Genomic DNA, 72089 nt, shown 5'->3' on the forward strand with positions numbered 1-72089 from the left:
GGAATTGAAGACCTCCAGAGGTTCCTTCCAAGCACTAACATCCTGTGATCCTGTAAATAATGATGTTATTTTTAAAAGCCACATATGTGGAGAAGATGCCTACCTGTTACAGACTCAAAACAAGATTTTGTATGAGAATGTTGTGGAGCAAGTGTGAAGAATGAGATTTTTGTCTCCAGATGTTTTTTTTGAGCAGAGCCTCTAAAGTCTCTCATACACCAGAAACGTGTATGAAAAATAGAAAAGTCTTCTCTGGACTTCCTCTGGTGCTTGCCTTCTATCTGGGTCTCAGTTTCCATCTTTTTTGCAGACCTGAACACAAAGGCAATCTAATCTGTTCTAGTCTTTGGCTGGGGCATCCAGCAAAACTCTCTGCAAGTATGATGGCTCCTTTGTCAGTTTTAAGAAATTCCTTTCCAAGTGGCTCATTATTTTTTTGTTTCGTTTTGTTTTGTTTCATTTCTTCCCTGAACTTCAAGGCTGGGTGTATTCTTAATTTAACCTGGCAGTGAGAAGCACTGGAATGTACTTTTAACTGAAGTGACTCACCCTCACCCAAGTTGTGTGTTTGCATGGAAACCCTGTCAGTAAAAATAATTTTCCGATGTCCTTCCATTTGTTCTGTTATTACACTGTGTCTCCATATCTCCACCTTTTCAGTGTGAATAGGCCAATGTGACCTTCTTACCAAAAGATTATTGAAGACTACAGCTAACAAAGTGTTCTAAGGGGCTATCAAATGTCTCCAAGGTAAGGCATGCATAAAACATTAGCACATAGTCGTAAATAAGCAGGCTCCTCTTCATTTATTTTAAAATAATGACTGTTGTTTAGCTGGCTTGCAAGGGTTACTCTTTCACCCCTGGCTTGTTCTGAGCACCGTGGGAAAATGACACCAGCACTGTTTAGTTTAAGGGATGTAGTCATGCAAAACCTTTGCTGTACTTTGTGGAGGAAGCTGGAGTGTTTCAAGAAATAATGAAGGTGTGAATCATCACATTTCTGAACTGTCTGATAAGGAGATCTTTTAATCTCCTGTAGTAATATAAGGATTCCAATTGCTGCAATTCTCTTTATAAATTGTGCAATAAAATATGGAATAAATCACTGCAAAAGAATCCAGGATTATCAACCGTATCTTCCTTTGATATCAGTATTTCTGAACACTCTTCTTTAGAGGCTTTTGCTTGTTGGTTTAATTTTAGGAGACAAGTAAGCCAATTAGTTGGGTTTTTTTTTGTTTGGTTGTTTTTTTTTGTTTTTCCACTTTATGGTCTGTTCTTGGCATGCTTAGAAAACACTTGAGCTCAAACAGTTCATTTTAAATTGTGCCCAAAAGCAGGAAGGATTTCCATATTTCAGAAAAGACTTAAGAAAACAACTGGTACAAGGTACTGTTCTCATTAAAATTATATGGAAAGGAAAACGAGTTTTGTTGCTTACTATTATTATTATTAGTAGTAGTAGTAGTATTTTCAATGGGCTTTATATGGCATTCAAAGTATACTAAAAAGTCTTTAGTTTTATGTGTGTTCAATCAAAAAATTCTCAAAAATACCTTTAAAAAATATTGCAATTTCTGGTTGTTTCTGGAATTTGGCTCTATGTGCTTTATGCTATTTTGCAGGGCAACTCCTGTGATGTTGGTTTTTTTGTTTTTTTTTTTAAACCAAGTCTTAATGTTTTTATTTATACAAAAATCACAGAATATTGTAGGATGTCAGGAAAGTGAACAGCTTGGTAAGATTGAGGCGTTTGAGGTTCCTTTTATGGCTAAGAAAGTCATAAAATCATGTAAATCACAAAAATGGGAAACCTCAGAACCTAGCTTTGATGTATGACTCTTCTTATAATATACAATAAAGCTTCAATTGCAGCTTTATCATTTCATTTATCACTTCCTAGTCAGCAGCTGCCCATTGGCTAGAGAGGAAATCAAACTTCCCTCTGCTGCTACCCTTGCCTGTGGATGGTATAAAGGTATTTGGAATGTAAGATACCTACCATAGAAGTCCTACCATAAAAGATTAAAATAGTGGACCTGGACAGGAGGAATGAACTACAACCATAAAGAACACAGTTTAAAATGTTTAGGTTAGATTCTGTGGTGATTTATCTGCCAGCTACTTGCTCAGGCTGTGGAATGTCACAGCAGACCACCCTGGGTAAGAGCTACAGAGCAAAGTGCAGATCTTTGCTGGGTGCTCGAGTACACCCTCTGTGCAGGGTTTGCAAAAAGCTGCAAGAAAGTGGCAAAGCAGTTTCTGGAAACAGCATGCGGACTTGCATTTTAGATGTGGATTTTTATCACTGGAATATGTTTTGTAAATATTTGATGAATGTGTAAAAAAAATGTGAAAAATCACATTAATGTAAGATTGCTTATGGTGCCTTCATGTTTGGACTGTTTACTTTCCATGGCAAATGAGTAGGTAAAATACCTTTGTGTGCAGATTAAAGATATGTGACGTGCTCTGCCTGATTCTTTAGATGTCTAGCTCAGACAAGAGGGACAAGCTGCCTGCCCCTTTCACTGTCACCTCTCTTGCTTTCTACAGCTGTTTACAACCAGTAATTGGCTTGGGAAACAACATATAGTACAGCCAGTGTTCATGTTTCAATCATCAGTGATTCTTTTCCACAAATAATTCCCAAAATGGCTTTTGGAAATAACTAATAAAGCTACTTAGCTGCTTGCTTAGCCACAGTTGCTTTTACCTGCTGGCCTTTGGATGCTGGAGGGAAGAAGTCAAGTGACTGTCAGCTGCTGCTGAGGGGGTGAGTGGAGAGCAAGTGGGGAGGCAGTGATGCTGAGGCCACCTCTGTCTGAGGTCCTGGGACTCAGAAATAGGATCTGTGGCGGGCTGCTAGAACAGTGTCTGGGAAAATGAGAGAGATCCTGAAGGTGAACTGTGAGATCCTTTTATATAGGAATAGAAGATCTCGGTAGGTACTAAAGACAATCCTTCAGGATATGGTAAGAGAGGACTGAGGGTATGACAAAGAGTAGGTGAAAGAGTGTCTAGCTGCTTCATGTGCAGTTCACAGACTGAACTGGAGGGCTTGGTGGGCTTGGATTCTGCTCACGGCCTCCTGAATTGTTGAGATGAGGAAAATGGTGATGGACCTGGGAGGGTAAGGGGGCTGTGCAGGGTTAGCCTCCATGAAGATCTGCTTTGTAGTGAGGCCAGCTGCCTCTGTCTGGAGCTCTGTGATGCAGTGGTGAGGTCATCTTGCTGTTCTCCTGCTCTGGATGCATTCATGGGCCCATGGTCCCCATTACGTGGAGCAGTGAAGGAGCTGTGTTGCTGCAAAAATGATACAGGTGCCTGTGCATGTGTGTGATAATGGGCTTTAAATATTGCCTGATTCAGATATAATCTAATACAGTGTTTTGGACTGTATGTGATCTGATTGACTTCCATTTAGGTTTCTTTAAATGTGAGGGAATCTGGAGATAACCTAGTGTAGAAAAATAGTAGAGATGCTTTTGTTGTTCCCTTGACATTTTTACTTCCTCTCATTTTCTTCGAAACTGCCAGTTATTTCCCTGTAGAGCTATGAAGTAACAGGAAACAAACCTCCTCCTCCCCTGCCCCAGCCAAGCAAAGCCTCTTCTGTAGAACTGCAGACTATGTCCTATAGAAAGGTTAATGAAGAACTGCGATTCTTATGTGTCAGGTTAAAGAGAACTACTCACTTCCTAGTGAGCTAGAAGCATTTGTGAAACCTTTTAGGAAATGATATAATATATATTTACTGTGAAATGAGGCCAGAAATAACATAAAAAGATGTACCATCAGTCCTGGAATTGACTGCAGGTTTCTTATTTCCTTATTTCATTGAAAAGGGATGCAGAGGCCTTTGGAAAGTATCTTTCTTTTCTCCTTTCCTCATCAAGATCTCCCTAGAAAATGCACATCAGCTGATGTGTGTGAGCCCAGCCGGTGCTGGACACTAATCCTGTTGGACACCAGGCAAAGAGCACAGCACAACCTTATCTTACCCAACTCAAAGACAACTTTCCTGGCTCAATGCCTATTGCCATTTCTTTGCTTCCTTCTCCTGGCCTGCAGCAGCTGCTTCAAGGGCTTCCACTGTGCACACTGAGATTATTTTTTTATTTCAAACTCTGCATTTTAATTATGTGTCCTACATTTTGAGATAATGAGATGTTTCCACAGATCATGCTACTTTCTCTTCCTCTGTATTTCTCTATTAACAGAAAGCTACTAGTTTCCAGAAGGAAATTGTCTTGATTTCTTTATAGCCTCAGTCTGTTCTCACTGAAGCCACTGGCAAACCTTTTGTTTATTTTTCAGGGACACAAAACTAAGCCAAATGCCATCAGGCAGAGATCAGCACATATATTGAACTGTTAGCAAGGCCTGGGGAGCCTAGTTAAGTCATTCGTTAGAGCTACTTGGAAAATCCTCACTAAATAGGTCTGGGTTTGCCAGAAATAATAGCTGGCTGAAATGGAAACATTTTGTAGCAATGTATCAATTTCTTTTATTCAGAAGGTTATTTTGGGGTCTCTGGTGAAATTTTACAGGTAGAAAAGGAAGAAAAGAAGGACTTATATCTGTGATACTATACTAAGCAAATGTAGCTACCATGGCTTCTGGGCTAGAATTGCTTGCAGCTGTCTGAATACATCTAGGTAGATGGACATAGCCCTTGATTTCAGGTATCTAAGCTGAAAGACACCTGAAAGAGGATTGAAAGTGGATGATCTTTAAAGATCCCTTGCAACTCAAACCATTCTATGACTCTACAAAGCATGTATATTTGTGATATGTAATTACTACATGTTTCTATTAGCATCTGTTTATGAAACATAATGTTGGTCTGGAGAGGACCATCAACCTGGGGAAAGTAGAAGTATCACTTAAGTGTGATTTTTTTCTGTAAGGAGTTGGATTCCACATTACAATGAAGTGTGACAGTCCCTGTCACAAGGCACAATGTTAATTCAGTACTCAGAAAGCAGTTAGAGGCATCACAGAAGAAAATCTTTTCAAGAACTAAAAGCAGAAACTGCTTTTAATTCAAGAAATTGCTGGAAACTGGGAGACTATGTTGAATTAATATCATACTATCTTTATCTTATCCTTACATCTTTCTTTAGGCACATGGTCACTGTCGAAGCCAGGATGCTGGTCTGAGTGCATACTTAGTTCAGTCTGATACAGTTGGGTTTTTTATGCCATTTTAAAGAAAGTTTACAGGAAGGCACCAGACAGAATCATTCTTGTCCCACACTTCAGCTGTGCCTGCTCTCTGCAATGAGTACTGTAGCTGCTTTGGCTTTTGTACCTGATCTTCCCTGAGGCTCTGCAGGCATCAGTGAAGGAAAAATGATAAACAGGGAAGTAAGAAGTGCTGAGGCTGGAACAGGACCAAATAACCATTGACATTCCACCATTTTTGATCCACCACTGATGGTAAATTGAACTCAGTGGTCCATGTTATTAGACATCCAAATATGTAAAGCTCACCAAAATCTCCAAGTATTTTTATCCTCTTGGTCATAATAAAGTCAATGAATAGTGTTAGTGCAAAATCAGAAGGGTGATTTAGTTGACATTCAGGCCTGGTGGGAATACAGAAAAGTAATAGTTACCCTCAAAATGTTTAAAAGATGACATGATCATCTTGCATTCAAAATATAACTACCAGCTTACCTCACTGTTGTGTTGCATTGGGTTGATGTCAGAAGCAGTACATAAACATAAAAATCAAGTAGCTGATGATGAATTCTTCCATGATTCTTGTGTTACAACAAGAACAAAAACAGAGTAAGGTTTGCCTTGTATTTTGATTACAATTTTCTTTATGAATAGGACATATGCTAAACATTATTAATATTAAATGAGTGGGTCTGTCCAACAGAATAAATATGAAGTTCCATTTCTTTGCTTAAATCCTGAGTCCAAATCCATTGTATCCATGGTAATAATACAACTCTTGTTTTGATTCCTTTTTCAAGTCACTGTTGTGACTCAGTGATTTTGAAGCTGTGTTTCGGTAATTCTAAAAATTAATGGTTAGGCAAATAGTCTCAGCTTTAGCTCAGTCTTCAGTGTGCATGCACCCATTATTAAATAGCAATCTACAGCAGCAAACTCTTTCATTGTCATTTGGGTTCCCGTGTTGGGTCTGTAAGGGTAGGATAATCTATTTGAACGAGATCTGGTGGTATTGCACCAAAGCTTGCTACATGCTTTATTGGGAAATAAAAAGGTTGAGCTCTTTTTTTGTGGAGATTGCTGGCTTGGTATAGCTTTAGTAGTAGAGTGAGCAACAGGAATGAAGGAGTGGGGTCATAAATCAGAGGAACACTTGCTCCAATAGATATCTCTCTTACAGCAATTTGTGCTTGGTACAATATTTAGGGTTTGTTTATCATTCTGTCTTTTCTGTGGGTGTGCAGCCTCAAAGATTTTTTTTGGGAAAAAACATAAAGCAAAAATTAAGACTACATAGATAGAGATTCCCATGTATATGCTGCAGAGGGAGGAAGCGAGGAAGGAGGTGATGGTAGTGCAGAGGGTGCAGCAAGGTTTGCAGAAGCAATACTGTGGAGAGCAAGTGAGAATTATTCTCATTTTTGACAGCTATGGAGTAGGGAAACTTCAGCCACCCCATGCAAGGGAGGATATGCAGCATTATGCTGACGGGACCAGCAAGAGCCTGGGTTAGCCAAGAGCATTGTACTTGCCAGTGGAAAAATCAGTGTGTGACAGCTAGAGCTCTTCTTGGTGTCTATAAAATTTATCACAAAACTTGGACTGAATCAAATTAATGTACATCTGATAGGAAACTTGAAAATCTTCCTGGTATTCATCACAAACTGTAGGTTTCCAGAAACTTTGTATTGCTAAGCTCAGCTTAAACAAAATCAGAAAATGCTGCAGAATTTTGCTATACTGTGCCCTTGGACAAAAGTGAAGTCTAAAAAAAGTTTAACAAACATTCCTGCTTTTCAAGTGCTTCTTTGGAGCTGTCACCTCCCTCTTAGCTGCATAGACTGAAGATGATGACTGCAGTATAGTTATTCCCCCTGCCAAGGGCACCTGAATAAAATGGTTCTTGACTGGAAGAGACCAGTGAAAGAGACCAGTGAAAGGTCTGCACTGATGCTATATGCATGGTTTGTCATTAATATACGTTAACAGTGACTTATAGTTAGCCTGAAGTCTTGTTTCTGTGATTGTGTGGGGGTTTAAGGTTTCAAGTATGCAGCTAAATGTTTTCTGTTTCCTCTTCAAGTTAATGTGCAAAACATTTGGCTCTGGCTGTTCCTCACACTTACTGAGAGCGAGCTCTCCCTCAATTTGGTGATGACAGAGTGTGGCCCATTTTTTAAACCAGGGATTTGCAAACTAAAAAACATTCACAAATCAAGTTCAGTTAGGAGGTTCCTCACATTCCTGTCCTGAACGGTCTCCAGGCTCTGAAAAATGCAACTGAGCTGCACTCCATATGACCATGTGTTTCTAGTTCACTCACAGGAATGCCAAAAAAGAATCACTGTCAGCCAGTTTCAGAAATGACTAGAAAGTATTCTCACAGAAAAGAGTCAGTGCTGTCAAGCTAGAAGGCATCCAGCATATCTTATGCTCCTCCTGATATACAATGAGATGCAAACATATTTCTCTTTTACAAACAATTTGACTGATGGAAGACATGCTTTTAAAATTTGAAACTTCAGTTGGTGGTATTGCAAGAACTTCTGGAGGATGTGATCAGATTTCAAGATGAACTTGGTCAGATAGATGCATAGGTGAGTAAATGGAAGGATGTTCACTGTACCAGCTGTGATGGAAGAATACAAATGTCAGGTGGGTCGTGCTAAGCAGCATTATGGCAGAGGAAGATATAGGAATGAGAGTGAAACAACAGTAGGTATTAGTCAGAAATGTGGTATTGCAAAAAATGGAAATGTCATCCCAGACTGAAGCTGAATTTTAAATAATTTGGGAGTCTTTGAAGTCCCTTAGCAGTAATTCTTCAATAAATGCCTTACATAGGTCTGATAAACATTTATTCTTTACATCGCTTTTCCATTTATTTTTACAAAGCTAATTCATTCATTAATAGCTAGCTCTTGGTAAAGAGATGTATTCAACTGTGTTGATTGGCTTATGACAGTCAATTTAAAGACATCTTCAAGCTTGCTTTGAATCAGGAGCTACAGGCCCAGTGTAACAGTTCATAAAACCTGTGTGTACTGTGGAGTTCCTTGTCTCCTAGAACTTGCTCTGTTAAAGTGAATTGTTCGGTGGAGAGAGATGATGTGCTGCAAAGGACATCCCAGGTAGTGTTCCTGGGACTCATAGTCTGTGGAGGAGCTCAAGAAAACCCAGACAAGATAGGCAATTTTTTGGTGGCTGCTTTTACTGAGACTACTTGAATGGCATAGATTGATGATGAATGATTTGTATGTTGAATTCTGCACTTTATTAACAGTGGTGTGGACCAGCTAGGAACGATCTCGCACATAGATTTCGGTTTTGTTTTCTCTTAGAGCCCTAGAAAAGCAGATATCTTCCTTATTTTCCCAGGGCATTCATTGTCTTAAAAAGACACTTAAAAAGAAAAATCTTCTTTCCAGTGTCTTACACAAATTTACCAATAGTCTAATAGTTTAGCTTTTCATTTTAGCTTCTGAAAACTTGGTTTAAGCTCCGTATTAGCACCACAATCAACCAAACCAAACTGCCTGGATGTGGCTCTGGGCAACCAGATGTAGTGCAGGGTGTCCCAGCCCTTGGCAGGGGGATTGGAACTGGATGATCCTTAGGGTCCCTTCTAACCCTGAAAATTCTGTCATTCCGTGAAAACAAAAACCAAAACCTCATAAGAGTTACAGATGCACAGGTGATTTGACACCCATGCCACAAGTGATGATGCATCATTTGCTTGAATTGATGCTTCTGTTATAGCTGTGTGCCTAATTTGAGTTATACTACTTTAACTCCCCAAAAAAGTGGAATGGAGAACAAGAACACTGCTACCTGGGTTACCTACATTGAACTGTGAAGAAGACTGAAGGAACTAGAGTTGTTCAGTCTAGAGAAGAAAAAGCAAAGGGCGAGCAAGAGAAGTTTTAAAATATGAAGAATTTTTTATAAAGGAGATGGTGTTCAGTGGTTTTCCACAACTGCTTGAGAGAGGATAAGACAATAGCAATTTGATTTACAGTAAAAGGAAATTACAGATGGATTTCAATGGAGGCAGAACAGACTGTATGATGAGAGTAGAACGAGTTTGTCTGGGCAGTCTGGGGTCCCTTCTCAATGCTAAATTCTTCCTTTTAGAATTTCACAAACTTCTTTTAGGTATAACATCTGAATATTTAGTCCTGACTTATCAAAGGAGGGCTGGCTTAAATGGCATCCTCGAACTCTCTCACAGCCTTTTAATTCCTACTGCCTTCAAATTCCTAGTGGATTTGGGTTGGGCATGCTGAAAAAGGTTTCCCTTGCCAAACAGAATGCATCTTCAAAATTAAGCAAATATGGAGCAGCAAAGCCCAGACTGACACTTTCAAAATGTAGTAGCTGCTATGTCTTTCTACCCCTCGGCACACCCCTATCATTCCTGGTGGTTTTACCTTAGTAACCAGGAAGATGTCTCCCAGAGAGACTATTGCACTTGTTTTTCCTACCAGTAGTGCACAAATTACAGAACCCTAGAGAACTTCTGTTCTAAACTGTTGCCTGAAGTCAGAAGTAGAACTTAAAGAACAGTCCTCAAGGAAAGTCAGAGTCAGCAGTGGGGAGCTCTTGAGATGTGTTGGGTGCATGGGCAGTCCCAGCATAGCCTGGGCTATGGTAGGTGACTATCAGCAATGTTGGGTTGCATGGGGGCTGTGTGGTGAAACACATACCCAGCTGTGGGGGGTAACTGAGCCAAGTGGAGCAGCTGAAGCCAATGTCCCTGATCTGTCCATGAGCCTGACCTCACAATGGAACAGCAAGCACCCACCCAGAGCTGCTGTCATTTCCTGCCTCCAAGCTGTTCCCTGGGTTTCCCAGTCTTGCCAAGGTGTAAGGAGTGTGTCTTGTGGCTTTTCTGCCTTACAAGAGAAACACAAGATTCCTCTAAACTTTGGAGAAAATTATGGCTTCCATACAAGAGTGTAACTGCTTGGAATATTCTGTTGAATAGTCTGTTGGATTGATCTTCTCAAGATCAATCAAATCTCTTCCCTGGAATTTAATCCTTCCAGCCTATAAGATTCACAGCCAGTTAATTCTTGGGCTCTTTCCTATTACTCTCATCCAAACTCAATAGCTAGTGAAAAATTCTCTTGATATTTTGGATAAAATCTAAATGTTTTTTCCTTATGCTGTGAAATAATCATGCATTATCCCTAAACCCAAGATTTCTTATATTTTCCCCAAATGCAAGGTTAATATTTATTGCAATCTTATGTTGATTAAATGCTCTGAATAGTGTAACCAGAAAACTAATCGATATTTTAAATGCACTCAGGCATATTAGCTGCTTACTGGTTATACAGAGAAATAATGAACTTGCTGTATGAGGAGGTAAAATTAATGAATAATTCATAGTCACTAATTTATTCTCTTTTGCCTTTTGAATTGGTTTGGCAATTATTCTTGTACTGCACGTCATTTATAAATGCTCAGATATAAATATTTACAGTTGTAAATGTGTGGTCAAATGACTTCTATTCTCTGATCGAACGGCTTCTGTAGCACACCAAGGAGTGCAAATTGTGAATTTTACTGTTAAATATACAGCTCAATAAAATGTGGGTGCTTGAGTTATCAAATAAAGTAGATACATACGGACTGTAAATATGGCCCAACTAATGTCTTTCAAATATGAATAAATATTTGCAGGCAGATTTTTCTTCATCACTTACTGCAGTAAGAATAAAGGAAACATCTTCTGTGTCACACTGCCACAGACAACAAAGATTAATGTCCTTTGGCACTGATATTTTTATTGTTTATTCAGCTCTCCTCTCTTTTCCCTTTGTTCGCAAGTATTTTTATCCTGCTGATTGTGTTCTACGTTTTCAAGGATGATTGCAACATACAGGAAAATGAGAACTCAATCTAGATGTGGATAAGCAGCAAAAAGCCCTCTGTTTCCCTTAACCCCATGGTCAAACAGTGTACCTAGAGGAGGATCCACAAGCAGAATATTACAGATCTGTGAGGGAACCGATGGTCTGGGTAAATGGGCTGATTCAGAAGGGCTTGCTTCAGCCAAAAGAGACTTGCCTCTTAAACTCCTCTTGTACTTAGTGGAGAAAGACAGTCTTCTGTAGAGGATGATTCAGAATAGAATCCTAATTTTAAGTGTTCTGAATCACTCTGCTAGTCTGCTTATTTTGAACAGTGCCGTTTATCTTCCCTCCATTTCCTACTTGTTGCCCTGATTGACGAGTCAGGATTTATGCAGAATGAACGAACTTCAACTTTTGTGAATAAAGCATAGCACTGTAATCATTTAGGGGAGCTGATCTGAGACTAAGGAACTAGTGAAAGCATTTAGGTGAATTATGTTATGTATTTCCCTCTCTGAACAATTAGAGGAACCTTGAAAAATTCCAGCTTCAAGAATTGAAGTTGTTTAATACATAGTAACAATCCAAAGTCACTTCATGTGATTTTTCAGTTTTCTTGAGGCACTCCAGAAAGTTATTTTTCAAAATTTACTTCACTTTGAAAAGCTTCCACAGAAGCACTTGCAGCAGAAAGTAAATTCAATCTATTTACAGATAGCACATTCAGAAAAGAATGAAACCTATCAAACTTCTGTGAAGAGTTTGTTCCAAAGGAATAAAGCTGAACACACCAGCATCTGGAGCAGTCCTAAAGTAAAACTAAGTATTTGGTTGTAAATACATACAATAAATGAGAGCGGTCTTGAGGATGGGTTAGTGATAGCCTTAGGACTCCTGTGTAGGAATGTAAAGGATACTCATGGGAAATTTGCTCATTGTGTGCAACTCATGCATGGGTGTGAAACCATGGTCAGCTTTTTTGTGGCTATTCCAATTCTGGGATGAAGTGCTGTTGCTTAGAGCAGACCGTCACAAACACAGCAGAACTGCTGAGGCTGCTGGTCTCAGCTTTCCAGTGATGCTCTCAGGGGAGCAGCATCATGATGCTGTGTGAGCAGCTCACACCTACTGAGCTGCAGCTGACATCCAGAGGGGAAAATCCTAATCAGCTACCTCCATGCAGACCCAGGGCCTGCTATCAGTGCTGTCCACAGACTTGCTCTTCTTGGTGTCATTTTCTGTGTGGCACTGGGGATATATGCTGCTGTGTATGTCATATTTTTAACACATCAGTGTCTTGGGACAACCACTGCTAATGCCTCCAAATTGAAATTAGATGACTAACCAATGTGTCTACAGGCATTGATAAATGCATAGTACATCTATGTATGGTGGCCACCAGCATGATACTTAGAACTGATGTTCCATTCAGGACATCCAGCTGCTGAGGTCTGCTCTGTGGAGACCTACTGCTCAAACACCTGCAGGTAGTCCCACTTCCTATAGTAGTTGGTTGCTGCTGTCTACCAAATTTTTTTTCAGTGCTGTTGTCTTCTGTTTACTCTCTGCAACCTTGGTAGGACCCCAAACAGTCTCCTGAATGGCTTATCAGAAAATGACTGATTTAAGTATGATTTCTATCATGGGCAAGGTCCATACTGAGTTTGCTTCAGTTCAGAAACGGCATAACAATGGAGCAGTGGAGATTCTTAAGGCTGTGTCAGGTGTATGTAGGGTGTATATGCCTCCCTTGGTTCACAAACATGACTTGAGAAGAGAGAAGGCCAGGGGGATGTTGCACTGAGGTGATAAATTCTGTGTTGGTGTGTACTGTGACAGTATGAAGGATGCTTGAACTTGGCTTCTTGCTCATGATGTGGTAGATTGTAGGGTAGTGCGTCTATGAATAGCTCTCCCTCCACTGACTGAACAGACAGAAATGATATTTGCTTCTTAGTGTAGTGCTAAAACACTTCTGCAATCTCATCACTTTTTTTTTTTTTCTCTGAAAAGTAGGAGCAAAATTCTGCTGTCGGTAAAACAAATGTCAGACAATTGCATATACTGAGTTTAATTTCATTTAATATTTAATGACTAGGTAGCTTTTCCTGAGATAATGATTTCATAAGGAAAGGAAGATCAGAGCAGACCTCCTGCTAGTGTAGCACAGCTACAGCAGGAACTGCAGAAATGCAGGGTCAGTCCAACAGAAGGAGACTGTGCCATCTGTAGTCACTGTGGATAACGCTTCGCTCCTTGAGGGTCTGCCCTTGGCTCAGTAGGACTGCTGCAAAGGAAAGGACATGTTCAGTATGCACTGAGGCACAGAGTTTGACCCTAGCTGCAGAATATTCTCTCTCTTGTAAAGAATAAACTGGACATGGTTTAAGGCAGTCCTCTATATATCTCCTGCTTTTATGAGAGAGGAGGGGGATGTCTCCTCCTGTATCTCACGTCACAAGGTTCTGCTATCCAGCTCTTTTCAGAGTCATATAAATTCCTCACTCAGCCTTGTCATAGTGATATTACTTTATAGAAACAGGCCTTTTATACAATTTCCACAACATGTTTGGAATAGCAATCTGCCTACATTTCTGTAGGGCAAACAATGCTAGAAACACTTGGCCATCAAATAGTAACTGTGTATTTTTGACATCATTGTCCAAAGTAATGCTTCTACACTAGCAGGTTAGCAGATGTAATTGTTGGTGGTCCAGACACAGCAGAATAGGTGCTGATTTGTTTTCTGTCAGTTTTATTAGCACTGCAGTGCTAACAGTCTTGTTAGTTCTTGTCTTTGGCATCCTCAGATGCATTCCTGTGAATTTTGAGTTAGAGAAGAACCAGTAGATACAAGGAAGGAACAAGAAGACCCACAGCATATGTTCAGTCTGCGGGCGAACAGTACTGCCTGTGCTAACCCTAATCCATGTGTATAAAGATGGGCTGGGAAGCTAATTATGACGGGGGGTGGGTTGGGGGGGGGGGGGGGGGGGGGAGGGGAGGGGAGGGAGGGTGAGGAGGAAGGAAAATAAGAAAGAAAGGAAAAAAAAGAAAAAGACTGTAGGAATTTGCTCCAAATGACAGCAAATGCAGCTGGCAAAATGACTGAAACTCAGTCCCTGAAGAACCCCTCCAGGATATGTAGCTTTCCTGACACAAAGTGAGTGGGCTTTATTAGGTGGATCCAGTGACTATAGGGTCTAACCATAGCCAATCACCTGTAATTCTTCCTCTTACTATTTTTTGATCTGCCATTGGATAGAGGCTGTCTCTCTAGATCAGTTTGTTTATTCGTGGAGTTCTTTTAATGATGAATAAATTGACTGATAGTGTCATCACTGCCTTGTGAACACAAGGATAAGTTCACAGGCTGTTAGCAAAAGCACTGCCTGATGCCTGTCATCTCTACTGAGCAGGCATTCTTCCCTCCTCCCCAAGCTCTCAGGATGACTTAAGGCTCCTTTTCCTTTAATGTTTTATTTTTCACTGAATTGCACCCTGTGATTAATTTTCCTTCTTACTTTGCATCTTCTCCTCACCAGCCTGCACTGTTATGTGTATATATTCCACTTCCAGACCTCACAGTTTGTCAAGCACAAAGTGCATGGAGAAGCAGTCAGACAGATTTTAGAGGATCTGGCTACTTTCTCTCCTGGCTGGCATTAAGGACCAAATAACTGAAGATTTGCACTGTTCATTTGAAATAAATCCCAAAAGATTCGTGAAGACATGGGAAAGATGGTTTTCAGGTATTGCCCTTGCTTGCGCTAGAGGTGCCAATAGGGGGAGTTTCAGGTCTGTCTCAGATGTATGCTTCTGACAGTATCCTTGCCTTTAGCGATATTGATCATGAGAGATAAAAGTTATTTATTTTCCCACATTTCAACAATGTTTTGTAATGCCTCCTTCCCCTCTTTCCTTTAAAGAAACACTTCTGTAGCTCTTCTACAGGTTGAAAATGGAGGCACAGTTTATACCTCTTGGTAAAATCCTCTTAAAGAAAGACCAGCAGTGGAATGAGTTTACACCTCGTTTTGCTAAAGTGAAAGAAAACTGATTTGTCTCTTGAAGAATCAAAACTCCATTGTAGAAAACCATCTCCATTTCTCTCTTGCCCTTGAAAACCGTGATGACTGAGGCATAATTGACTTCTCTTGCTTATTTTGTATGAACTAGGGTTTGAATGCTAAGATCTTAGAAAACCAAAAGTCTGCCTCTGACCTATTAGTTTAAATCAATTAATTCATAGCCAGATGGAAAACAAATGAAGGAAAAAAAATCCGCCTTTAATTTTTTTGTTTGTTCATTTAAGGGGAAAGTAAATGGGGGAGAGTCTCACTTGTGAGGAATCAGAATGACATCTTAGGGAAATGAGGTTCTGGCCTTAGAAGGGGGATGTAAGCCATGCTTGTACGGAAATGAATGGAGGAGATACTTTTTGTCTCTGCAGTCCATTCTGTGAGCTCCCAGCAAATTGTGGTTTTTCTTTTCTCATTTATTTCTTATATGAAAAGTTGTTTTTGAAACTGTCTTCAAAGAGCAAAGACTGCATCTTTTCTGTACCATAAGCATGCTATTTTCAGTTGCTACTGATAAAAGTACCTTCCATATATTGAGCCTCTAGGGTTCACTCAAGTTGCATTTCAAATGTTTTTTGCTGCAATCCAGACCAGACTTCAACTTCTGAATCTGCTTCATTTTGGGGTGTGAAAACATGAACAAGTTAAATCCAAAGCTCTTCAGGAGAAAACTAAAATGTCCTGAGTTCATCTGATGAGAGCTGGTACTAGCTTCTCTTTTTAAAGTCTTATTACCCCTGGCTCTGAGCTTCAAAACTACAGCTAATTTTGACTATGAAGTCTCAGCTGATGGAGTTGGGAATCATTATCTTGTCAACAGAGGCTTAGGCTGTCTGTCCTCTTTGGGGGAATCCTGCAAAATGAACTGATTCCTAGTTTGTGGAAACAGCATTTTTAAGGGATTAAAAGTTCTTCAGATTCCACTTGACATCTGAATTTTACATTCGCAAGCTGTGTTATTGTCTGCATACACAAAGGAGAGCCATGCTCTTTTTTGTATAGAAGAACATGTAAGTAAGGAGGGGGGTGTGTGTATATATATATATATAAAACCTGTGATTACCTACTTCAGAAATTCAAATTAAAATCTATGCCTATAGTAGTGATGCTCATCATTTTACTCAGCCCAGTTTTGAAGACAGATATAAACCTTTTTGATTAGTAGCTACTTAGCAATTCAGTGAGTGAGTTGCTGGAGTAGAGAAGGTTAAAGCTGTATCTGGGGTGGGGAGGAAGACAACTTACTGCTGCAGGAAGCAGGATATTTTTCTTGATTTATTGAAATTTTGTTGGAGAGAAACCCCCTGTCTTGATAGTCACGTTAATTATGTTGCCTGTGCTGCAATGGCCCTCTGCAATGGCCTGATCCTGCACATGTACCAAAGGGCAAGGATGACCTAATGCAGCATGCTGAGATGCTCTACCCTTATGCCAGCAGCCCAGCCAGAAGGGGTGAATGGTTCCACGGGTATTAGGAGAGGTGCCAAGATCAGTCAAGGCTGGCAGGTTTTACTGGGACAGTTGCAATATTGTGGTAATACATCTGCCTGGGACTGGCTCTTGAGTAAGAAATGGAGAGTAAAAGTAATTCCCAAGGATACTGAAGTAGGTCATCTCCATCACTGTCTGTGACCCAAATATCTCCTCTAAGACTGAAGCCTCATTTCTCACCCTAGGCAAACAGTGTGAAGATAGGGCTGGAAACCCTTTAATTTCTTCTGTGTATGAACTTCTGGTTGAAGCCCAAATTAGTTGTTCAGAACACTGGCAGAGAGCAAAAGAGAGGAAAGGCTTATGGATAGAGGGAAGATGTTTAGATGAAGAGCTAAGAAAGGCTGTGCCACGTGATTAAGAAAATTTATGCACATTTGCACAGGCATTTCCACTTGTGTTGTACCTACACCTTTTGCGAGGGAAGATTTTTGTCCCAAACACAAAGACTGTGTATATGTTATGGGATACGTTGCAGTGCACCACAGAGATGTGGCTTCTAGCCATGCACCAGCTTGTGGAGGCATATTGCATTGTGATAGTATGTACCCTGCTTTCCTTGAGAAGGAAGCCTTGGTGTACACAGAATGACAGAAACATTCAGGTTGGAAAAGACCCTCAGGATCACCAAGTCCAACCGATAACCCTACTCTCCAGGGTTCACCCCTAAACCATATCCCCAAGCACCACATCCAAATAACCTTTAAACACATCCAGGGCTGGTGACTCAACCACTTCCCTGGGCAGCCCATCCCAATGCCTGACCACTCTTGCTGTAAAAAACTTTTTCCTAATGTCCAGTCTAAACCTACCCAGCTGTAGTTTGAGCCCGGTCCCGCTTGTACTGTCACTAATTGCCTGGAAGAAGAGATCAGCACTAATCTCTCCAGGGACAGGGAAAGAGCTGAAGTACAGCAGGTATGCTGGCCAGGGTAGCTATGGGACCAGATGTACAAGGTGCAGTGGGGAGTTCACCACCCTATAGGCAGTACACAGCCAGAGGTCACGCCAGGGGATCAGGGTTGCAAGTGCATCAGTGCCCTGGTGAAAATGGCTTTGAGGGAACTCTTAAGACTGCAAGAATGGGGCCTCAAGGCTATAATCTGTAATTGTCAAATCAAGGCCAAGATCAGGAAGTGTACAAAAGGTTAATGGCTTCAGTAGGACATAGGACATGTTTTCTGTGACTTTGACTAAGAAGACAAAACTGGTAGTGTTGCACTAGTAAACACCATATAAAGCACTGTGGATCATAGTGGTGTTTTAAACCAGATAACCAAGGCAGTGGGTAGGCTGCTGGTGTGCCACAAACACAACTAGCTTTGTATACAACAAAATTAAAAGCCTTGTAAGAGAGTAAATAGGAAAACTGAAGTTAACTTACAGTAGTATGAAGGTGGACATTTGAGGTACATTAAAAACTTTTTTACTGGTAAATGAAAAATCAATGGAAAGTGGCTTACGTCTCTGTGGCTTCCCGACAGGATTGCATGGACATTAAATAAAAATATGCTTTCCTGGAATAAGGCCAGCATGCTGTCAAGGATCGTGTATCTGTTATTCAGAACTGGTAAAATACCTCACTGTCTCTAAAGAGAAGGGAGATGTCTATGGAGGGAAGTGGAAATATCTGTAGAAGAATTGCTATTTCTGAGAGCTGTGTGTTTAAACACAATATCCCATTAAACGTTGCCAGGAATGGGAGAGGAATGAGAGGCAATGCTTTAGAACAAAATAAACAAAAAAAGAAGCAAGTAAGAGTTGTGTCTACCATGTGTTTAAGAACAATAGTGCTGAGTCAAAACCTGCTGGACTGACTTGAGAATGCTGTGGTTTAGCTAACCCAACTGAGCTGAACTGGAATGATCTTTTTGTCCTTCAACAAGCCTGTAAAACTTGGCAGAGATCTGATCAGTTGTTCAAGCTCTGCTGAACGGCTGCTGGAGTTCAGCTCTTATACCTGATTAGGGGCCTAGAGAAAAATTAAGCGTCAGGCAGGTTGAAGGCTTAGCTGGTGGCTATGTTGGAGAGCTGTGTAGAATAAGATGTTTTTTTTCTATCTTTGTTGCTTCAGGAAGATGTGTCCTCATGCACTTTTCTCTCCTGAAGCAGGGGCTTGCTTTGTATACAGAAATGTGACCAGCAGCTTGGGGAATTATTTCATGCTTGTGAGGTTACATAGGTGAGCTCTTTGCCTAAGGGTGCAAGCATGTACAAAGCAATTGAAGTCTACCTAAGTTGAAGCTATCACAGTTTGGTCTTGTACCTTCCTCCCTCTCTCCTTGCCGGCACTGGTACTTGTCATGAACCAGTTCAGGAAGCTAAACTGATTGAAGATTACTGGTTTTTCCTGCAAAGTTACTTTTCCCCTGTTTTTACTTCCTGAACCAGTTCATGGCAGGGTCATAGCAAGGCCTAGAACAGGCATACAAGACATAGCTGGAATTCATGACTGGGTTGAGAAGGAAATGACATGACTTGGATTAGTCAGGCTCTTGGTGAACCTGAACTTACAGCAGCTGACCCTTCCTCGTGCTCCACTGCATCCAACCACAGAGCTTCAGTCACCTTGTGTATTTTATCTCCAAGTACAGCTGAGTATGGGCTATTTAACTGAAAGTAATTTTTAGTGCATATTATGGGACCTGGTTTCTTCTTCAGAGTCAGACTGTGCTCAGAAAGGCTGGACTTTGCATTTAGCAGCATAATGTGTCCACCTAGGTTTGTGAAATACTATGGGTCCCAGCTTGGAAGGCTTAAATCTCACTGCCCTGATGGCTTGCACTCAGGTCAAGGAAGGCATGTAGAGAGGTGGTAATGTTAACTTAATTTGGCCATATATTGGGAAGTATCAACGTTTCAGCACCATTCTATGCTGGCTGGTCACAAGGAGAGACTGTCCTCAACCCCATGGACTTTCTTCCGTACCCTCCCCTTCATCTGTTTTGTAGCCCAATGTGTGCTACACATTCAGTGTTGGTGGAGGCAAGGCTGATGGAGGCATGGAAAATTTGACCACGTGCTGAAAGTGCTCATGGTGAATCTTAATAACACCACTCATCTTCTGAGTGTACTTAGGTTGTGCATCCATTTAATGTTGGGAAGATGGCCATAAAAAAAGCAAGAGAATTCAGTGTGGTAATGATTTGGTCCCGTTTTCTCTTCTAAGGTGTCCAGAAGTATCAATAAAAATGTGCACTTTGAGATTACTAGTAGGAAGCAGTGCTTTCAGAGCATGGCCTCAAATGGTATCCCACAGATTGACAGATTCACAGATTGCATTGTATTTTCAAAATTTGATGTGTAAGTAATAGTTGTAGTTGCTGCAAAGATATTGAGCAATTGTAGCTGAGCGTGGGAAGTGGCCTGTAAAATCGTGAAAGGTAGAGAGAAGTCCCAACAAACAATTTCTCTAAGTGTAGGTTCCACATTTTGAGAAGTCCTGAGAGCCTTGCCTGTAATTTCACCTTTTGTGACAGCTTGACTTCTATTTCCAGTGTCAGCCACTGCCATTATTTTAAGCTTCCATCTCTCATCTGTTTGCCTTAGCAACTTCTGTTAACTCTAGCCCAGCCCACATGTTTTAGCCTACTAATGGTTTCAGATGGAGGGACCTGACCTGCCTTCTTTAATGCTTTCTCAGTGTTCCTTGTTGCTGGGTATGGGATGCAGGAAATATTTCTTTTCCTCAGAATGAGGCTGTAGTTACCTGAGGGTTGAAAAAATGAACATTGTAATTCAAAGCAATAGCACAGCAGAAAAGAATGTAAGTGATGCTTTTCACTTAGCCTGGTTTCTTGCAATCTCTTTTTCACCAGGAGCAGACAAATGACTATTCCAATAATTAAAAGGAATATACCAGGAGAATTAGCTGTATAATGAATGCCCCAGAAGTTGAAACTTCATCTCTCTGATTGTACATTCAGTTCCCACAGACCTAAATTGCAGAAGCCAAATTCCAGTTCAGAACAGTTTCTTTCAGATGGCAGCAGGAGCTCTGGTACCGGCACCATTTAAAGAACAGATTCTTCTTCTATTAGTTATCCTTTTCCAGTGTGTACCTTAAAGTGACATTTAAAGGGAGCAAGAACAGGGCAGAAATAACTGCTGAAATGTGATAGCATACATTTGATGTGAATTATCCATGGTCAGAAGAGGAAGTAATGATCTGATAAGGGTTTCAAGTTGTAGTATACCTGGAAAAGAGAGAGAATCACTTCTACAATGGAATTATCTGTGGCTATTCTTGGTTATGTGGGAAATACATAGCTTCCATGCCCCAGGGTGACAGGACAAAATCTAGAGTAGCTGTATTCTTATGTATGAGTAAACCATTTGTATTTCTCACTTAATCAGAAGATATTAATCTTGCTTTTTAATCTCAGAATATAACCAGTGCTGAATCTCAGAGAAAAGGGTTGAAAGACAGTAAGTTTCTTTTTCATGCTGTACAGCTTTTTTTACACCCTTTTAAGAACAAAATGACACAGCAAATTGTGAAGTAACAAAGGAAGTGTAAGCAGTGGCCAACATATGGAAAGTCAAAACTATCTACAGCTGAATAATGTTCTTATTAGAAATGAAGGGCAAACAGGAGTATAATTTATTATTGCTTCTCTAGGTGGCTTCAGAGATCACATAATCCAAAATAAAAAATAGCATGCATGTGTTGCCTAAGATATTCTTCAAAATGGAGGGGCTATATATCAAAACCCTATTTCCTGGTAATGAATTTTAAATAAGTGCCCAGGGCATCAGGTCACTGATGTTTCCACTTTGCAAACTGGGTGGGCTATGAAAGCCCCTAGAGCCCTTCAAAGGCGCCTTAAAAAAGATTTCTAGCTTTAACTGCCCAAACTTTTCAAGAAAAATACCTGAAACAATTAGGAGAATGAAAACCAGGAGGTCAGATTACTTGGCCCATGGCTGAGGATTTACATAAATAGGCCTAACCTTTGACTTGAAAATAAAAGGTAAGTACAGAGCCCTGACAGAACAGCAGGTCATTGGTATTTACTCTGCAAAGTACTGCCTCTGATTCTATGACAAAAATGCCAGGAATTCCACTGATCACTGTGTGCTGATAGGGCTCAAAGGTATGCAGCCGGCTAACAGAAACCCAGCCTACCTGACTGATCGAAACTGCCTTACTCCCACACGTTTATAACCTGCAATCTGCAAGTGTGGGAATGTGTGCAAGGCCTTAGAATAATTCCTGAGGAACAAAAAAAAAAAAAAAAAAGGAGAAGGTTACTGTCTTCAAAAATGTCTTTTTTTTTTTTTTTCTTTTTGGTGATCTGGGCAACATATAATAAAATGATCAAAAAGTCTCCCAGAGAGCATCTTAAGATGTTTTCTTCGCTGTGCGTGCTGCTCTTCAAGAGGCTCCAGTACTGGTGTTGCACGTGCAGGCTGAGGTTGGTACCACATTCAGCACTGTGGGACTTTGTCAAAGATACTCCGTGCTTACAAGTGGTCTTCAAGTGTCAAAATGCTAGCAGGCTGTGTGAAACCAGGCTCTGGCTCAATTTTTATCTGATAAAACTCTAGACAATAAACCTACAGCAGAAACTGTATGTTGTGTGTTGTGTTACGTTTTGTCAAGCAATTGCTCTGCATTCAAGGGTCAGAGATGGAAAGGTGAACCAAAAAAAATTTTTTTTTTGCATTTTTGTGTCTAGTAGAATAACAAAGATGTTTTTGATATTTTTTCCTTTCTACACGGATAGCAGGGAAAAGAGTACCCCTGTGAAAGTGGAAACAATAAGCATAAAGTTTTTATGTTTATATGTTATATAGAGATTCAGTTTTCTGTTCCAGTTTGAGGCACAAGCACACACCAGGCATCCTTCAGGCTGTTTCAAACTTGTTTCTCTAATTAATCAAAAGTGATCCATTTCAGAAAACCTGCAGGAATGTCAGAGATGGATGCTTCTACTGTACTGTTTTTAACTGGCTTGTTGCAACAGAGGGGGAAGCTGTTTGTGCCTGTCTAGTAAATTATTGAAGGATGGTGTAAGAGAGCCTGCTGCTGCCTTCCTCTTGAAGGGCCAGGAAGCCTGGGGCTAGCCAGTCTTATGCTGTTTTCCTGTCTGCTAGACCACTGCAGAGTTTTGGAGGGAGGTGGAGAACACCCCACAGCTGGGGACTAGGGTGGGCTGGCCCCATGCCCTGAGCACTGCCTATCTGAATCTCATGATTGGGAAACCAGGCAGATGGTGACGAAGCAGGAGTAGCTGGTGGCCACTGGAAGATGCTGAAGCAGGATTGTCCTAGTGTGAGGAGCTGGTTATCAATCTCCCCATGTCCAGCAAGTCTGAGTGGTCTGCAGGGAACACCCCTCTCTGACCAGCATGGCTTTCACAGATTACAGGCACATCTCACTCCTACTTCTGGCCAACAGTCATGAACCCAAGGTAAAATTATGAAGGGGAATTAAAGCATTTGAAGGACATCCAGTTTCTGGAGGGTGTTCACAGAGCATTAGTTCAGGTGTGTGTCCCTGCCAAACTCAGCTGCCTCCTCCTATGGATCCCACCTGCCCTAGGTCTTTCTGAATAGAGTGGTGGTCAAGCATCCCCTCCTTGGAGTCAAGTCTGCAATCTCCCCATGCAAAGCATAGGCCAGTCTGCTCTTGTCTCCATGTGTAGTGGTGTTGTGTCGTGCTGGCACTGTTCATTGATGCACTGGACTCAGAGCAATGAGGCAGAGCTGTTAACTGTAAAGTTCCATACTGTACTACAAACTGCTTGATGTCTTGCATGCTGAGCTGTGGCTATCTGCCCTGGTCTGTATATAACCCCAGAGTTACAAGTAGTAAGGCTGTCTCAGGGAACTGAGTGCAAGAGTTCATAAACAAGCCGTTTCCAAGAGGCTTAGAGTCCAGGACAAGGAGCTACCTTGCAAAACAATGTGAGAGGATCCCTGATTCAGGGTAAATAAGGAGTACTTCTGTCTTGCTTAGGAGTAAGAGTTGAAGGCTTAGTCAATTTCCCGTGGTCTCTCTTGCTCATCTTGATCAGAATTTTGGTATCTCCTGTGAACCTGAACCTTAAAAGCACCTTCAGTGCTGATCTTCATATGAGCCTGCTCTGTAACTCTTCTGGATCTTTTTGACTTTTTGGTCTCTAACCATTGCAACTGCTATTTAATCAATTTTTCCCCTAATCACCATCCCACATCCTTCAGCTGGTCTCTGCCTAGTACTGAGTGCTGCCCCTTACATGCATAGCAGGGGCAGAAGCCCTCATAGCCGTTATAGCCTCTGTACTAGGAGCCTGGAAGGCTTTGTACATGGTCTTGTCCTCAGCTGACTCCATGATAAATATTTTCCATGTTTAATTCTGAGGCTGAACAACCTTTCTCTATCTTCCCTTTTAAACTGGTGTGTGTATGGTTTGGGTTGCAAAGTTTGCTTTGCTTTTGACAAAGCAGTTTCCCGAGTGTATTTACTTAAAGACTTCCTCCATAGTCAAAGAATGATGCACATCTCATTAGCATGGTGATGCAGATCCAGGTCCATTCATATGCGAAAGAGGAACAGTGCCTGCACTCTCTTTACCTCCAGAGAAATCACATCTGGGTAGATATTTTTCTCTTATTATATGATTTTGAGATAGTTTTGAAATTGGACATTTGGAAACTCTGTGCTTTGAAGAAAGTGACCAGGCTTTTCCTGAGCTCGTATTCCCGGTTCCTACATTGCACAGAGGAGAGTACAATTTAAGAGGAAGGTAATTTGCTGGGGCCATTCTCAATGGCAACAAGTTGTGTATAGACAGTCTATAGACCAGGGCCAGTGTCCTCTCTTCTCCTTGACCATACTTTTTTTTTTTTTTTTAATGAGATGTGCATGGTGTAGATAATGTCACCTCCTACCCTGAGCTGTAAAATTGTTGGAGGACAGTATCAATGCCTCAGGAATATTAATGGACAAATTAATTTTGTTCATATCGTCACCTCACTCCTGATCTTCAGGTTGTTGTCAACTGTTTGTCAACTACTTCTGGTTTTCAGGTAGTCTGTTAGCAGCTGCATCCTCTGTGAACTGGATATGACTGCACAGTTTCCTCACAGACTCACTTGAGTACCCTCAGACTAAAATTTTGGGCAGTGAAACAGATTTTGTGGAATGATTAACTTTGAACCCCTGCCTTGACAAGTAGGGCAGCCTTTGGCTGTACTATTCTTCTGCTTCTCTTTTTATTAAAATGTCTTGTATGTAAACCCTCTTAGCCATGATGCCATCAAAACAATGTTCTAGAATGCCTAAGGGCAGTATTGAATTCACCTTTACATGATCTCTAATGGCAGGGGGCTTTTTATTAATGGCACTTGTGCCACTCCATTCTTGCAGAAACACAGGAAAATGCCTACTCTGAGAGGATTTTTCAAAACACTAACTGCCATTTACTTCCTTCACGTATTTTTTTTTCTGGATGTGCACCTAACAGAGCAATGCACTTCTCTGCTCCTTCATTTAGCTTCTGCCTTGGAGGGAAAGCTAAACTTCCACTCCCTGCAAAGGCTGAATTGAATTTCTTTCAGGAGATTTTGTTGGAATTGGATGCTTTTACAACTACTCCCTGCTTGCTAGTGCTTCTCTCCATCCTAGAAAGTCATCTTCAGTCCCTTCAGCCTCCTCAAATGTTGTTTTTTTCTCCACCCAGTAACTCCTGTGCCTCTCTCTTGTGCTAAAACTAAGAATTCAATTCAATTTTAGCCTTACAGGGATTATTTTCTTCCCCAGCTTTCTATGGTTTCAACACATCAGGGGAGGTCTAGGTTGGATATTAGAGGAAACTCTACTGCAAGGGTTCTCAAACAGAGGAACAGGCTCCCCAGGGAGGCGGTCAGAACCCTATGCCTGTGTTTAAAAGTCGCAGGGACATGGGGTGATGAGGGACATGATTTAGAACCAGACTTGGTAGAGTTAGGTAATGGTTGGACTTGATGATCTTAAAGGTCTTTTCCAAGCAATGTAATTCTATGATTCTATGTTATTTATTCCTCCATTCATCTACGTCCTGTAGTGTTTAATTAGAGTAAGACTATCCCTGTAAATACCAGATCAGTCCATCTTACCTTTTGCCTGTAGATTTTCCTTCAGACCTATCAAGACCACAGTTGAGACCACAAATTTTGGTATTTATATCCAGCTGGAAGTTAAAATGTCCCTTCTGCTCAGATTGGTTGCCTGTTCCTCTCCAGATACACTGCTGTCCCTGGTTCTGGCAGAGGACTCCCTGGAGTGGTATGGTCCAACATGCTTTTGCACATGCTCTCCAAGCATTTATAAACTCTCCCCCAGTGTCCTCGTAGAACTCAGGTTTGTTAGGTTGCTTCCTACTGCACAGAAGAGCTATTTCATATATTCACTGACAGCTGGGAAACACAAACTTTCAGAAGCAAAACAGTACTCAAAGGCATGAGGAAGGAAGGCTGCATTTGTAAAATCTGATGTGGAAATCCCATTTTCTCTTGTGAAGAGCTCTCAGGCACTGTATCAAGCTCATGTTTTGCATCAGTTGAAACAACGTCAGCCAAGAAGCTTTGAATCGTTTCGTTTATTTTTAAGTTTCCCACTGAAATGCCTGAGAAAAAAAAAGAGAAAAAGAAATTGCTTCCTTAGAGAGCCTTTATGCTCTGAGAAAGATACCTGCTGCAACCTAGAAACAGGCGGTTCAGAGAACAGCCTGGCCAAGTACTGCCGAGGGGGCTGTGGTTGGTTATTTATTTGTTTATTTATTTACTTATGTTGACCCTGAACACAGCTACCTCTTTCAAAGACTGCTGTCATGGGTTGGGCATTTTTTTTTTTTTTTTTTGGTGTGTGTGTGAATTGCTGAGCAGGCTCCAGCTCACGGGAACAGAGCAGAGCAAGCTCTGGGAGAGCCTGAGCGACGGCAGCCTGGGCTGCGTCAGTTGGCTGGTCACAAGGATGCCTGTCATGTGCTGCTGCTCAGACAAAGATCCCTTTCTTTCCATGCCTGGTGGGTTCTCCATCAATGAGAGGACTTTGTCCTACAAACAGAAATCAGACCTTCGTAATTGCAGTGTCACTGATAAAACATGACTTCTTTACCAATTTGTGCAAGCACTTTGACCTCTTGCCTTGGTGCAACAGACTTAGAAGATGTTGGGTTTGGGTTTTTTTGTGTGTGTGTCTAGCTCTTCTTATGGTTTTGTTGGAAATACTGTAGGGAATTTTATTTGGGGAGTACTTTTGATCTGTCTCAAGCAAGAAGCTAAGCTTGTGCACTTACAGTCAAAACTGCTATGAATCGTCTGGAGGGATTGTTAGCTCTAAATAAAAATTATTTCATGTTACAGTTCACTTTTCATTTAAATTTAGAACTACTTTTGCATGAATAATTAGCGTTAAGTGTTTTCAACAAAGATAGGAACAAGATTTCGGCTCCACACAGCTTCCATTCCTAAAAAAAAAGTTAAAATTTTAAGTTAGAAAGCTAAAAAAAAAAAAAAGAAAAGAAGTAGTGTTGAATAGCACAGCTAAGCAGCTGTGTTATTTTTTTCTTCCCCCAATTGAATTATTGCTATAACTGTTCTTTCTAAGTTAAGATCTCACTGGGGGAAGGAAGAAAGTTTCTAGGTTTCACAGCAGGAAAGTCTTTAACAAGAAGTTAATGTAGGATAATGAAGAGGTCAGGAAAACTGTAAGCACAAAGGGATTGCCCAGAAGACTCTGTGGAGGTAAGAGTATGAATAAAGTTACTAAATAAGAGAAGAAACATGCAGCAACCATTTGGATTTGAACCTAGGTGTTCTGTGATGGATACATACTGTATGCACCACAGCATATTACCCTGAGCACAGCAATCAGCAGCAGTCATGGTCATTGTTTCAAGTGATTAGAGAGTGAAAATTTCTTCTTTGTACACATATTCTTTAAAAGGAAGCATCTTACTTGTGATGGGATTTAGAGATTACAAGATACATAGGAAGATCATAGTGTTTGAAAACAAAGCCAAACTGAAAATGGAGAGAAGCAGGTATTTGTGGGATTTGGGGATTGTACCTAAAGTTTCTGATATTTAACTCCTACAAAAGGGAATTCTGTCAGAGAAATTAACTGGGCTAGCAGACCAGTTAGCTTTGCTGTTGCTTTTCAGTCAGTGGGTATTTTCCTTGAGTTTAGGGGTTGTGCTCTGCCAAACAACAGGATTTTTTAGTGGCTCTTATATTGATGAGAAAATAATTGTCTGTTTCTATGGTGCCATAGGTCATCAGTAAAATAAGAAACAATTATGTTCCTCAATACTGCAAAGCTGCTGCCTTTTCTATTCTTAGGAGATTATTTTTTAAATAAACAATCTTTATCAAATGTATTGAAAAAATTAATTCAACAATGGAGTCTTTCAAGGGATTTTATATAGGTTAGCCTCTGAATTACATATGAGATGCTGCATACTATTTGTGCTGCTAGTTAATCCAGATTTAGTAACTAAAGCGTGATTTTACCAGTTAGCTCCTTTTAGTCTCAGACTGGGAGAGTGAAGCATTGTGGCCATGGAGACTGATTTCATCATGTAGACGTAGGCACCTCTCTGATCTGTGTAATTGTGTTTACCTTGCTATCCCTAACGCTGAAATAACTTATCAGCTTCAAACACTGCAAATGATGGACAAAAGTCAGCATGAGTAACATTGAGTTCCATGAATAAGTCTGTATTGCTGTCATGAATTGAATGATTAGCAACAGAAAAATGCTATTTCCTCTACCAATTTTTGGAGATGTTATTATTCCCTCATAGAAAAAGGAGATATTATGTTCCTTATTTCAGAGAGCAAGATGTATGAAATGTCCTCACTTCTCAAGAAGTTGACAGCGCAGGCTAAAATACCTAAACACTAAGGAAAATGACAGCTCTCCCCTTTCCTTTTGCCCTCAGCAGAAAGAGTTTTGGCTAGCTACTAGTATTTTGTAGGAATTATGCCTGCCTACTTATTTATTTTTACATTGCTGCAATTTTTTAATCCTGATTGCTGCAGAAATGAAGCTTATTCAATCTTGCTGTGTATGCTTGTGTCTCCGTCACTTCCACACCCCTGAAATCTTTTGAGACTATTGACAAATTTCAACCAATTGATCTCTGCAAGAAAATCAAGTTCCTACAAGCTCTGCAAAAATAACCTGTCAGAGAGTGCTCTCACAGAGGGGTAGGTTGCAGTGTGAACAGGCACCATTTCCAGTCAGAGAAAAACCCACTTGTAAGAAAGTGTTTATTTATAAGTGCCTGTCCATGGGGAGCATTTCAGGTAACACTTGTTCCTTCTGATCTGAAGTCAATCAAGCTCAGGTCTTTCAGAAGCCAGGCTTCATACTACTGATCTCCACAGTGCACAAGGATACTGATTTGCAGTAATGATTCACCACCTTAACTGCTTTTAATGCAAACCTTTTTAAACCACTTAATTTTCCTTTTTTTTTTTTTTTTTTAATTGGCTTGTTTGTTTGGGTTTTTTTGGTGTGTTTTTGTTTGTTTAGTTTGGGTTTTTTGGTGGGGTTTTTTTGTTTTGTTTGTGGGGTTTGGGGGTTTTGTGTTTTTTTTTTTTTTTTTTTTTTTTGTTTGGTTTTTTTTTTTTTCTGTTTATTTGTTGGTTGGTTGCATTTTTTTTTTCTCTTAAAGGACTGACAACTGCCCAATATTCTCTCACCTAAGACCCATCACCCTAGAAGTCAACTCCTGACCTTTATCACTGTCACTTTTCTCCATGGGTTCTCTGAGTTGAAAGTTACAGAATTGCTGAAATAGATAACAGAGTGCAGAAGGCTGAAAAGTGGCTTGGACAAACCTCCAGGGACAAAGTTTATCTGTTGGAGCATTTCCTGTGTGTACTTTGAAACCTCGCAGTTTAACTTGATCAAAGCGTGAGCCGACACATTTCACCTCCCTACTGAACAAACAAATTTACTGCTTATCATTGTTGCCACCTCAGTCTTTAATTTACTTTACTTAGTAAGCCAGTACATGTTAAATGAACAACCTGGTCATTACAAATGCTAGATTCTGGTCTCAAAAGTGGGCTATAGTTGCCCTGACATTAAATTACACAGTAGAACACAGACTCCTTCTCCACAATCCCTATATAAAAGGAAATTTAAACCATGAATCACAGAATCATCCAGGTTGGAAAAGACCTCAGAGATTATCAAGTCCAACCTATTATCTAATACCTAACACCTCCTGACAACTAAACCATGGCTCCAAGTGCCACATCCAATCTTTTTTTGAACACCTCCAGGGACGGTGACTCCACATTGGCACACGGTGGACAATGGCAGCCAATTTAGGACCACTTTGTCCATCAGTGTCTGTTGGATTTATTTTTTATTTTCCTGAGCTTTTCCCTTTCTTTTTCATAAACTCCTGTAGGACACATGTGGACTAAGAAAATAAATGGTGTTTGTTTTTTTTTTTCCCCAAAATGCATTACTTAGCTCACATTATCACATTTCAAAGAACAGTTTAGCACATATGGATTAACAGACCATTTTAAACAGGACTCTTTTCTTTGTTGGTTGGGTTTTTTTTTGGTCAGCAGTAGTAACTAATACCTTTTTAATGTTCTGGTAGCTGAGAATGTTGGATTTATTATTTTTTTTAAATGAAAAAAAGAAGTCTTTACTTAATAACAATAGTAAAGACTATTGTGAGGTGTTGCACGAAGGGATCATGGTCAGACAGCCTGGCTTACAGGAGGTAATGAGGTACAGATTTTAAACCAAAACAATGTTGGTGAGTGTTTTTAAATCACGTCTAAAATATTTTAATTGTTTTCTACTTAAAACTGGTGGCCCAGCTTTTCCAGTTTATGTGGCCTTCTTTTTTTTCAGGGAAATTGAGTCCAAATATTATGATTTTCTTGGTAATCATTGTTCATCAATATCATGTCCCCCTGGAATGAGAGCCAGTGTGGTACTTGAGATGAGGCTGCTTCTCTTTCTGAAGTCACTTGCAAAGGCAGGGATGAGTGCCATGCATTTGGTGATATTTACCTTCAGTTCTTGAATGCTTTTCCTGTGTGACTGAAGAATCCCTGAACTAGGAAATTGCTCCTGTCCCTCCAAGGTCTGCATTTCTGTGTCTATAATGCAAACACTGAAATATTCCAGGTTAGAGAAAATAATCACTCAATAAAACATCCTCTCAAACTAGCCTTCCTCCCAGAACAGCATTCAAATGGATTTTTACTTGATATAGGTAGATACAGACATAAACTGGTCTTTAGCATTCCAAATCACAGTTTCTTTTGTTGCATGATGTGCTCTTTCCTTCTTTCAATCAAAAATATCTTTGAACATTTTGCAAACCTAGATATTAACCATAACCACTTTTTATTCTATTTCTGTGTCATCACTCATTGAAAATGTAAATTGCTTAGATGATGTAGGTTCTGGTGGAAACAAAAAAAAAAGGTAAGGTGGCATGTCTCCTCTTAGAATTAATGGGATGTGTGATGCTCGCCTGCACAACTTGGTAAATGTCACTCAGAAACTTCAGAGCATCTATGTAAGAACTGACAGGAAAGCAAAGCACATATGGCAGTGTCTGCTGACAGAGGCTGACCTCCACACACAATTCCACTAATAGATTCATAGAGTCAAAGAATAGTTTAGGTTGGAAGGGACCTCAAAGACCATCTAGTTCCAACCTCCCTGCCGCGGGCAGAGACACCTTCCACTAGACCTCATCAAACCTGGCCTTGAACACCTCCAGGGAGGGGGAATCCATAACCTCCCTGGGCAACCTGTCTCACTTCCTAATACTTAGTCTAAATCTACCCTCTTCAAGCTTAAAGCCATTCCTCCTTGTCCTATCACTACAACTCCTTGTAAAAGGTCCCTCCTCAGCTTTCTTGTAGGCTCCTTTCAGGTACTGGAAGGCTGCTATAAGGTCTTCCTGGAGCCACCTTCTCTCCAGGGTGAACAGCCCCAACTCTCTCATCCTGTCCTCAAAAGGGCAGGTGCTCCAGCCCTCAAATGTATCATGTCTTTTCCATAATAACCATAGCCTAGAGATAGTTGAGTTTAGAGTTTTGTGAGGCTTGCAAATGATATTTCGGTTTCTCTGGCATGTAAGACTATTTAAAATCCTCCAAATTCCTTAACAATTTGGACTTGCATTGAGTATTTTCTTCCTCTGATGTTATTGACTTATACAGGTTAGATGATTTACTTTTTCACCTAAATGAAGCCTGCACCAGATGTAGTAATCTCCTTGCTTGAAAGATGAGTTAACACAAGTTAACGTCCAGCATTTTTGGATCAGTTGTAATAAATTAGATGTAACTACTGAGATAATCTGAGATTTATCATTTTTCTACCCTGGTTTTAAATTTGTCCAAGGAAACCTTGGTGCAACAAATCCTGCCATTTTCAAGGACAAATTTAGTCACAAGAACAGGGCGAGCTGACAAGTGAGGTGAGCCCACAAGTTTTAGTGCTCTTCTGGGATGAAGCAGATCTCTAGAAGTATTCTTCCAATAGCGAAAAAACCCGAGTTTGTTCTGAACTGGGTAGTCACCTGGTGTTTCTGCTTTACATGGGAATGATGGGGAAACAGGTTTAAATCTTTTGTTGGCTTGAGCTGGGTTTCTCAAGTGCTAGGAGACATTCCCTTGACATCAATCCATCAGCCGCTCTGTATGGGTCTTCTTAAGTTTATTTCTGGCCACGTAAGCTGCTTGTGCTTCTCTAAGAAATGTTGTCTGTGTGGCTGAGGGTTTGAGCACTCCCCTGAGATGGGGGAGACTCAGATGCATACTTCTGTTGGAAATGAATTTTATTTGTAAGAAGTGGAAACTACTTTAGTGGATGGGCTTGGAGAATATGCCTTCTTCATTCCATTAAACAGTGATGGTCAGGAGCACACCTAGTTCTGAAACTGAAACCCCAACTCTGTCAGAGTAGATATGTTGGCTTGTGGAGCAAGAGAAGCTGTTCTTTTCATGGAAAGTTTCATTTTAACAGCTATATTTCCATAAGAACCTCTTGTTTTAACAGGTCAACATTTTGTGGTAAAAATTGTTTTGTAGAAATTTCTATAACAGCTCTGTAGAATAGGAGGTAGAATGACCAATTCTTTGGGCTGTTCTGTGGACTTTGATCATCTTACTCAGCCTTCAATTTTGTGTCTTCTCTTCTCAACCCAGCTACTCTTGGCACAAATAATCACAGAAAACCACAGATGATGCACTGTGGAGCGTGCTGCTAATTGCTGCAAATGTACTTGCAGATCTTCCTGGCTGTGCTGAAGCAAACAAATGATTCAGGGGCCTCAAATGAGTAGGCCTGCATGGAGGGCAGCAGTCCAGAGGTGATGATGTATCCTACGTGAGGAGCCTTTACACTCTTTGTGGGAAATATTTTAAGCAGATTGGAAACAAAATGTTTTAAATCCCCCATAGAAGGAGTTGTTCAGCTGTACTGGAAATTCTGTGTCACTGACAGTCTGCTTAGATGGCTGGGAATTAGAGAAACCCTCTATACCTCTGGCTGCTGAAGGAGTGGGAGCCAGGATATAGAGGTCTTCTATGCTCTTCATTCCTCCTCTGCTGGATATATATTGCTTATGCTTTTGTAGACAGTTTTATGGGTGGGTAGAGACAAAAAAGAAAATAGACAAGGAAAAAAATCTATCTCTTTCTGTGATAAAGCCACCTGCTAGACTCTTCTTGGGATAGTGGCCTCATTGTGTGTACAGCTTTTCGTCTACAGGCAGCCTGTGTTTCAGATGTCTGTAATTTTCCAAGTACGAGTTATATTAAACTCAGGCACCAGTTTTAGTTTTCAAAAATTAATCTTTTCAAAGCATCTATGTCAGGAAAACTGCTGTCCATTAGTAGGAAACTATTCAGAAAAAAGGAAGACTTATTTATGTAAGAAACTGCTGTACAATTAAGTACAGATATAGGTCAGTAAAATAACTTCTTTGATGTATTGCTACAAGGAATCAGTGTAAATACAGTTCCTGATAAGAGCTGCTACTGCGTAATTGCATTTTACAAACTGCCTAGTGTGCTATTACTCAGGAAATGTGTTTACTGATATGCATGTCTCCACTCAACCTCATGGCTGAAAGGTTTGCTTTTTCTGATATTTATAGGTTTTTCCCATATTTTAAAGAAGGCAATTAAACTCATGAAGGAATGGAGAGGGTACAAATAGGGATGATTGATTCTAGAGCATAGAAAACCACTACTGAAATAGAGACCAGTTGATTGTTTTTAAATCAATGTAGGTTGGTGACATTTGAGATTAAATTGCAAGACAAATATTAAGAGGCATTAATTTATGTTGTCAACTCTGACTGTTCTGAGCTTCATGCTTTTGTCAGAATAGGTGAGAGTATGACTCCATCACAGTTCTAAACAGGCTTGCACTTCACAGAATTTTGCCCTGTTTCAGGGAGAAGAATACTCACTGCAGAAACAGCCCCTCCAGAGCTCGCACAAGAGCTGAAACTGAATGCCAGTGGTATCGAATACTCACTAGTTGCTCACCTAAGGGTAGCCTTGTCCTAGACTTTAGTAGGATTGCTGATACAGGAAGATGGGAAACCAAGATAGTGTTATAGCTCCAACTATTTACAAGGGATGCTGACATAACAATGAAGGGTATTAGTTTTGAGTTCAGATTTTAATCACTGCAAACCTCCCAAAGCAATGTCTATTTGATAAAAGCCACTTAGGCAGGACTGAGTTTATTAAACATTGTCTCAACGTGAAAATATGCACATTAGTGTACAGGTTTAAGTGAAGGCACCTCATCATAATTTAATCTGGATGATATTTAAAAAAAAAAAAAAAAGGACTAGTTAAAAAGAAGAGGGCCAGAAAAGTGGCTGCCTTTGTATTTCTTTGTTTTGAAGGGCACGTTGTTGAACTATCAGAAGGAGAAAACTGCTGCAGCATGGGATGGGAGCCCTTGCAGAGCAGGAGTGCGTCTCTGCGTTCTAGTTACCGAGGCTGTAATTTGACTACTTGTGGGCTGCTAAAAAATATCACAATGCCAAGCCACGGTATTCATAACAGGGTAAACAAATGCTTTCAGTCTTGAGTGGGATGTCTACCATTCCCGTGGTCTGCAGCAGGCAACAAAGGAAAAAACAGTAGGTTGTTACTGAGAGAAAGAGGATGTGGTTCTGGGTTTGTGACTAGGGTAGGAGGCAATTCCCACTTCCTGCCTTACCTTTGGGTTCTGGAACCAAGCATAGTGCTCTGCTTACCATATTTTTGTTAATAGAAAAATGATTTGTACAGCTGTCTTTTCTGTTACAGTTTCAGGACAATGCCTTCTTGGGAGAGCCTTGGGAAAGTTCTTGGTTTTTTTATGGGAGGTAGAACATACAGTCATGTGCAGAGCAGCCTGAAATCAAAATGAAATTGAAAGCTGATTTGTCTTTGCCTGGTCATTTTTGAGGGGGTATGGGAGCCATTGTCATGTTCGATGCACAGAAAAAGATGTGCTACATTGTGGTTGGAGCCATGAGCCTGGACTTAAGTCAGAGTTATGGTACTCAGTGTCCAAGTGGCACCACTCCTTTTCAGCAGTGTTTGGTGCAAAAGTAGGCTGTGGTTTACAGGTAAGTCAGCTACAGAGCAATAAAAAATGGCTTAGGAATGAGAAAAGCCTCCATTTTATTCTTCTTCCTTTTGCTGGAATGGAGCTATGACAGGGTTGCAGGCTGTCCCTCGTGATGGAAAACTCCATAGGAGGCAGTATACTCTAGGGAATAGCCATGTACTGGTTTGGGATTTAAGTGAGCCTTGTGCTTTTCCAAGACGTTAATGGCTTCCAACCTCAAAGAATCTCCCTCCATTTCTATGGAAACCACTACCCTTGTGTAAGAGTGAAATGAAAACAGTAATATTTGCATTTCTTCCAAATCACTTTGGGACCTACCAGTAAAAAGAATTTGGTAGGACAGTCTAAGTTTCTGATGGCAGTTCAGGTTGTGATCAGGTTCTACAAAGCTAGAAGTGGTTGCTGCTGTTGTCTTTGGTGTGGTTATAGCTCCCAGAGTGTGCAGAAAAAGACCTTCTCTTCTGTCAGTGTTTAGAGGTGTGTGGGATTGACACTGCCAGTTGTTAGGAGAATAGTTTAGTATTTTTCTCTCTACATTTTTTTTAACTTTTAAACTACCTTAGAATATCGAGGAGAGGGGGAAAGAAACCTATAAAAGAGTAAACTAAGAATTTTTAAGCTGACTCCAAGAAACAACAATGTTCAGGTTGCACACAGAGTCTGACTTTGGCTCCCTTGTGACAGTGCAGTCTCTAATTACATGAACAAATATAATTTTTTGTAGTAATATGATATAAAAATATGGCATAGTTAAAATCTTAAACAAACAAGGAAGACCTACCAATTATATTACACTTGGGCTGTTTTATTTTCTTGTGGGTATGATACTCATTTTCTACAAGAATGCATTGACAGTATAGAGGGTCTGCAACTGAGTCCAAATGTTCCTGCTGCAGTGCTTTCCTGAATAATAGTAAATGTATGAATATATTTAAATGCTTTCCTGATTCAGGCCCACAAATATTGCTAGTAGGGGCCATAGCTAGAGAGCAGAGCCCCTTTGCAGGGAGGAGGATGTCCTCTTACCTATTAAAAGAGTAGGGCTTATGTTTTTCACATTTCTGAAGAGAAACTACAGAGAAGTCTGGAAGGATTTCTGAAGAGAAATGTGAAAAAGGCCGGTAGTCTGGCCCAGAGAGAAAATTGCTTTTTCCAGTCCGTGTGAGGCATCTAACTAGAGTCATCCCACTCAGAGGAAAGAAACTGGATGAAAAGCTCCAGATGTTACAGGATAAGGCACCTGAAAAGCACACAGAAAAAGAATGAGATATCTACTTCAGACAGTTCCATCAGGCTTCTCCCCAGCAGTATTACGTGGAGGAATTCTTCTTCTTGTTGTTAAAGACGTTACTGAAGGCTGAGACCTTTAAGTCTTGTTTCTTACCTGCTCCTAATGGACTAGATGGACTGAATCATACAGTTTTAGTTCCCTACATTTATCTTCATTTATCTGTAAGACAGCCTTCTATGATAAATACCTCACACAGCTTTGTGAGGACAGGCTTTATGTAAAACCAAAAAGAATTTGCTGGGGAAAAAATGTGATGTAATCATGACATATTATAGTTATTATCAGTTACCATTAAAAGAATTGTACTTTTGCATGTGAGAAAGGGAAGAAGGAAGAATGCTCATTAGCAGCTTCCTTCCTCAGGCTATGAGCTTCCACAAGCTCCTCTCTGATAAGCGTGTACACAGCTGCAGTCCCACGGCAGCCTAAGCTGATGGAACGGCTGCTGCTGCAGTGCAGTGCCACTGCCTGCCCTCCTCCCACAGTCCCACTATGTCCCCTACATTGGCTCTGATGCTCTCTGCTTCTTTGCAGAGCCATTTTGAGGTGTTAATATAGAAGAAACCACGTGTTACTTTTTTTGTGGGTGTGGGAATAGTTTCTTCTAAAAAGTGCTCTGAAGCATGGCAAGATACTGTCAGAGGGACCCCGGAGATGCTGTAAGAGAGGAAGCAGGGCTGTGAGACAAGGGGCAGGGCAGCAGAGGTGGCTGTGGAGGTCAGCTGCCACACTGACTCAGAATGCCAAGTATCTGCAGCCTTCCTCTCCAAGCTAGAGTCTTCTGGTATGGCGATAGCTGCTGCTGAGACTGGTTTGCCATCCAGCCCCACAAACACCAGTGCTGCCTCAGCTGAATAGGAAGTGAAAGGGTGAAGAGGAGACGCAGGGAAAGGAGAGGACTGAGGATGCCATCAAGTGGGGCTACAATCAAGATCAAGTTCAGGAGAGAGAAGTAGGAGTTATGGAGAAAATGTTGGTTTATGGCTCTCAAAACATTGACTCCTCCACAGTCTTGACCCTCCAGCAACTCAGCTAAAACCAGGTTTGAAGTTTTAACTGCAGTAGACACATAGGAACAATGTCCACAAGGTGCAAATAAGCCAACAGCACAGAGCGGACATTGCAAAAGAAGCAATGTGTGCTCATAGTGGGAGACTCCCTGATAAAAGGCATTGAAGGGCCTACCTGCCTGGGAGTCACAGGAGGTATCACACAACCACAGAGTCACAGAATGGTATGGGTTGGAAGCGACCTTCAGTGATCACCGAGTCCAACCCTCCTGCTGAAGCAGGATCATCTAGAGCAGGCAGCACACCACCACATCCAGGCAGGTTTTACAAGTCTCCAGAGAAGGAGACTCCACAACCTCTCTGGACAGCCTCTTCCAGTGCTCTGTCACCCTCACCATAAAGAAGTGTCCCAGAGCTAAGATCCATGATGGTGCAGAGAAAGTGCCACAACTTGTCACAAGTATGGACTACTATCCATATTACTCTCTCATGTTGGCCTTAACAACACCATGAGACCAAACTTAAGCAGAGTCAAGAAAGACTGCAAGGCCCTGGGGGAGAAAGTGAAGAATCTTGCTGCCCAAGTCATCTTTTCTTCCGTACTACCAGTTCAAGAATCGAAGGCAGACAGAAATAGACACATAATGCAGATCAGCTTCTGGCTGGTGTGGATGTTAGGGTTTTGGCTTTTATGATAATGGGAACTTCTATGAGGACTACAATCTGCTAGGAAGGGATAGAAACCATCTATCTAAAGAGGCATAGGGACCTTTGGCAGCAAGCGTCCTTCAGTGAAGGAAGAGTTGGTCTGTCAGCTATCACAGGAGCTTGATCTATACAAATCAATGGACCTAGATGCCATCTGCCCAAGGGTGCTAAGAGAGCTGGCAGATGTTGTTGCAAAGCCACTCTCCATCATCTATGAGAAGTCATGGAGATCTGGAGACAACCCTGAAGACTGGAAGAAGGCTAATGTCATCCCCATCTATAGGAAGGGTTCCAAGGAGGGCCCAGATAATTACAGACCCATTAGTCTCACTTCAATCCCTGGGAACGTTATGGAACAAATCCTCCTGGGGACTGTCAGAAGTCAACTGAAGCATGTAATTGGGAGAAGCCAATGTGGATTCACCAGGGGAAAATTGTGCCTGACAAACCCGGTCACCTTCTGTGACAAAGTAACTCCCTTGGTCAATGCAGGGGGAGCAGCTGGCATTGCCTACCTGGACTTCTCCAAGGCTTTTGGCATGGACCCCACAACCTCCTCCTAGGGAAACTGACACGTTATGGCCCAGGCAGGTGGTCTGTGCCGGGGGTGGGGAACTGGCTGACAGGCCATGCCCAGAAGGTGGTAGTAAATAGTTCTTTCTTAGCCTGGCAGCCAGGCACAAGTAGGGTCCCCCAGGAATAGTTTAATATCTTCATAGGTGATCTGGATGTTGGGGTCAAGAGCACCCTGATGAAGGTTGCAGGTGACACCAAAATGAGTGGGGAGGCTGACACTCCAGAAGTGAGAGCCACCCTCCAGGAAGACCTGGACAGGCTGAATGAGTGGGCCAGCAAGAACTTCATGAAGTTCAGTGGGGACAAATGTAGGGTCTTGCACCTGGGAATACATAACCTAGGACTGCAGCTCAGACTGAGATCCACTTGGTTGGAGAGCGGCCCTGTGGAAAGGCAGCTGGGGGTCTTGGTGAACAACAGGCTCAGCACAAGTGAACAGTATGCTGCAGCGGCAAGAAAGCCAACAGGATGCTGGGCTACATCAACAAGAGCATTACCAGCAGAGATAAAAGAAGTCATTGTCTTGCTCTACTCAGTGCTTGTCAGACCACAGCTGGAGTATTGCTTGCAATTTCGGTCCCCACTGTACAAAAAAAAAAGATTTGGACAGGCTGGAAAGTGCCCAGAAGAGGGCCCCAAGGATGACTAGAGGACTGGAAGACCTCCCTTATGAGGAAACATGAGAACAGTTAGACATTGGAATAATCTCCCAAGAGAAGCAGTGGATTCCCCTACATTGGTCAGTTTTAAGACTCATCTTGATGGGTGCTGGACCATCTCATTTAAAATATTCTATCTCCTAGATAGTGATAGTATAGTTTGGACCAGATAATCCTTGGGGTCCCTTCCAACATCATGTTCTGTGATTGTGTGACCAGACCGGGATTATTATTAGAAGTTTATCTGATAGTCTGGAAATGCCATTTTCCCGCAGTGAAAAGTGCCTAGTTTGCTCATCTCTAAAACTCTACAGCGAGTTCTGGCCCTTATTTCCTGCCTCAGAAGGAATGATGTAGAATTAATAAAGGTTCAGAGAAGGGCAGCAAGAATGAGTGAAGATACAGAGAGCCTCACTCTCTCCTATGGATACAGACTGAACAGAATAATCCTCCTTGAGCCTGGAAAAGAGAAATCTGGCAAAAGTGGAGCTGATTTGTAATACTTCTAGGGTAAGAAGAGAGTGAGAAGAAAAAGTGTTTCACTGTTTCTTGCTCAGAAAGCTAGTACTCACTCTGAGAAGTCATAAAGACATGAAGATTTAAATTGAGGGATCTCTGGAGGTAGTCTGGTCCAACCCTCTCTCTAAACAGGGCCATCTTAGATCAGGGCTTTGTCTCACCTGGCTTTAAATACCTCCAAGGATGCAGATCCTACAGCCTTTCTGGATTACCTGTTCCAGGGTTATCAGACAGAAGATTTGAAGTTCTTGATGCATTGCATGATTGTGGGATACATTTAACTTGTTACTTAGGGGATCAAAGTTTGAACTGCTTCATAAAATAACCAAAATCCTAGAAGAAAAGCACTTTCAGAGCTATTAAAACTGTGAGCACAACATCTACCTTGAGAACTCCATAAGCAGCAGATTGAGGCAAGGTGGGAACATACTGAAGGATTTATCACAGTTTGCTTGTCCTCTTGTCTCCAACAGTACAGTCAGGACTGAATTACTAGCTTTGAGAGGCCTTTGGTCCAGGATGATAGTCTTTGGTCTGATCAGTGTGTGTCTAAGCCTGGCAACACATCATATCGGGTGAAAACGCATTGGAGCCCTTCATTCTTCCTTCAGTTCCACAGAAGGACAGCTGCCCCGGCAGTTTCGGACCTCTTTGCATCAAGCATTAAAAGCTGGTTTCATAACATGTATTTTTCTGTCAAACCTTGTGAATAAAACAGTGCAGGAAGATGTCGTGACTAACGCAAAGCTTTTTATTCAGGCAGCAGATGAAGCGAGTTAGTTTTAGAAAGGAGTAGGAGTTAGGAGAACGTTCAGCTTAAGTAGACAGACCAACCCTGGTTAAACTGAAGGGAAAAGCATCGACGCTGGGTTTTGCATATCTGATGTGAAAGACTGGGAATACAGTACTGGATTTATTGTTCTGGTTATACATTATCCCAGAATGCTGTGGTTTTATAGTGGTGACATCTGATCACTCGCTATCGAGAGATAACATGAAAGTGCTGCGCGGCGGGAAGGCTGCTGCTCCTTTCTTGTTACAGTTATGTTTATTGACGAGCTTGCAGACACTGTGAAAGAGTCCACTGGTACACAGCAGCAAAGTACCATGCCCAGGCAGTCAGAGTAAGATCGAGGGTATGAACAATAAAGCAAATGGGTACCCTGCTGCCTCTCTGTATGCAGAGCTGCTTATTCAGCCTTCAAAAATAGGTAAATGCAACGCACAGATGTTTGGATTCAGGGATGAGAGGATCCCACAGGGCAGGGACCTCTCTCAGGTTTTTTTTTTTGATTCAATAGGCTTGTGAGAGAAGTGGATGTGGGGAATGCTTCTCTCTGCAGTATGTCATCTGCAGCATAATCCCCTCACGTTTATATCAGACCCCTCCTTTTCCTACTCTTGGATGTAGAAATATTAATTGATTGCTTGGGGGGAAAAATTACACTGAGAAGTAATCCAAAGCTTTTTTCTAATAGATTAGTTGTTGATTTTCTTCCTGTAAAATGCTTTCACTTCTGAGAGTTGATTAAGAAGAGCAATGATGTGAGCATAGACTCTGAGTAAAGTCTTTCTGGTGTCATTGTCTTCTTGTTGTAATTTCTGGTGTTCCCCATGCAGAGCTCAGCTGCAGTAGGAAGCTCTACATCAGCCAGGGTGGAGGCCTGGGCTCAGCATAGCACAAAGTAAGGGCTCTGCAGGGCAGAAGGACCTAGTGGGAAGGTCGAAGGTGGGGAAAGAGCCCAGGGACCTGTGACGAGTACAGTGCCTGGATCTGCAGATCCAGCTGGTGAGGCTTAGTGTACCTAGGTATGCCATGGCTGGGACCTGGTGGATGCCCAGAGAGACTGAGCTCATCCAGACACCATCACAGCCACTAGCTGTGATCAGCTGTACTGGATCAGGCAGTATCCAAGCCTTACTGATGAGAAAGAAAGATACTCTCCTCTCCCCTCCCCATGTGGTTGCGGGAAGGAAGGAAGCATATTGTGTGTTCAGTGGGGCTCAGTCTCAGATGAGTGACTCTGGAGCCAGTGCCTAGCCTGATGATGGCAAAGAAAGAATGAGCCTGTTACACATCCTGGCACATGGCAGGGATAGAGAGACAGGGAATGTGCACATTATTTTGTTTTTGCAGTACATATCTTACCAGAACCTTTTTTTTTTTTTAACTTAGTGTTCTCAGTAAGAACAAGAGAAATAGCAAAGCTTTTAGTAAGATCAGTTTCTCTAATGACTCACCAAGTGCTACAAAGTCAAAACAGGTTGCTTGTACTTGAAAGGTATAAAACAACCATGTCATTTTTATGGTTACTGTACAAAACACTGCATATAAGCACGCAAGGGAACATTTTAAAACCTCATATAGCTTTTATTTTTCACAGCTAGAGGCTCCTTTCTCTTGGTTTTTATTCATGTGTCATGCCTTGTATTAAGTGTTATTGCTTTAGCAATTAAGCTAATTTCCTCACTACACTCTGCCAGTCAGAGTGTTCCTCTTTTGTACTCATGAAAGGAAGGGGGAATTAAGTTGAGGTACTGGTGGCCCAAATCACATTCCTCTGCAGTCCACTGAAGTTCTCCCATTGACATTAGCAAGAGCAGCTAAGTTCTGTGAGTGCTGAGAAATGAGTAATAACTGCATCTCACGTCCAGAAAAGACCTACAAGTCCATCCACTTTGTTATATAAAATTATTTTCAACAGCAACAATACACCTACATTTCTGTAATGTCTTTCATTCCAGATGAAGTTTCACCACCATAGTGCTTCAGGAAAATGTGCCTATTTTTTCTTTTATCTTTTTTTTTTTCCCCATAGTTACACAAGATTTGACAAGAAAAATATCCCTCTTCAGTGAAGTCTGACAGAAAAATGAAATTCCAAGGAAATAAAATACCTTGTACTGCAATTAAAGATCTTTAAAAAAAAAAAAAAAACAAACCCAGGTTCTGAGGTAGATACAATACTTAGGAACAAGACACCCATCTTAGGATTTTCTAGCAGTTTCTCAATCTTTCCCTCCCCCCCTGCCCCCTTTTTTTTGTTTGTTTTTAAAGTATCCAGAAGTATTCAAGCCCCTTGAGGATATAAAGAATATAAATAGCAGCATGTGATACTTCCTTGGGTGGAGAATTATTCTTATATGCCACATTCCTTTTGCAAGTTAGAGTATGCCTCTGCTACAGGGCCTGAGTAGGTCCTGAGGTGGTTAATCCATGCCAAGCTCCCACTTTCACAGCAGCATCTCTACCCAGGCCCCTACAGCTGGTATGGAGCTTGTCTGGGCACACTGGTGTGAGCTGCAGACGGAGGATGCTCTAGGCGTTCCAAGATTCTTTCTGGAGCTGCCTGAAATGGACTCTGAAGAGGGCTTATCTCATGAATTAAAACAGCAATGCACACAAGAACTAGCTCACATCCTTGGTTTGTTGTTGTACAAAGGTAGGTTACAAAGTTCCTGCTAGGACTCAGTATGGAGTGGCATGCGCTCCGTAGCTGAAATGGACTTTTCCCTTCTCTTCCTGTATGCTGGGGAACTATGCCAGTTGTTTACTTAAGAGGATTTGTTCTTACCATGCTGGCTTCAGGATGACTATTGCTATCTTGAGGATAGAGATGAAGTCCAAGTTTTAACCACACTCTTCACTTGCACCACTGGCTTCATAAGGGCAACTCCCTTCCCTGGGTTGAGATGTGGGGAGGTGGTTCAAGGACAAGGGGAGGTGCATCACTCCCATATGGACCATCTTCCCTGGCCTTTTTTTCTATAGTTGCTTTGTGATCTGCATGAGCTGTTAGGAAAATGGATGGAAAGAGTTAAATGTGATGGCTTATGGGACTGCCTTCCCAGCTTGATGCAGGTATTTCCTGCCCAACAGCGTGAAAATGATAATTCATAGAACAGGATGCACATTTCTTTCTGCTTTCTGCTCATCAGAGAGTCAGTGATGACAGACATGGTCTCCAGGGCAGTTGCTCTGTGCCTTGCCATGGGTCTAGCATGCCTCCAAGTGAGAGAGCTTGGTGCTGGTGAGTTACCAGGGCACATCTGTGGGGCCCAGCCACACACATTGCAGAGGAGAGAGAAAGAGACCTGGATGGCTTCTTGACCCTCCAGTATGTACTCCTGTTCACATCCTCACAGAAGCCTTCAACTGAAGCAGTCCTCAAGTTACAGAAGAAACATGCTGATCTACATCTTGTGCAGTGCCACAGGATGGTGGATGTCCCCAGCATGGGGGAGTTGTACAGGCAGAATGACGGAAAGGTGGGCTTGCTGCCCACAAATGACTGACTTAAACCCCAAACTGTCCTAGGACTGTCTCAATAACTGCTCTACGCTCTTGCAAAGCTGGCTTGCATGTCCTCCTCCAGGACTTCAAGGTTTTTAAATTTGGGTTTCCCCTCAGCCAGACCTTTCTCAAGCTGCTTCGCTTTTTTTCCTAGTACACCCACATAATTACTCCAGCACAAAGAGTGGGCTTGTGAAGCAGCAACATTTTAAAAAACCACAAACTCTGATCTCAAGGCAATCTTTCCCTCCCACTTCCTCCCCCTTCAAGCAGGGGTGTCAGCCATGCTGCTTCTTTCAAACTTTCTCTGAGTCATCTCATCAGGCGGCTTGTAAATACTTGAATGCATCCATCAATGTCAAGTCAAAGTAAGTAAGTAACAACATACGCTGTGCAATGGAGTTTCCCTAGCTCACATTTGTCTCTTTTTTGGAGGTGCAGTGAATTTAGGGATGATTCTATCTCCCCATATCATCAGCATACATGCATAGATGCTGTCAAAAATGTTGTGTCATCCTGATAATGAGACACAAGCTATAGGATGAGCTTCTCACAGCTGAGAAAATTTAGACTCCTCTGAAACTCCCGCTATTGTATGATCCAGAGTGGAATGCCTTCAAGATGTTCCATTCATTTCAAGCCTAAAAAGTGGGAATTAGAGAATCTGAGGAGCTACAGTCCAATGTACCACTGCTAGACATTTCGGGCCATCTGGTCACAGCCTCATGAACTGTGGTTACAAAAGTATTATCCTTTCCTATGGTGAGGGTATGATTTGCTGTGTCATCACTGCATACCAAAATCTAAAGAGCAGAATGTGATTCAGAGGGTCTGTGGAACACAGTCCGCCTCAGAAGGTAAAAATCTCTGCTGAAAAGCAGTAATGCTTCCGTGTATGACAGATATAGATTTGATATATGTGAGTTTCATCTTGAGCTAAATGACAGATCATGGACCCTGCACCAAGGCTGTCCTCAGCATGGGGCAAAATCCACTGGTTTGTCTGCTAGCAGGCTTGTTTATGGCAATGAAATTATTACAGTGGGAAGAAATGAAAAGTCCTGCAAAATTTCTGAGTCATTCCCTCTGGATAGCTTGCAAGGAAGGTCTGGTGTCATGATGATAGTTGCCTGATAAACATGAAATGAAATTCAGGTAGATGAGTGTACTCTCAACTATATGTGTGTGGAAATATGCTCCCCTCACAACCCTGCAGCCCATACAGGTAGGTTATGTGTGAAAATGACATTGGGAGCCAGGATCTCAAGCTTAGTGCTATATTACACAGTAGTTCAAGGAAAACCACTTGACTGATATGAATGCTCCTCTGCACAGTGGGAGAAAAGATGCCCTGGAAACTTTTCCTTCTCTTTGCTGCTGCCCACAGGGAGAGGCTGGCAGAACTGGTGCTGAGAGGAGAATCTTGTTTGCATAGAATCATAGAATTGTTTTGGTTGGAAAAGATCTCTAAGATCATGGAGTCCAGCCATCAGCCCAATACCACCACAGTCATTAAACCACATCCTGTAGTGCCATGTCCATGCATTTCTTGAAACCCTTAAGGGACAGTGACTCCACCATCTTCTTGGGCAACCTATTCCAATGCCTGAAACACTCTTTTAGTGAAGATTTTTTTCCTAGTATCCAGCCTAAACCTCTGCATGTGCCACTTGAGGACATTTCCTCTCATCCTATCACCTGATACTAGAGAGAAGAGAGCAATCTCTACCTCACAACATCCTTTCAGGTAGTTGTAGAGAGCAATGAGGTTTCCCCTCAGTCTCCTCTTCTCCAAACAATTCAAGCTACCTCAGCCGTTACTCATAAGACTTGTTCTCTAGATCTTTCACCAGTTTTGTTGCCCTTCTCTGGACATGTTCCAGCACCTCAATGTCTTTCTTGCCGTGAGGGGCCCAAAACTGAACACAGTATTTAAGGTGTGGCCTCACCAATGCCAAGTACAGGGCATGATCACTTCCTTACTGCTGCTGGCCACACTATTCCTGATATAGGCAAGGATATTGCTGGCCTTCTTAGCCACCTGAGCACACTGCTCAGACAGCTGTAAACCAGCACCCCCTGGTCCTTTTCTCAAGGGCAGCTTTCTAGATACCTTGCCCCAAGCCTGTGGCAGTACATGGGGTTGTTGTGACCCAAGCACAAGACCTGGCACTTGGCTTTGTTAAACCTCATACAAATGACCTCAGCCCATCAATCCAGCCTGTCCAGATCCCTTTGCAGAGTCTCCTATGCTCAAGCAGATGAACACTCCCACCCAATTTATTGTCATCTGCAGACTTACTGAGGGTGCACTCAATTCCCTCATCCTGATCATTGATAAGGTGGTATTAACCTGTAAGCAAATTTTCCTTACCATGACCCAGGGACATTTCAAGCATTGCTCTTCCCTCTTGTTTCTCAGGGAGTGCAAGTTGAGAATCAGGATAATCATACAGCAAAAAAATGCTTTCCCCCTCACTCCTTTATTTACTTTTTTCTTTTTTGTTTCATTATTTCCTTCCACTCCCAGGTGAAGGAATGCAGGCTGTTTGAAGAGCTGAGCTGCTGGGGTGGGGCATTAACTTAATTTGAAGCATTGCTGAATATTTAGTCATGTTCCGTAGGAGTTTTAGAATCATGAAATTCTTGGATTCCTAACAAACTCTGCACGTGTACACCATCTCCAGAAAGAGAACAAGTATTTAAAAACAAGACTCTGTACACAATTCTAAAGTCATTTAAATATAAAATATAGATATAGATATAAATAAAATTCAAGTTAAAAACATCTTGCAGCGCTACATTACTGACAGCTTCAAGTCAGACACCAAATGTGATGGCATAGATCTTTAAGCTGCTTTAGGGGAAAATTGCTAACTGGTATAAATCTGGTTTGAAAATGAAGATAGCACAAAGGGAAGCTTGAGTTAATTTAAATAGGAACATGTTGTTTCTAAACAGAAGTCTCTTACAAGGGGTCAGTTTGTCACCCAACAGTGGTTTAGGAAGGTTGCTCTCTTATTTTTAAATCCATTAGCTTTTGCTCTAGCACATTTGGTCTTGCTTTTGTGACTAAAGTCTCCAAATTAGAATGTTTCCCTAAGCCTACTGATGCCTGTAGCTGGATCAGAACCAAGTTTCTCTTCTCCTCTCTCAAAGATTTTGTAATTAAAAAAAAAAAATCCCAGTCTGGACAAGGATCATCCAGTGCTTACAGAAGTTTTTTCAGGATGGAATCACTTCATCTCACATTTTTAGCGACCATGAGAATACTTTTTTCCACTGTTCAGACATGGAATGCCTGTCATTTCAGTGCTAATGACACAATTATGCACAAGCTCTTGGAGGTTTGGGATGTTTATATTAGTTTCCTGAGCCATGCAGTCCACATACTCCCAGATGGAGATTGCCAAGGGAAAATTTGCATGGTTTTTCTTCAGAGTTAAAGATGCACACATTTTTTTCAGAAAGGTAGGACTACCTGGTTAGATGATGACTTTCTGAATGGGCCCATTTATGATCCTGCAGAATCCATCTAGAAACTGAAATCCCATGATGCATATTGGAGTGGTGTACAAACAGAATTGGACCAATTCACAAATGTTAGCTTCTGGCTCTTTTGGTGCCAGACTTCAGAAGATGGCAGAAGTTGTAAAACACAAATATTTGTGTGAAAAATGAGCTCAAAGCTGATACAGGATAGCAAATGTGGAATTGACTGATTTTTCATCTAACTTTCAGCTACAGCTCCAGAGCTACAGTCAATGATATTTAGTCATCTAACTAACTCTTTGATAAGCTTGAAGTAATTAAAGTGCTATCAGGTACACTTGCCTCTCTGTGCTCACAAAACTGCTTCTTTGAAAGCCTATATACAAACTGGAAGTGACTTCAGGCCTTAACTCTGCATTCACAGTCAAAGTGAGGCAAAGGCAGCTGCTGTGTCAAAACTTCCCCTGACTTCCATTGTCGAAAGCAATTGGCTTGAAGACCTTAGTGATCATTACCTAACTCCTAGTCACTCACTGTGGTTGAGATGCAGCTCTCCCACAAAGCCACGCAAGCTTCATTCACTCTCATATACCATCTTGGCTTCAATGCTGAGGTACATCTCATGCCCTGACTTATCTTTGTAAATGTTGTCTATGAATAATTCAAAACATCTCCAGACAAGTTTACTGTTTCATTCCAAGTGAATAAGCACCAGTAACAAATCTGATGTGAAAGTGTAGCAACAGACTGCATAACTTGTGTAAAGCAAGAAAGGTTTCCATGGACACCTTTTTGCTCTGACAGGTGATTTTAAGATAGAAATACAGCATTTGTGTAGCAGGTTAAGGATATAAGAGAAGACAGAATGTTCCAGAAAATGTGCAGCGATCCTATTTGAGTGGTCAGTTGAGCAGACATGTTTAATCAATGATGGAGGCAGCTGTGGTATAGAAGATAGCCAATATGCCAATCCCTACAGTCCCAGGCTGGTCCAAGCTTTGCCAGTGTGCTGTGCCAAATAATCACCATCAGTGTGATGACTTATAAAACTCTTCATGTGACATGCACTGCCCTCTCACCGTTGCAGGTGTGCCAGCTGCTCAGAGCTCAGGTGCCAAGTCACACTGAGCAGGACAGGGGTATGCACAGATAGACTTATACAGACATACGTCCTTTGGGAGTGCAGACAATTCATGACAGTTTTGCATTGTGGCTGGATATTGATAGTTTGCTGATTTTCTTTTAATTTTTTTTTTTTTTAATAATATACATATATATTTTTTTTTTCCAGACAGAAATTGTACCGATCAGCTCAGAAGCTTTTGTTAGAAACAAGCAGAATTTTTGAGACAGTGTTTTTGGCAAGGATAAGACTCAGCAGATTTCAAGGACGTTTTGACAGGAAGCTTTAAGATACGTTGTCAGTGCTATAACGAGAAGGAATATCTTCCTATTAACATATATCTAGATTTTCTCCTTGATTGTTTGGTTAATGATCCCAGACTTGTTAGCTGCTACCAGGGAAAATCCAGCAGCTAGAGATCTGAGATGAAGACCACAAAGAATCATGGATTTCTAAATTAGAAATGTTCAAAGGTAGAAACAGTGAATAAGGAAATGAAAAGAAAAAATCTTTGTGATCATCATCCAAACTCTAGGGGGAAAATAAAGAAATCTGCTGTGGATAGGAGGTACTCTGCATTCAGACCTTCAGGTCAAAGGGTTTTCTGAAGTTTCCTTCTTTCAAGAGAGAAAAGAAAATGAGCATGGATTTAGGAATATGAGAAGAAGCCCTAAATGCGGAACGGAAATGGGAAGATTTGGAAAGGTTGTGGTATTTGGGTCCTTGTTGGCCTTAATCAGTGAGGAGAAGAACATAGTCCTCTGGTCAGAATGACTTTATCCTCTTAAAATCTGCTATACCAAAACTGCTTGACTATTCCTGTTGTGCCTTTGCCTCGTACTATAAGAGTAGCCACAAGTCGGGCCAGCTTTATGAAAGGATCTGTGAATTTGTTTGGGTTCAGCTTTTAAAATCTTCTATTCTCATGTTTTTCAGCACAGCTGGTTACTTCTTTCTGCTCTTTTCTGCAAGTTCTTTGAAGAGGGATTGCCTCCTGCTGTTATTATATATCATATTCTCCCTTCTGTGATGGGTCCTGCTCTGTGGCAGGGGTGTCTCTCTTGCACAGAGCATATCTAACTTTTTATTCTTACAACCAGCTTCTAAAGGTATTAGTCGTCTTTTATCTGCTATTTAGGTAAAGAATCTACAACAAAGAAGCCTATAAGTCCTTCCAGTTATCTGCCATACTAATTGAAAAAAGACTCATTAATTTCTTTTGGGCAATCATTACATAGTGAAGAATGCAGTTAGTCACTACCAGCTCCTCTGTAACATTTTCTTGCTTTATGGATTGTTTCCTAGCATGCCTGCAGCAGACCTATTTATGTTGGTTTCACTTAGTAATTTTGTGCATGAAGAACTACAATAAACATAATTAAAACCAAATTTCCCTATCTTTCCTCCTATTTTTCTTCTCACGACTCTTCCATTCTTTAAATTTTCATCATTCTCCTGTTTCCTTTTTCTCAATTTTCTTTTTCTGCCTTTTTCTGCTTCTTCTCCCTTCCCAGTTATTTTCTACTTTTTTTTTTTTTTTTCCCCTGGTATTCTGTGTGTTTTCAGAGACCTTAGATGGTCTACACTTAGCATAACCTTGGGTTTCCAGAGATGACAAATCCATTGCCAGAAGCAAATGAGATTTGAAGCCGAAACACAATCATAAAAAAGATCTACACATTTGCAAAACTGGCTTGTATAGACTCATACCTGTGAATGATGCATGAGCAGACTGTCTACATTGCTTGTATTTTCCATTTAAGGTAATCAAATGTCATCTTTCCACTGTTCATCCACCTGCCTTATTTCATATTGATCTGTACTTTTCTTTTTAAGGAGGTAGTTGTTTACAATATGGAAAGCAGAACTGGAATTTATTCACTGAAATACTCTTTCTGCATCTGGGTTTGTGAGTAGAGCCCAGTGTTAGAGGTCTGGACCTTAGGGCTCTCTCAAGGCTTTCCTACTGGGTCACCTTGCTCTTCTGCTTTCCCATCTGCAAGATGGTGATATTGGTTTCTTGGAGATCTACAGATGACAACAGTCTTCACTGTAAAAATGCTTTCTTCTTTTACTTACATTGAGAAAGAACTAAAGACTTCTTGGTGTGTGTAAAGCAGATGAAGGCTGACCACTGTAGTAAGAAAGCTGAATAGTTATCTCTAATATTTAGCAATTTATGGGAGAAGCTGCTGAGGATTACCCAGTGGGTTTTTTTAATTGCTTCTTTCTCTGTATCTCAGAAAAACCATTATGCAGTTTCTACTCACTAAGTGAGAGTAATTGGCTGGTGGAATGTCACTCCATTAAACAGGCACTGCTCAAGAACTTATGACAGAAAGGGTATCCTTCTGTTAGAAAGATATGACATCCTGACTGTGCTGAACACCAATATTAGTTCGCATTTTGCTCTCTTTCTAAAGTGTCCCTGCAGTACTAGTTTGGGAATCTTGCCACTGGTAAAGACTGTAGGATTTGGCTTTTAGTGAAGTGGATAAAAATTTCACCTTGCCATTTTTTAGAACCATTATATTTGCAGTTTTGGGAGAATGCTCCTGCTCGGCGCAGGTTTTATCCTCATGAATCCTGTTCTGACAGATGTAATGAAACATAGATTAATGCCATTGTGCTAAAAAGCTCTCATGCACCTTTGCTCAAGTTGCATTTAAAAAAAAAAGTACCCCAAGGTTAGTATCATATTTTATTCTTACAACTTCAGACCTTCCAAGCTGCTGTTCTCCTCCCCCTCTACTCTGCCCTGGTGAGGCTACACCTGGAATATTGTGCCCAGTTTTGGGCTCCCCAGTTCAAGAGGGACAGGGATTTACTTAAGACAGTCCAATGGAGGGTTACCAGGATGGTTGAGGGACTGGCACACTGCCTTATAAGGAGAGGCTGAGAGACCTGGGGTGTTTTAGTCTGAAGAAAAGAAGACTGAGAGGGGATCTAATAAATGTTTGTAAATATCTGAGGGGTGGGAGTCAAGAGGGAGGGGACAGGCTCTGCTCAGTTGCACCCTCTGTTAGGATGATGGGTAATGGATACGAACTGCAGCATAGGAGGTTCCACCTCAACATGAGGAGGAACTTCTTCATTGTGAGGGTCATAGATCACTGGAACAGGCTCCCCAGAGAGGTTGTGGAGTCTCCTTCTCTGGAGACTTTCAAGACCCATCTGGATGCATTCCTGTGTGACCTGTGCTAGATTCTATGGTGCTGCTCTGGCAGGGGCATTGAACTCGAAGACTTCCAGAGATCCCTTGCAACCCCTAACATCCTGTGAGCCTGTGTGATACCAACCAAAGAAAGAAAGAAAGAGAAGTTAGTATCCTCCCCTCTGCCCCCATACTTGCTACTATTACAAAATATTGCAAATGAAGAAAGAAATCAAGCATTCAGAATTTCTCAGTAGCCATCTAAGCACTTAGTAGCTACAGAGGGGAAAGTGTTAGCCTGTTCTAAGCTAGCAAGAAGAAAAAGAAGCCATTCTTAGGCTGCCTGCAGCAGGCACCTGGGAACAGCATGGGCAGAAGCAGTCACATGCAAAATTTTCCATTCCTGGTGACCAGCAGTTCTGACAGTGCACGTCAAATTTTCCTGCTTTGGAGGGGCAAGCAGACCAAAAGATATGATATCTGAGATAGAGGAAGGTGATATTCTATGTTTGATTAATAGAGTAGGTCAGAGCAGGAGCTTGTTCTTTTCTACATGGCCTGGAAAGGCCTTTGGAAATGTTCACGTAGCTGAGCAACCCTGTTTGGGGAAAGGGACATGGTTTTCCCAGGCTCTATGTGATCATGTGTAAACGAGGACCATCAGGGAAAGCAATATGCAACCCAGTCTAGCATTTCTCTTCTTTATGGTGGTCTCTAGCAGAATACTGACTTGGAAAGGAATTTTCTGAGTCCAGTGGTTCACTTAAATAGCATTTCCCTGGATATTTTCCCAAATTATTAATTTGGTGAAGAAGACAGTCTGCCTTTTTTCTCCTCATGGATACATTCAATTTTAAGTACCAAATCATGACTAGGTAAAATTAAGCCTGGTTATCTATCAAAGTGTTGTGACGAAATAGAAATTGGAACTCTCGGATACAACTATGAAGAGGACTTAGAAAACACCTGGATAGCTGGGAGGATTAAATCCTATATTTTCCAACAGCTGAAAGGGACCCAAGTACAGGGCTGGAGAACCTCTGCTGTGAGAACAGGCTGAGAGAGTGGGGGTTGTTCAGTTTGGAGAAGAGAAGGCTCTGAGGAGACCTTATTGTGGCCTTCCAGTATCTGAAGGGGACTTACAAGAAAGTTGGTGAGGGACTTTTTAGGGTGTTGGGTAGCAATAGGACTAGGGGGAATGGATACAAGATAGAGGAGGGTAGATTTGGATTAGATGTTAGGAAGAAATTATTTGATAGAAGGGTGGTGAGATACTGGAACAGGTGCCAAAGGAGCTGGTGGAAGCCTCATCCCTAGATGTTTTTAAAGACAGGCTGGATGTGGCTCTGGGCAACCTGATCTAGTGGAAGGTATCCCTGCCCATGGCAGGGGGTTGGAACTGGATGATCCCTGAGGTCCTTTCCAACCATGACAATTCTGTGATTCTGTGAATTATCATCAAGAGATACCTTACTTTTTCAAGTTCAGAGTATCTGCACTTGCAAATTACATGGTATAGGTGGCTCAGTGTAGAGACAGGTGCCACTATTTTATTTAGTGCTATAGGTATTTAAATACTCTTGTAGCACCAAATACAGAGCAATCTTCACCTGACAAATGTTTCTGCCTACTTAGTTGGAATGGTCCTTGCTCACTAGAAGAGAAGAGCTAGGGCTTGATCCAGACTTTGTGGGTATTGGAAGACAGACCTCCCCTTGACTTTTCTGGCTTAGGCCCCTGGAAGCCACATATATATATATGTGTTTTAACATGAACATTTCCCATATGTCCCCAATCCAAAGCAGGGGTCTTGGCAGTGAGTCACCCTGCAGGGGTGACCCAGGTTTGATCTCACACCACACCTAGGGCAAAGCAGCTCTCTGTTTCCATTTTAATTGTGTCACTGTTGAGCCAGGGCTTGTGCCTGCTTCCTCTCTCACCCCACAAAGGGAAACGTGTGCCAAAATGCTTCCTGTTTTTCACTGCCGGCTGAGCTGCGCGCTCGAGGTGAAGCTCATTAAATCAGTGTGTGGCATTAAAAACCAACAGCCTCCAACAGTGGAAACAATCGCGTTTCACATCCTATTCTTGAGTGGACTCAAGTGGAAATCAGGCTGCAGAGCACAATCAGTCCAGAAACAAAAACTGAAAGAGGGAAGGTGACCTAAACAAACCAGGGAAAGTGGGCATGTATTCCACGCAGGCAGTCTTTTGCTTCAGACGAAGCAGGAAAAAGAGCCTGATAGCCACTCCTAATGGTAAAAAATTACTTATAGTCAGAGAGGTTTGTCTTCTTTCCCATAGTACGAAGGAGTGACCATTTTAGCAACCCTTTTCTGGCTGATAGTATCAACATGTATTATAAAAAACATTATCCCATTAATTAATCTTCCAAGAAAGAAACCATTTCTTGACAAAAGCACACATCTGTGTCCTTACTACAGTCTTCTGTACTTATTTTCCTCAGCTGTGCTGTTTCTCCCTCCCTTTCTTTAGCTACCTTTTCCTAAGCCTTTTTAGTCTAAATTGTTTGAATAATTGCTGGTCATTTTGTCCCATAAGGGCTTATTTATCTGCCAGAGCAGGTTAAAGGGCTGTTAATGTCTAACTCCAATCTCACACGTGGAATACAAGACAAAGAAAAGCTGTCTACTGCTTTGGTCTCTCTTCCTTCTTGGTGGCTAAAATAAGATCTCATAATAATGTTTATGTTTAGAATTTCTGCAGTAATAAGCAGATCAGTATCAGTGTGTATGTAGTAAGTTTAAAAGCTGCTAATAGACAGTTGGATGTCTCAGGAATTTAAAACTTTCATTACTGTGTCATCAGTTCAAAGTTAACTCACTTTACCAGGGATCCCTGATAGCATCAGTCTATCCTTCCCAGATGAAGCAGGTATGCTTGTCCAAACTTGGAGTTGCAATTCCACAGGAAATTCAGAAACTGCACATTTTTCTTTCCACACTTTTCTACAAGACATCATCTTTGGGAAAAAAATGGTTCTTTGGCCCATCTTTTTAATTTCAATTCTTGTTTTTAAAATTACATCTGGTAATCTGTAAATGTAACACCTTCATAAACAGCAGAGATTAAAAATACGGCAAGAAGTAGAATGCTATAACAACAAAAAAATACTTTTTTTTTGTTTGGGGTTTGTTTGTTTGTTTTTTTTGGTATCCTGAAAGAATACATTCTGAAAAAATATTTCATGGTTATGGTCAAGACAGGACATGTCCTATCAAAATGTATCATTTTGGTTATTCTTCAAAAGGGAAATAATGATGAAAATGTGGGGAAAAGCTAAAAGACCTGGGGCTTTTTAGTCTGGAGAAGAGAAGACTGAGAGGGGATTCACCTCAACATGAGGAAGAACTTTTACTGTGAAGGTCACTGAGCACTGGAACAGGCTCCTCAGAGAGGTTGTGAAGTCTCCTTCTCTGGAGAAGAGACCCATCTGGATGCATTCTTGTGTGACCTGCACTAGATTCTATGGTCCTGCTCTGGCAGGGAGGGTTGGATACAAAGATCTCCAGAGGTCCCTTCCAATCCCTAATATCCTGTGATCAGGTCTTATTTATTTGGGTTTGTTTCCCCAGGAAAGTATGTCTGTTGAAGCTCCCCAGCAAACAGGTTAAAACTCCAACGCAACGGTTGGCATAAAGTTTGTTGGTATTTTCCATCAAAACAGTTGTCCCCCCTCAACACTTTTTAGAGCAGAGGATTTGAACAGCCTCAGTGGAACATCTGCCTTACTGGGTGCAGGAGTGGACTCATGTCACCTCCAGAATGACATGGAAAGGACTGGACTGGGGCAGTCTTAAGTAAGAAGTTATTTTGTTTTGTCAGTCTGTTTTCAAGAGAAACAACACCTTTGGTGTAGATGTCCTGTTACTAGCTGAGCCTCTTCTACAAATGCTGCTGAGTCAAAGGGAGCATCTAAACGTGCCTGTCCAGGGGAAAGCTTAAAAAATGCCAACTGTGGAGACAATCTTGGTCCTTCTGGTTTTATTTGTATACAGATTCTTTAAAGTTGAGAGGAAAACCTGGTTACTCAGAGTATTCAGTTTAGGATGCCCTAATAATCTGCTAGCAATCTTGTGGTAATTTTTCACAGCCACCAGTTGTGCTCTTGCAAAAAGAACTGTAACAAACAAGTAAGAGAATGAAGGGAAGGGGAAAGATCCAACACAATGTTTCTTTGATGTTGTAAACACAACATGCTACCTACCTGTTACAGACTGGTTTCCCCATGCCAATGCTCCACAATGAGACAGTGGGTATTTAAAAATATGTAGCTGTTGGTTTTAGATGTTGGTTTTAGATATATTACAAGAAGGCCAGAGGGCTGAGATGTAGCCTGTTGTTTCTATTTCAGTCATCACTTGGAGAAGCCAAAAGTTACCTACAAGTGATCAGTTTCTGCCTTCCAAAACCAAGTAAGGAGTCCAGAGATGCTGATTTTTTTTCTTGTCTTTGAAAAGTCACTTTGTGTTTATCTGTGTGGCTTTCTTAAGAGAGGATTTTCGTAATGAATTGGATTCTGTTGGTGAGAATGGATAAGATAAGGGTGAGGTAAGAACAGTTTTCAGCTGGTGAAATTCCTGGGATAGTGGTTATATTTACTTCTATATTGAAAAATGAGAAAAATTCATTGTCTCTCTGACTCTGCCAGTGTCTGGAATGTAGGTGCTAATCTAACGTAAATAATAATAAAGGAGCACAAAACTTGAATATGGAATATCTCCAGCTTAATTCCTCAAAAAATCTCTGGCTTTTTCACTTTTCCATTGAAGATTTCCAAAGCTATGACTCTTTTCCCTAGTCCCATGATTTTCAGTTCTTTGGCTATGAATGGTTCATGGTCCAGTAAGCATGTCTAATGTTCAGAAGGTGAAAAAGAAAGTTCCTATAGGCATAGATTCATAGAATACCAGGTCATAAGGGACCCCAAGGATCATCTAGTCCAACCTTTCATGGTAAGAATATAAGTTAACTGAGATGGTCCAGCACCCTGTCAAGCTGGGCCTTGAAGCTGTCTAATGTAGGTGAATGCACCACCTCTCTTGGGAGTTTATTCCAATAGTAGTTTGAATGGTGAAAAAGTTTTTTCTGGCATTCAGTCTGAATCTCCCCAGTAGCAGCTTGTGCTCATTACCCCTTGTTTTTACCATCTGACTCTTTGTTAAAAGGGAGTCTCCCTCCTCATGATAGCTGCCCTTTATGTATTTGTACGTGGTTATGAGGTCTCCCCTAAGCCTTCTCTTCTCAAGGCTCAACAAACTCAGTTCTCTCAGCCTTCCTTCACATGACAGGTCTTCCAGTCCTCTGGTCATTCTTGTGGCCCTTCTCTGGACCCTTTCCAGCCTGTCTGCATCCTCCTTGTATATTCTCTATGGTGATTTATACACATGAATAGTTGTGCAGAACTGAAAGAGGTTGGGCATTCATAAAGCAAAAAATTGCAGTTGCAGTCACTGAGAACTAGAGGAATTTTGGGCACAGAAAGATGAGAATGGTATATCTGGTCTAAAAATGAGAATGGTATATCTGGTCTAAAAAATTTCCCGTAAGCTAACTTATAAATACACTGAGATGATACAGGATTGTACATGGTATTTTTTTAAAACATGTAATGAAACTGATAAACTGCTATTGACCTCAAATAGAGTATCTAGGAAAGACAGACAAATTCAGGCTTTCATACATGCAACATCCAAGTTCTGCTTCCCTGAGAAGTTGTTTCTGACATGCTTTTTCAATATGCATGGACAGAAAGGCTTTTCCCCTTAGAAAAACTCATGGTTTAAGAAAAGCAGTGAACTAAATGACTTGCTAGTATTCTTAGAAAAGGAGAATGTAATGAGGAAGTGTTCCATTCCAGTCAGCAGATTATAGCTTCCTACTTTTCTGAACTACAGTACTGATGTGCATCTCCTGGTACAGTATCTAACATCAGTATTAGCCACATGCTCTAAATGCTAAGGAAACCTGATGGGTTTTGGTCATCTTCTGACATCCTTTTGACAATTCTTCTGTATCCTGTGGCGGGAATCAGGCTTGGTCTCTTCCCTGGTAACACACCTTATAGGAACAAGCACCAGCTAACCCAAGTGCTTCTGTATGTAAACTTTGGAAAACTTTGTCCCGTTGTTGAGAGACAACTTTTGGCTATTATTATTATTGCTACTATTATTATTATTAATTTTTAGAAATGGAAAAACTGTTAACACCTTTCCTGCAAGACTGTAGTTCCTCTGTGTCCATTAATGTTTTAGACCATCTGAGGGCCTCAATCAAAACATCCATTCACTGACATCTGTGTAGCTTATACTCATATGTACACACACGTGCACACAGAGATATGTGATCATATTCACTTTCAAGGTGAATCATGGTATATGTAAGTGGAAATTACTGCCTTTCTCTGTGGTTTTAACCAAGAAAGATGAGGAAAGAAAATTATTGTTTCTGCCATCAGTGAGTGGTAAATGTAGATTTACAGTAATAAATGCTTTATGGTAAGCTACTACATCTCCAGTGATACAGTGCCTCTGACTGCAGGGAGTAATTTAGAGAATGCCTGCTTTTCTTCTTTGGGAAAGCCAGCAATCAGTTGTTGTTACTAAACTCTGAGTTCACTACAGCAGTAGGCAGCTCCCAAGTGAGATTATGATGAGGTGGGAGATAATTTCCCATCACTAATTTCTAATTTATGTTAAACAGAGCGATAGGGCAAGAGAATATGTTAGCTTCCACAGTGCAGAATGCTGCCTGTCCAGGTCAATGTGTATTGGGGTGTAGCTTTCATGCAAAATTCCAGCTTTAACTTTTAACTACCTTTTTGAGCCAAGACTTCAACATTTTCACGTTGGCACCTAGATAAGTACCCTGATGACTACAGACACTAAGAGACAGAGATGTTGGAGTCAGTGAGAGCTATATGCATTGAACATCTTTCGAAATCAAATTACTCATACCACTCTACCCTACAGAAACATAGGTGCATGCTTGAAGCATGAGCAGTCTTGATGTCAGTGGGGCAGCATCCCTGTTTACAGTGAAACATAAAAGTCTTTGCAGGATTGGGACCATGGTGTATCTGCTTTACTGGGTGTAGCAGTGAACTCATGTCACCACCAAAATCACTTGGCAAGGACTGGACTGGGAAGGTCTTATGTGAGCAGTTATTTTGTTCCTTCCTTTCTCAGTCTGATTGTTAGCTACACACAACAGGGAAATTCAGAAACCTCAGTACTGTGTATAGGTAAATTTATCTATCTATCTATCTATCTATCTATCTATCTATCTATCTATCTATCTATCTATCTATCTATCTATCTATCTATCCACCTGTCTGTCTATCTATACTGCCCTTTGTTTTGGTGGCTGCAGTACCATGTGCTGGCAACATCAGGAATTTTCTGCAGGGCAGACTTGTCCAAAGAGTTTCCTTGAGCTGTTAGTATGAACAAACTGCTATGAAGAGAGAGAGCATGAGGGAAGAAGGTACTCTGTATTAAAACTATTTGCACTCACAAAGTGAGAACTTGGCTTTGGTGGCCAAAGGAATGGTTTGTTCAAAGGCAACCCAGTGAAAGACAGAATTAAATTCTAAGTTTCCTGAAGCCAAATCTCTTTGGTCTCAAGGACATCCATAAGTGGTAATTACAGGAAAGAACTTGCACTGATAGTTTCAGTACCTGTGCAACAGAAAGTATATATCACAATATGTTTTATGAAATGCTCCCTAGGTAATGTTTAGAAGTTAACTTGGCAATATGAAGGTAAAAGTCTCCCTTCTGTTTTATGGGAAAAGGAAAAAAAAAAAAAAAAAGAAAGATCTCCCACTGACAATTTCAAAGGCCAATTTAAACAATATCACACTTTTGTTTGTTTATAGTAAGGCTCTTGTCTGAACTTGAAGATTCAGGGTTGTTTTGCCCTGGAGTAGTTTTCTTGGCACCATTCATAATCTTTTAAATCCCAAGCTAGATTTTGGAGGAGAGTCAATGTATTACTTCATATGAAAGCTATTATTCCATATGAATAATTAGCACTCCATCCTGCAGGATGGCGAATGTGAGACTCGGTGCTGAACTGCTGCTAGGAATGCTGACTGTGGTTTTCGTAATTTGCAGTCCAAAGTGCAATAAACTTTGGGCTTGGGCTGTCTGAAAAATTGTGCCCAGGTATATGGGCTGCTCCCTGAATGAGTGCTCTTTGGAAGAAAGCCAATGGAAACCTTTTTGTGTATATGGATGTCTGTTCTCTCCAGCACCAGGTACATCTGCAGGAAAAGTGGCTTGCCATAGTGAAAATGGCTGTTGTGTAATTCCTTGCCATGTGGAGGATTACATCCTGTAGTGTGACTAGAATGCAGACACTTGCCTAATGTCCTTCTGTCCCTAGCAGTGTCACTGCAAATTTTACCTATTCCCAAAGAGATCAAATCCTAAAATGCAAATGGCTGATGGAGAGGAGCAGGACAAGGCAGGTTTTGTTTCCATGTCGTCATACTTTTCAAGTTGTCAGCCCACAAATCTCTGTGCTGTGAGATAATTTCTAGTCACATAGGATCTTCTTTTTATCCTGAATAAAGCTTAATTTCATCTGTTTTCTGAATTAGTCTGTGAGAATGATGTAGTAATATCAGCTGGTTGCTTTAATTTATATGCTAGAGCTTAAATATCTTTACAGATGATTAACTCTAGCATAAGCCACTTACCTCATCGCTCACATAACTTGTGTGTGAGATACTGATACTTCTGGACTCTTTGAGTGCATGGAAAGCTGTTGTATAAAGAACCTAAAATACTGAACAAGGTAGCGTGTTGTTGGTGATGGAAGGGCAAGCAGTCATAGTGACCCGGAGGAAAATTAAACCTTACTTGGCACTGCATCTCTGACATTAAAAAAACGTGGATAATTCTAATGGCAGGCTATGAAAACAGTTTTAATTCCAGGACTTTTCAGAGTGCTCCCAGGAGTTTGAAATATCTCAGGAATGACATTTCCACACAAATTGTGGAACTTGTTTATGAGAGCCTGAGGTTCAGCCCACAAGTATTTGCACATGACCTCAGATTCAATGTTTTCTTGTGAGAGGATAGGGAAAATGAAGACTTTCACTATTGACCTGAGCTATTTTTACCTAACATGAGGTGTTTTTCACAAATATTGTCTAATGAGTCTTTCAATTTTTTTTTTCTCTGACTTTAATATTCTGTTAAATGTATAAACCCTTGACATCTACTTACTGTTCTGGTAAATCGAAGAATAGGAATTTACACCTAGTGAACACTAAACCTTTGTACAAATACTGTGGCTGTATCACGTTTCTTCCTGAAGAGGCATGTTTTGAGAGAGAGGGAGAGAGTAAAAGAGAAACAATTAATTGAAGAATTTCCAAATTAAATACTTTTTCCCTTTGTGCTACTGGGATTGAATCCTAAGCATATAGTTCTAATGACTAAAGGACTGTTTCTGACCATCTCACCTAATAGAAGCCGTAGATTTGGATCAACTGGTTTCTTCATTTAGTTTCTAACTGTTAGTAGGGTACACAGGTTCAATTTCAAGGCTTCACCTGAGAAGGAATCCAGTATACCCTTGAGCAAGTGATTTGGTTGGAGATCCTGACTGTTAGGAATGCATGCCTTTGCTCCTGAATGTAGTTGGTATAGTTGCCAGATGTTGCATCTTCTTCTACCTTTTTCCATTAGTTTAAAAAGCCCTCTGATATCACAGCTATTTACAAATCATGTTCAGATCACTTTTTACCTTTCTGGTGATAAAATAAACAGACTGAAGTCCAGGAGTCATAAAATGCCCCCTTACCTAAAAAGCTTTAATTTTATATTGTTCCCTCTGAAAGGTGACTGTAAATACAGCAGAATTTCGTGTTTATGGCTTTAATGGTTTCTATATGAAGAGCTTTGGTTTACCAGTTAAAATGCAGCATGACTGGCTGTCAGACTTTTCCATTTTTTCATAGCCTCCAAGGAAAGTTAAGATTTTTGCATTCTGTCCATCATCGCAAGCAGTAAACACAGATTAGATCAAAGCAGGTCCTGAAGACCTATGTTTGGATCCATGGCCTGTCTCTCCCTGTGGAGAAAAGGGATCATGTGCCTGGTTTAATGAATCTGGCTCATGTTCTGCAATGTGAGGTTCTGTGAGCTTGCTCCCACAGGGTCCCTTTGTGCCTTCCCAACAGCAGGAGCCATGCCCACTCCATCATCTCCTCTGGGTCATGCTACACCCTCAGCTACCCCATGTGACGGCAGTGCTGTCAATACCCCTGCACTGGATCGGCAAGGAACATCACTTCATGAAGCTGAGCAGGAGGCCCTGGTAACAAGTCACAAGATGTAGAAGGGGTCTGAGCTCCCTATTTCAGCCACACTTGCTTTCCCCTATAAAGACCAAAAAAAAGCAGTAAGCTGTTCTCCAATAAAGATCCAATGTTCCTTCACGCAAGAAGCGACAGTATTTTTCAGTGAGAGGATTTCACTTTTACAGAAACATTTTTTTCCCAGCAATGCTGCCCTTTAAGGCAAAGGAAACTTTATTTTCCCCCTCTTGTTGCAGTTGGTAGGTGTAAGTTGAAGGAAAATTCCATACTTTAGAGATAGAAGTTACTAAGATAGTGAATTAGATTATATGGTGACTATAGGGAAGAAAATCTAAATACAAGAGAGACAGAAAAAGAGAAGAAGAAATAAAAGAAAGCACTAATACTTAAGGAAAGAATAAACAGTGTTTCTCTCTATTACGCTTTCTTCCAAATTCCAATTTAAATCTTTTCTTTGCTTGTAGGCATCTATCCAGCCAAGTATATAAAGCAAGTAATTAGTGCTATCTATGGAAATAGTGTTATTAACTTAAGTGACCAGAGTTGAGATCAGATTTCTGTTCCTTTTTTTTTGTGTAATGTACATATAGAATTATATTTCCCATGATGGCATATTTCTTTTGCAATTTGTTAATTGCCTTTTTTTTTTTTTTAATTATGAAGAGAGTTTGTACTCAGAGAGCTACAAAAGGAAGTAGGGCTCGTAGGGCTCCAAAAGCACTTAGAAACACAGTCAGATCTACAATGGGAAATATAGAGATAAAATCAATGATCCTCAAATGCTTTCCAAGCCTGGAAGACAAGCTATAGGTGAGCCTTTTAACAAGTGAACTTCTCTCTACATGTCCACACTGTCAAATAAGTAAACTCTTCCAGTTGTCTTTTAACAGATGGAGGGCTGAATGCTAGCTGTGGGTAAATACCATAATTCCTGGATTTGCCCCAGCTGCAGGGTAAGAGGTGCAACATCACTCCTGCTGGTCTCTAAAAAAACCTAACTAAAACAAATAATGTTATTAACCTTCTTCCTAAAATTCTGGGAATTCAGGCTGGGTATCATTGCCATTTTTCTTCTCTATGATGTTCTTGCTGCATGGAAAAGAGATTTCCAAACACATTTCACAAGCTGTGTCCTTTCCGTTGCCATTAATGATATTTAGTTCCTAAAAATATATGTCTGCTTATATATTTATTATAAATAAGCCTGCATTATAGAGTTATAGTCAAATTTAAAATGCAGATCATCTCTAAAAAAATATTTAATACACATCTCATGCAATATTTATCAATTAAAACTGGTTTCAGAGATTCATAGTTGCATAATGATTTATAAATAAAAAATAATACCAGAGGATAGGTTTCATTTAGACTATGTTATTAAAAAAAAATCAGTTATATGTAATATTTTGGTAGCTAAATTGAAATCCTGCTACATAGTTTACATCTGAGAATGTGAGCTAATTTCTAATGTAATTTCATCTTCTTTAGGTTAGCTATAAACTGTATTCTGCAGATGCATAGGAACATTGTATTTGTGAGATTTGTTATAATTAACCTGTCAAGACATAAGAATGGTAGTCATTAGCAGTACTGCACCACAAATAAAGTCTTTTTGGAAAGAGATCAGGAATGATACAGTTTCCTTGAGAAAAACAAAGAAACAGCTCTTCACTATTGTAGAGGCTTTCCCCTGCTCTAACCAGTGCAATGCCACCACTGGCTTTTACACACATAATTTTCTGAAGGCCATGGATATTTCTTGCAAGTGTTGACCAGACCTGGCCCTACTTAGTCTGTGAGATCTAACACAATTCTGGTGTCAGGCTGCCTTGGTTCAAAGGAAAAGAGGAGCAGTTCTGCTGCTGCTGTCTGAACTGTTTGGTTTATAAAACTAGTCTAAACTGAAAGAAAGCCTTCACAGGATTTAAGGGATTTAATTTCCCGTATGTAACATTAAGAAGTTGTTATTTATGTATTGTATAGGCAGAATATTTGAAATTTCCTGAGTCTTCAGAGGATCACAGTGTGTTAAAAGCTGGTAACAGATTCAGAATTATGACCTGGTATCATGTAGTTCAGTTTGCCTTATTTTCCTGTATCTCTCTGTGCTTCTTATTTCGGTCTTACACCAGAAACCCTTCAGGCACAGACTACATTTTGCTTCTGACATTGTGCCCACAGTAGAGTAGTCTTTCCCCATGAAATCTCGATGACATAAATCATCATAGTAAAGACACTGTGGTCATGTGTTTAGGTTTCCTGGAGTAGCTTAGGTCTCAAGATTTTGAACTGATTCTTGTGTTAGAATTAGTTTTAGAATTACAATGAATTGAATTACAATGAATCTTTGGGGGGAAAAAATATGTTTTGATTTCAGTATTTCCAGTGATAGAGAATCCATTACAATCTTCTGCAACTGATAAATGTTAATTATCAGCACTTTTAAGAATGATTATCTGTTATTTTAAAGCAATAGCAACAAAATGTTTACTCAAAATTGCAGGGTGAAAAAGATCTGTTCAGTTTAGTAATCTGCAAAGGTGAAGGCATCAAAATGTTATGTCACTCCATCCTACCATATTTCTCCTCATTTAACTCCAGACACATTCAAGGGTCTTTGGGGAGATTTCTCTACTTCTCTAAACAGATAACAAACAATAGGACTGAACAAATAACTCAGTGAAATATGTAACACTGTAGATTTCACTTTTTCCTGCTGCGAAACGTCCATGAGCAGCTCATACATTATTTAACTTGGCACTTCAGAATTGCTCTGTGGAACTGTACATTTATGTGTGTGTGTGCAAGAAATAGATTATTATTCCTTCCCAGGCAATTGCCTGGAAAGTTCCCTGTAAACATTTGGATCTTGAGAAATATTAACTGTGATGGATCGCATCAGTATCTCAATATTATTTCTGGGCTTGACAGGTGCTATCAATTTCTGGACTTCACAGGTACTGCTCACTGCAAGGGTTTGGACTAGACGACCTCAACAGTCCCTTCCAACCCAAAACATTCCACAATTCTATCAGTAGGTGGAATATATTTGGACTTTAGCTGTGCCATGCAGACACATGGTTAGAAAAATAAGAAATGAAACAAACCAAAACAAACCTCCCTTTCTGGGCCAGTTGGGGAGACATCATTATTACAGATCCTGCGTTTATTAGTGAAACTCGTGGACAAACTATGAAATGGGTGCACTACTAGAGTCAGGGCAGACCTGCAGCATATCCCTATGTGTCCCACTAGAAGTTTGAGAGTACTCTCCCAGTAACAGATTGGGTAAAGAAGTGGGTGATATGTTCATGTTTCACTTTTCCTCTTGTCTTCCACATATAGATGCACGCCTCATGGCTTCACAGCCTTCAGCAACTGGTAAAACCTCAGGTAGACAGCATAGGACAGCAACCCTTGTAAATATTCTGGTCCACTCACTGCTTCCAGCTAGCTGGGAAAGGGAGCACTCCTCAGAAACAAAAATGTGGGCTGTGTGCCTGCACACATATTCAAGAATATCAAAGTTTACTTTTTACTAACAATCCTCTGTGAAATCAGAACCTATTTTTTTCTGATTGATTGATTGTTTGCTTGCTTTTAAGTACCTGAGACTGAAATGCAGTGAACAGCCACTCTTGGTATGTCTTGTATTATGAAATAACAAATTATTTTAATTGCTCTAGCAATTCCCAGTGCTGTAAACAAAATGATTTCCTTCAGCAGCAGTCTGACTCATGTTGTAAGTGACAAAAGAGCTGCTCACTCTGATCAGGGCTGGTGCGAAGGCTGTGTGGGGGCTGAAGCCTTGCTCCTTGCATGGACTGCAGAGCACAGGCTGAGTCTGAAGTCAGCCAGGGGATACTGCTGGAAAGGAATTGACATTTCTGCCATGTGTTTCACTCTCTTCTCACCTAGCTCAGTTTGTATAAACTCCACTTCTGTCCCTTGTGACTACATTTATTTACAAGCCATTTTAATGCTTCATGCTTGGAAACAATTTTATCATAGGGAAAGGCAAGAACACTGTGCTGTGAAAGCTCAGAGAGCTCTGCTCTGAATTATTTCTGGATTGAAGTACCTTTGTGAGGGTTGGAGTTTTTTTCCCTTGAGCAAGTTCATCTGCTGTAGAGGAATTAAAGACAGAAAAAACAAACTGAATCCAAAGGAGTAGAAAAGGGGTATAGTTTCATGGGAAAATCCTGTGGGTTTGCTCTTTAGATATGTTGATCTATAGATTGATGCACTCAAGGCAAGAAAAAACTATTATGAAAAAGCAGCTCTGACACTGCACAACCCACAGAACCTTCTCCAGTGGTGTTGTCTTTGAGCTCACAACCTCAAGATTATTGATTTAAACTTCTTACTATTGATTGCACAATTAGAGCATGAGTTGGGGAAGGAACACGTAGCCAGTCATGGTATTCAGCTTCACTTTATATGATTCAGAGACACATCATTTATTTGTATGTTGCTGTTGGATGAGTTTGAAATGTGTCTTTAGACGTTATTTTGGCCCTTGGCAAGCAAAATGCCTTGGATGAATATTCAGTCTTAAGCCAGTAGCACTGTTATATAAAGACTGCACTTAAACTTTCGCCTTCTGGGTGCTTATTCATAATGTTGTAGTTAGCTAAATGCCTGTAACTTTCTCCATATGCTTAACACGTCTGTATTATTAATAAAACAAGTCCTTTGTTGATCCTTTGAAAACTTGTCTAGATACTCAATGCTCAGATGGAAAAGGGAGACACAAATAGAGATTTTCCCAGACATTTCAGGGGGCAGTGACGGCATCACAACTTTTTTTTTTTTTTTCTTAAATTCTTAACAATTTTTTGTAGGCTACACTCACCAAAATGCATTTTAAATTGGGTAAAAACAATTTGATATTATTTAAGAGACACAATTAGGTTTCTACATACCTGGATAAGTATCCATTTTTCTCTTATGTATCTCTTGTTGTGTTAGTGGAAATGCAGAAATGCAAAATTTGTGTCAAATTTTATTGTCAATGTCAGGTAAGTTGGAACTGCGTGAACTAAGAATTCTTTAAAAGATACTTAAAAGTACCTCACAATATTTAGCTAGGCACAGTCATAGCAACATTTTCATTTGGGATATAATACTAGTTTGTTGCTGCAGCTGTTCTTATTCAGCCCAAGGTAAAGCAGAATAAATGTTATTTATAATAACTCCTTCTATTAAAACCATAGCTTGCCCTCTGTACTGCAGATGAACATTCAGCAATCTACATTACTAGCTGTTCAGACACCAGTCTGGACTTCATCCCACAATCAATAATCATCCATCCTTTATTTTTATTGCTACCTAAGTATAACTGCTAAATAGATATGGTGGGATGTGTATGCCACTATCACCACTAAAATGTCTTTGTTCAACATCCTGCCCATGACACGCTAACACTCTCTTTTCTCTTATATTTTGAAAATGCTTTTGAAAAGAGTTGTTGTATCAGTGGAGTAGATTTGCCCTTAAAAGCCTTCAAAATGCGTTGGAAAATGTCATACAGCTAGTTAAAAGAATATTTCTTCTCTTACTTGTTTTCTAATCGCATATAAACCCAGCTAAAAACTTGATCTGTAGATCCAAACAGGTGCAGGCACTAGAAGAGGTGATCTGAACTGCAAATTGGATCAGACTGTAAATTTTGCAAAGGTTTCTTGTTTTCATATCATAAAGCTCTGAAGCCAAACCTTGATCTTGAGAACACTCCAAATTAAATAGGACAAACCAATCACTAATAAAGCCCTAGAATTTACAGCTGTAGAGTTTCTTGTTGGTATTAGAGTTAATTTATCAATAATTAATTGCATTTGTTTCGACTTGTTAGCTTTTGCTTTCTATTCTTCATTTGTTTTCATGCCTATGCCAGCCTGAGTTATATATATCTAATCATGCAAATTGCATAGGATTAAGTTGCTTCATTTGGATTGACTGATGCTTTAAAACCAGGAAAATTATAAGCAAAACATTCTTGGTTTTGAATTTTTTGAGCCATAGTCCTTTGAACTAAAATTTGTAATACTGTAGGGATTATGTGGTTGCTTAAAAACTGTAAATAACACAATCCTTTCACTAGCCTTAATCCAAATTAAATGGATTTTTTTCCCCCCAAATGTACCAATCTTTCACAAAAAACCAAGTGCCATTTTGATAGTGATGCTAATTCTAGTCGGTGACGGATAACTGCAAACTATTCAGGACTGATTTTTTTTCTACATTCAGGATGTTTAATATGGGTTCACTGGTTAAAGGCTGTGCAGGACTATTTTCTTGGTTTTAATGCAAGTAGACTTTCCAAATTTTGTTCTAATCTGTTCCTCCAAGGAGATTCCGTGTAGAAGCGTAGGCTCAATTGCATATCAATAAAGCTGAAGGCAAAACTTGACCTCAGATTTGGATTTTTTCCAAAACCAAAACCCAGATGAAAGCACTAGATTTTCTAGCTCTCTGTCAAAAATGAGCAGTATTGAGAAATCTAAGTTACTCAGCTGAGTTTGAGGAGTTCACAGTGCAGTCAAGGAAGATAATGTAGTTTTCAGGTCTGTAGGTTTAAACTCAGGCAATTAAAGGGACACTCATTAAAGCGATCATCTTCTAAGGAAATATGCTCAGTACCTTCTCCGAAAAATGAAGATTCAGCTGTATTATCAGATTTTTTTTTTTATCTGATAATACAGCTGATTGTATGTAAGACATAAAGTACTTTTCTCAGTCTACAATTTCGGACTTGTTGGCAGTAGGAAAGGATTGAAAAGCTTGTGCCTTGGTTGAACTAGAGATGGTCACCTTGGGACTGTTCAAAACAGGCCAGCAGTTCCCATGTTGTTAAAAACTACAACAATAGCTGGCTGCTTTGCAGATATCAAGGAGTTTATGTTACTAAACTTCATGCCATGACTACTACTTGGCAGAATTTGGCATTCTAAACTCTCAGACCTTAAATGTAATAGATAAACTGAAATAATTAAAATGTGTCAGGGAAATCAGAATTCAGAATAACTCATTAGGATTAACTCTGCCTGGTACAGTACAGATTAGTCAATACTCCATGTTCATTTCCTGAATATGGTCTGAATATGACCTGAATTCCAATAGTAAACTGCTGAGTTAGGAATGGTATTCTCTGGCTTTGATCAAATTAAAATCACATGTGTATGCCTCATATTTTGACTGGGTGTATTAAGCATTTAATTTTCAGATAATCATTCACATCAGAGCATTTCTAAATCATCCCTGTTGTGATGGGAAGACATCATCTCTTGGGTAACCAAAACCTGTCCCAGTCAGGTATCTCTTCCTTCTAGGCCCGTTGTATCGTGTTTCTGCATAAAGAAAAACATCCTTCCTGGAATGTTCCCCCTTAGGGGGAACAGCAAGGTTAAAAACAACAGGGAACTTGCCTGTGAGACACTGGTATGTCCTTGATTCATTGATCCTAAGGATAGTGCTAAGACATCCACAAGATTTCAATGGCTTTGGAATCTATGTTACATCTTGCCAGTGGTTTTCATATCCCCAAAACAGGGAAAGTTGAAGATGTTTTTTTCTTGGTTTTATTTTTGTTGGGGTTTTTTGTTTGGTTTGGTTTGGGGGTTTTTTATTATTTTGTTGGGGTTTTTGTGTGTTTGTTTATTTTGTTGAGTTTTTTTGTTGTTTGGTTTTTGTTGTTGTGGTTTGGGTTTTGTTGGGATTTTTTAATTATTTTTTAAAAATTTATTTTCTGGTAGTGGAAAAGATGGTTTAATGTTTTTCATTCAGTTGGGGAGAACAAGAATTAGTCCTCTTATGTTAATCCACATTATGTCAACATGAAGTGAGTATATGGTGGTGGTATTAACACACTGAATAATTTTCCTTTCTTGTATTTGGATCATCTATAGATTACATCTCTACAGCTGCACTAAGACCCCAAAATTCCATAAAGCTGCACTTAGTGTTTTCACATATAGTCTAATTGCAGGGTCACACTAAGTGTAAATATGTTAAAAAGAATGCTTCAAGAGCATGGCCTGTCACCATTCTCTGTAAGTTTAGAAGATAACCATATTCCTCTTCTGTTATTTTAGCTGTATTGATATAACTTCAGATTTATTTTTTTTTAAATATAAAGCCCATCTTAAAAACTTCATTTATTTATGAGTAATGTTTTAAAACATGATATTTTAGCCTGGAATGTCCCTAAGTTTGTTGAAACTGTAAAATTTTATCCAAGTTGTCCCTTCTTTACTTCAGTCTATTCAAAAACAGTGTCTAAGTCTTCCAAATAACTGGCAGAAGTGCTTGTTAACTTCATAGAAAACATCCAAACAGTTCATGGAATTTTCGCCTTGGGGAAGCATTTGTTTTTCTTCTTTGGTCAATTAAATACTGCTTTTCCTAAAAGAGGGTGTATTGTAACATCAGACATGATAATAACCAGAAACACCAATGGGTTGTTGCAAGAAGATTGGGTTGATGTCCATATTCCAGCTATGCATTTGGAGACCTCAGGCATTCTAAGGAGGGGAAACACAAACTCAGGCGTCTTCTGTACATTCTTTCTTGGGATTATTCATACTGAAGAGCTCCAAGCAGATAAAACCTAGCTTTCTTATGAAGATGATGCTGTTCTAATGGCAGGGAGGGGAAAAATTAAGCTACATGATTGTTTTTTCAATGTAAGTAAAGGGAATTTTAAATAGAAGTGCCATAAGGAAGTTATAATGGTTGCATCAAAAGCACTGGGAAAGCTCTTCTGCTGAAAAGGAACAGAGGTAAAGCACATATGCTTAGAAAGTGCTGATTCAGCACAGATTGATAAATTTGATAAAACAGTGGTTTCACCAACATCTCCATGAAAAATAAATGTTTTATTTCAGGCCAATTAAAAATATGATGTTTGCTTTATGTTTACATTTTAGACTTTTTTTTTTTAGCGTTAGAATGGAAAAGTCAAAAGTGTATGAAGTTGCAGTGAAGCATTTCTGTAAGTCTGAAGTGAATCATTACCTTTGAAGTATTTCAGTCTCACACAAAAGTAAGGATTGCAAATTTAGAAGCCTTGGACTTTCCCATGAGGTTGTTCTCAGGTAGGAAATCATCTTTGTACTGGAAAGCTTTTAAACACCTGTCTAATTCCTTGTCTAGGAGCGAGACATTTTGAGCACATATTTAAGTGCCGTGGTTATCTGAAGGCTCAAACCAGGTGTGTAAAAGAAGTCGTGAAGGAAAGCAAACTAGAAAAGTGGGATGGATCCACCTCAGGCTGCTGTGGGCACCTGCTGGGTGAAGAGAGAATGGTTCACACGGCTGAAACCTCCACGATAGAATGGCTTTAATTGTGCCAGGAGATTCACAGCTGTTTTCTAAATTTCACTCGAAAGGGTCCATCCAGGAGGGAAATCAAGCAAGTAGTACTGTTGTGGGTTTAAGACTGGATGTCTTAACCATAGAGAAAAGACCTCCAAGGGGCTAGGCAGTCCAGAAGTGGACACAGGAAAGCATCATCTTTGTTATTTCATTCACATCATGCTGTGTCTTCCCTCTATAGAGGGGGTGCACAGTTTGTTCTGCCTTTTTCTCCATCTGCTCTCAGTGCAGACCCTTGTCTCTTGTGATGCAGAGGAGGTTTGCAGCCTTCAGCAGCAATGGCTACACAAGTCAGGCA

This window comes from Indicator indicator, chromosome 1, assembly GCF_027791375.1.
Source record: "Indicator indicator isolate 239-I01 chromosome 1, UM_Iind_1.1, whole genome shotgun sequence".
In the NCBI taxonomy this organism is placed as follows: Eukaryota; Metazoa; Chordata; class Aves; order Piciformes; family Indicatoridae; genus Indicator; species Indicator indicator.